Source organism: Urocitellus parryii, chromosome Y (assembly GCF_045843805.1).
Source record: "Urocitellus parryii isolate mUroPar1 chromosome Y, mUroPar1.hap1, whole genome shotgun sequence".
NCBI lineage: Eukaryota > Metazoa > Chordata > Mammalia > Rodentia > Sciuridae > Urocitellus > Urocitellus parryii.
The window spans coordinates 5,856,316-5,928,404 of record NC_135548.1 but is presented as its reverse complement, the minus strand read 5'-3'; the positions used below and the strand labels follow the sequence as shown (position 1 = coordinate 5,928,404).

General features: G+C 37.8%; 2 pseudogenes; one reads left to right on the top strand and one right to left on the bottom strand.

The window, feature by feature from the left end:
• Nucleotides 1–30,807: 30,807 nt before the first annotated feature.
• On the bottom strand, nt 30,808–31,039 carry LOC113199502 (short coiled-coil protein pseudogene; annotated as a pseudogene).
• A 9,011-nt stretch (nt 31,040–40,050) lies between these two features.
• LOC113199496 (protein lin-54 homolog pseudogene) lies at nt 40,051–41,220 on the top strand (annotated as a pseudogene).
• The last annotated feature ends 30,869 nt before the right edge of the window (nt 41,221–72,089 follow it).

Below are 72,089 nucleotides of genomic sequence, written 5' to 3'. Positions count from 1 at the left end.
TTCCTTTACTTTCATTCTTCCCAGGGTGCAGCCTTCTTTGAGATTTTGGCATTCTAGGAATGGAGGGACACCCAGACCTAGTAACTGGGATGGTGTTGAGTTCAAAATATTCACAACCCACCTGAGTTGCCTTGGATGCTCCACTACCCTCAAGTGTCTGCATCAGCCACTCCCTAGAGCCACTGGGAACATAGGCCAGTTCCCTGACTGGGCCTACTGTCAGTAAAGCAGGGCCCTGCAGGAGCAGGACAAAAAAGCAAGGCCGGTGGGCATGGTGCTACCTGGATGATCCCCCCATCTTCCTGGGGTTCACCAGCCCTGCAGCCTTCCCATGTTCTCTGCACCAGAGGAGCCCCTATCACTCGTGTCTGGTTAAGGGTGCATGGGGCGCCTGTCCTACCTGGTGAGACCAACCGCAGATGGCACCTCATAGTGGGACTGCAAGGTGGTGCTCGAAGGCTAGTAACATCTGCTGGGTCCAGGGCCCTGGAAGGAGCAGGAGTGCCTGAGAGCACAATGGACAGGCCACCAATAGAACCATGCTCCACTTCCTGGGGCTGAAGAAGTTGAGGCCACATGTGTAGAAAAGAACATGCCCTCATGGGATTCTGTGCCAATGTCTCCCCTCCGAACATGACCGCTGAGCTGCTGCTTGAGTTGGATCTTCCTGGGATGCCAGCTCCTCTGCTGACCCACAGACGCTGAAGAAATTATCCTATCAGTCCTCCTGTCCCTAACACCAGAAGATATATGGAGAGTGGCCAGGAGGGCATAGCAGCCACCAAGCAGGACCCTTGTTGCACAAGGCCCAGAGAGACACACAGGGGACACACACAAGGGCACTCTCCTGCCAGAGCCTTGAATCACCAGGCTTTTGATTTGGAAGTGGATGGATTCAGAAGGTTTCCACACTGAGTAATGGACTTTCCCCTGCTCTGCAGTCATTTTCCCTCAGCATGGTTTACACACTCAGGCATTTTCCTGACAAAAATAAAAACCAGGGTGAGAGGATTTTTTGGTGCAGTGCATGTTGAGAAGTTTGGGGACAGTGCATGTCTGCAAACTCATTTCCTAGGCATGAACCCTAGTATGTGTTGCAGAAAATTGGATCATCTGGAGGAATCAAGGTTTAGTGAGCCTTTTTGTAGTTCTTCTCATCTTGTCTTTTCTTTCCTTTACTTTTTTCTTTTTTTTTTTTCTGTTACCACATATGGTATCCAGGATTAGCTTCCACAGAGGGTGGGCTGTTACTCTGCTTCTTCTTGAGGAAGAAAGGATGCTCACAAGTATTCCAGAGCATGAAATCAAAGGAGAACCTGCACAAGTATTTATTATCTAGTCCCTTTCTGAGGCAGGCTCCATGGCTGAATGTCAAATTAGGTGGCCTAATACTGGTTGTTCAGCAGGCAATCAAATTCCTTGGGAGTTGGGTGACACACAGGTGATGACAAAAGAGAGCTGGTTCTTGGAACTGCCTTTTTTCCCCTTTCCTCTGTTTATCCTTTGTACCATTTGATGTTTCTTTCAGAAAATGAGGAAGAGTCAGTGCTGCTATATTTCAGTTGTTCTCATTTGAGCAGCCATAGCATGTATTGCCAAAGTTTGCTTCTCTGTAACATATTCATCTGGTCACAACTCTTGAGATGCATCTTTAGAATCTTTTGTTATTCTGTTGGATATTTTCCAATTATCCCTCCTAGTGTTGTGTGGAGAAGGCTGTTTTCTCTTCTGGTAAATATTCCTTTGAATCTTTGGATAGTAGAAGTTAACTGGGTGTCAAGAGCCTTCACCATGTCTGTGACTTTCTCACCTGCTGGAATCAGTTGGCCATAACTGAAGGCAGGTGGGGTGTAGATGGAGAAGGTCTGTCTTGGGGGTCAAGGATGAGGGCTATGTATCTGCAGGTGGAAAATGGTAATTGGTTCCTCTGCCTCTGGATGATCATATCAGCTACTTCACTCTGACAAACTTTCCTGCCAGAATGTTCAGCCTCATCCAAGGTTGCAAAGAATGGAGCCAGGTCTCCATGGCCTAAAACCTCTGAACTAATGAGCCCCAAAAGAAACTGTTTTTTTCTCCCATTACATCGTTCTGGTTACATCTTGTCTTCAGCGCAGCAAAGAGCTGACTGCTCTAGGCTTCAGTGGCATGCTTACTCATACTTAACTGACAGTTTAGGTAAACTACATTTAATATAAAGGAAAATAAAAATCATAGAACAATTTACCAATGAAGAAAGTATCAGTCATTTCACACTCTTTTAACACCTATCCATCCATCGATGCTGATACAATTTCCTAGGAATATAAGTGTATGGTTACTAAGAACTGGGCACACTTCCTATAATGCCTGTGCTTTGAACAATCAAAGAAATTAAGCTCCTTGCCAAATATTTGAAATTCCTCCAAACAGATGGATACAGACTCCACATCTAGGGAGACAGACAGAATGAGAGGAAGGACTGCATTTTCTTTTTCTGAAAACTGAACATTTTCTAGAGATATGTCAATACATTTTAGTGTCTACAGATAAAATGGGAATCTTATGAACTGAAAGATATGTGGATCATTTGCATTTCCTAACTGGGATTTAATAATCTGTGGTTCTGGTATGAATATGGCCTCTTCCACGGTTGCCCTTGGAAAGTCTGAATCCAAATATGAGGGAATGCCAGTAACCATACCACACAGGAGAGTGAATATTCACACAAAATATATCAAGTGAAAAGAAGCCCTCTCCCTATTGCATTCCAGTAGTAAATTGGTCTTAGTGCTAGAAATACTACCACTACTCTTCGTTTTCACAAAGGCAGGTATGGAATGAATTTATCTTTTAATACCCATCTCGATACCTCAGCGTATGAAGCTTCAATAATTATTGAATAATTAAATTTATTTAACTATTAATGAATTATTAAATTTTAGTAATTATTTTTATTTCCTATCTTTCTGAGTTAAGGAAAACCATTCCACAAAATCTCCAGAACTTTATCCAGGATTTGCATTTGACCACATAATAGTGAATATTGAAATATGCAGAATTGCAGACACCAATTCAAAGAAAAATGTCACCATGGTATGGACTTTCTCTCTCTTGGAACAGGGCTTGGTAATTCACTGAACTCAGTTAAGGGTAACTGTGGTTGGGATGTTGAAGACTCTCAAGGCAACCTATGTTCAATGCTTGGTCCACAGGGCTTGTTTATTGGGAAAAGGTGCACATTTGGAGAGGTGAGGGTAACGGAAAGTTCTCCTGTCACTGTGCATTTCCCTCAGAGAAGATTGTAGCTCTGGCCTGGACTTGAAAACTTCCAAGCTCATAAGGTGAGCCCCTTGCTTGGCCTTGTGCTTCCATCATGTTGTGCTTCCTTTTCTAGAGGAGCAAGCAACCGGGGGGCTTGGTTCATGGGTGAGAACATCAACAAACCTAAGAAAAATAAACATTATGTCTTTATATGTCAGTTATCTCAGGTATCTCATTAAAGGGATGGAAAGCTGACTCATAGAATCCTGGAGTTCTTTTTTTTGAAATTGGGTGAAGGTTCTGTTCTGCCAGGAAAGTCTTCCCTCTCATGTCTTCTGCCAGAAAAGCAAAATGAACATGTGTGATCTGGTTTCCACTGAAGTCAACAACAAAAAAAAAAGGCTCAGAACCTTCATAGCCTTATATTCTATGGAAGTTGAATTCTCATTCCTTCTGATGTCTGTTTCACATTCTTCAGCCCGTTCCCCTTGCTGAGGATATCTTGCAGCTGATGAGCCTAAGCCACTGATATTTGTCAGAGGCAAATCAATACCAACTACAATTTCCTTCAGTGTCTGTGAAATAAACACCATCCTCTCCTTCCAGACATTTTTCAGAATTTAGTGCTCCACAGAAAACTTTTGAGCTCTCCCCCTTCTTTGATATTCAACTTTAGAAACTTCTACATTTCTATTCCTACAGCAAGACTTAGGTGTGAAATTCACAGGCATCACTATTTGAGCCTGATTATCCGGTCACTGTGGGGTAGTGGTTCTGCTCATTGCACAGACATCTTGGGCACACCTTTGTGGCAGGGGCTGTAACACTAGAGTGAAATCATTTCTTCTAGGGGTTGCTGCAAGATCCCCGGGCATTTGTCTCAGAGGGCTTTGGATATGAGAGCCTAGAGTCAGGCACAGAGGAGGTTCAGCCCAACCGGCTATATATTTCTGCCTCTGCAGCTCAATGAAAGGGACTATTGGACTTTGGGGTCCAAGGGATTTCTGGACTGGACCTGGTGTTGTGTAGAAGCAGCAACAGCAGCTGCTGGCACCAAAGTTGGGCCTGGCTGGTGCAGAGAGTGCACTGCGCTGGAAGCTCCCTTGCTCTCTTGCTCCTTCCCTCTGACACCCACGTTCAGGGACACCCTCCCTTGCTGACCTTCCTAGAAAACAAGGGGCCCTCCCACCTGCCCTTGAACTCCATTCTGCCCAGGGTGCAGTGATCTCCTTGATTAGCTATCTAGGAAACGAGGGGGCAGCCCCACCAACTTAATGGCATCTTGCTGAGCTCCAAGTTCCCACCACAACCCACGGAGCTGCCTTGGATTTTTCACTGCCCTCAAATGTCTGCAGTGACCACACCCTGGGACCACCAGAAACCTAGGCAAGTTCCCTGATCGGGCCAGCTGTCAGCGGAGCCAGGCCCTGCAGGAGCAGGACAGGAGGGCAAGGCCACTGGGCCTGGTTCTACCTGGGATGATCCTCATGTCCTTCTGGTGCTCACCAGCCCAACAGCCCTCCCAGGTTCACTGCCTCTTAGGAGATCCCAGAGCTGGCACCTGGATAATGGTGCATGGGGTGCCCGGCCTGCCTGGTGAGACGAACCTTGAATGGTGCTATAGCGGGACTGTAGGGTGGTGCTGGCAGGCGAGTGATAGCTGCTGGGTCCAGGGCCCTGGAAGGAGCAGAATTGCCCTGGGGGCACATTGGAATTGAGGCCACCAACAGAACCATGCTTCATGTCCAGGGACTGAAGAAGTTTGGTCTGTATGTATTGAAAATAGCATGCCCTCATGGGATTTCTTTCCAAGGTCTCCCCTCCTAATATGACTGCTTAGCTGCTGCTTGGGTTGGATCTTCCTGGGATGCCACAAGGAAGAAAAGCTCCTCTGCTGACTTGCACACACTGATATCATATGGAAAGAAGCCCTCTCCCTATTGCATCCAAGTAGCAAATTGGTCTTAGTGCTAGAAATACTAATGCTAATCTTCATCTTCACAAATGCAGGTATGAAATTAATTTATTTTTTATAGCCTTCTGGATAGCTCCATGTATGAAGCTTAAATAATTTTTTAATAATTAATTTTATTTAATTATTAACAAATGATTAAATTTTAGTAATGCTTTTTATTTCCTATCTTTCCTTTTTGAGTTAATGAAAACCATTCCACAATTCTCCAGTACATTCTCCAGATTTTCCATTTGACCACAAAATAGTGAATATTGAAATATGCAGCCTTGCAGACACCTCTTCATAGGAAACTGTCACAGTGGTATGGACTTTCTCTTTCCTGGGATCAGGGCTTCATGATTCATTGCACTCAGTGAAGGGTCACTGTGTTTGGGATATTGAAGACTCTCTAGGCAACCTACGTTAAAGGCTTGGTCCACAGGGCAGGGTGATATGGAGGTGGTTTAAATTTTGAGTAGTGAAGTTAACAGGATATTTTCAGGTCAAGCTTCCTAAGGGCTCTTTGCAAGTATCAAAAACTGTGGCCAGTTTCTAGAAAACAGTATTTTGGTGATATTCCTCTGGGTGTCTGTGCCACTTTCAAGAGCTGAATGACATTGGGAATTTCTACAAGTCAATATGGAGAAACAAAGAGCTTACAAAAATGGGAAAACCCATTATATGATGTTTATAAAAGATGTCATACCAAAAATTGAGTAAACTAAATCACAAAAGAGGAATCCAAAGGAAACAAAGTACATGTTTGTGTTTGCCTATCAAATACTTAGAATAAAGAGAGTAATAAAATCTAATGTCAACAGTGTTGGTAAATGGAATTGTCGAGCTCTGATAATTGTAACACAAAATTGTTATACCTAATCTGCAGAGTAGTTTCATAAAGTATGCAAAATTGAAAGTGCATGCCTACCTTTATCCCATGAATTTTAATTTATGTGAGTCATTAATTGGTACTGGGGCTAATTTTTTTTTTTAAATTTTACTCACAATTGGTCCACTGTAATCATTTTATATGAATATATAAAATATATTCATACTAGGTTTTTTTGTGGGGGTTTATTTGGACACATTGCCTTTATTTTTATTGATTTATTTTCACGTGGTGCTGAGGATCAAACCAAGGGCCTCTCCTTTGCCAGCTGAGTACTCTATCACTGAGCAAAACCTCCAGTCCCTTTTGTGTATTGTTTATTAAAAATACTTTTACATATCTTTATACACATTCCTATATAATTACATCTATCTCAGAAATATTTTATAAAAAGTTACCACATGGGCTGGGAGTATAGGTCAGCCACAGCACATTTGCCTTGCATGTAGGAAGCCTTGTGTTCCATTCTCAGAGCACCATTTATAAATAAAAACTTAAATATCTATCCACAACTAAGAAAAACAATTAAGAAAATAATATAGAAGGTGCTTTAAAAAAGTTAACACAGCTGTAGTTGTACATATTCATGATGTGATTCAATTAACATTAACTTTTTAAAAAAGAGTGTGGTTCTTTGGCTTCAAAGAGAATCACGCTAGTTTACAGCCATTTATCATCATTTGTCCATCCTCAGTACTCTTCTATTTATGAATTCATCCTGTCCTCATTCAATACTATCTTGCCACTTATCCCTGTACCTTATCCCAGTAACCACCATTATACTTCCTGTCTGTATGAATTTTATTATTTCAAAGATTCATTTTAACACTACCAAAGTACAAGATCAATGTGTTCTGGTGTATGTGTGTACATGTGCACACACACACTTACACCTCCATATGCATTCAAAACATGCATTCATAACCAACTTCACCTTTTTCTTTTCACATTGATGTTTACAAATCCTCCTATATTTTGCAAACATTCATTTATTTTGTTCCTGTATTTTGATAATTTCTACGTTTAATGTCTCAGAGCATCTGGAGTTTATTTTGATAGACATAATGTGATAGGGATTGGATTTCATGTTCTTACATACATCATTAGGCATCTTTATAATGGTCCCACTACCTTTTATGGAATAATTTTTCTTCTTCAAATAATGGAAATGAGACCTTAGTGACATTACCAAGTGTTTTATTCATGAAAGTCTTTCCTGATCTCTCTTGTTAGTTCTGTCACTCTGTTCCCAGTTCCCACACTTCAGATATGATAATTCTCTATGTTAAGGTAACTCTTGGAGCTAAGTCTATGACTTATTTTATTTTTTCAAGATGATACTTTTCTGTTGGGTGTGATGGCCTATGCCTCTAATCCCAGTGTCTTGGGGAACTGAGGCAGGAGGATTGCAAGTTCAAAGCCAGGCTCAGGAGCTGTGAGGCACTAAGCAACTCAGTGAGACCCTGTCTCCAAATAAAATACAAAATAGGGTGTGGATATGGCTCAGTAGTTGAGTGCCTCTGAGATTCAATTCCTGCTACCAAATGAAAAATTCAAATACACACACACACACACACACACACACACACACACACACACACACATCTCAAATCTGTATTTTTTATCATTTTTCAAACTTACTTTTGATCTTTTTTTTCTATCATGATTCCTTCTACAAAGAAGATTTTATATAGATTGAAACAAGGAAAGTAGATAGCTGTTCAACATTTGCCTCTCTCTAAAGGAATATACTATGCTTATTAGGATGTGATTCTTTATTTTCATAGTTTTATTTATGTGGAACGCAAAGACTTAGAAGAACAACATCTGAGTGCTGCATATAAGTGTTTAAATAGATATCAATAGGATCTTCCTCTCTGGGTTCAACCACATTATTTATTTTTATTGTACTGGGGATGGAATCCTGGGGAGCTTAAACACTGAGCCCCATCCCCAGCCCTTTTTTTGTATTTTATTTAGAGTTATGGCCTCACTGAATTGCTTATGGCCTTTCTAAATTGCTGTTGCTGGCTTAGAACTTGTCATCCTTCTGGCTCAGCCTCCATGTGACAGGAAACCAGGCTCAAGTACTTTCTTCTTAACACATAAAACACATAAATTTGTGTATCCAGATGCTGCTGTCATCCTTGTCTTCTTTCCAGTATTAACATCAATCTGGAGGAGCAGAGTTTTCCTGAATGTACTGTACTGCCTTTCCTTAACCTCTTAGGATTTATTTACTCTCATCCTTTATTTACTCTCATCACCCCAAGGCTATATGGATGCCTGGTGGACTTTTCCCCTCAAAAGTTTTTACTGTTTTTATTTCTAATGAATGGTGCTCTTTATGAAAATTTTAATAAGTTTTCATAAGTTGTTTTTTTTTTTTTTTTTCTTGCAGACTAAGCCCATCATACCTGTGGGCTTCTGCATACCATTACAGGATCCCAGGTGGACTCCTACAGAGGTCAGGCCCAGGACTGATTCCCCCAGATGAACTGCAGGTGAGCCTGGCAGAAGGTAGACACAAGACCATCTTGCCCCAGACTGACTCCCACTGCTGGGGACCTGGGAGATATATGTGCTCAGGCCAAGTCAAGCCATTCAGTTCCTCTCCCGGCCAGTGGCAGGACTGATCTAGGCCTAAATTGGGCCAGGCTCCACAACAATCAGCTAGGTGAGGTGGGCTGAGGCTGAACTCTGGCAGGTTTCTTTCAGTAGGTGGATTCAGTGCCTGAAGGAGTCTGAGCTCTGACAGGCATCTGACAGTGGGCAGAGTCATTCCTGGGCTGATTCTGAGCTCTGGCAGGGTTTAGCCAGAGGCAGGATACATCTGTGACTACCTTCTGCCTGAGCTGCAGCCTAATGTCATCATGGGAGTTCTAGGCCAATCCTGAACTCCCAAGGATGTTTGCTGAAAAGCAGAGGCAATTCTTGGCCAAGCTGAAGGATCTATGGGGCATTAGGTGGTGGTGGGTAGAAACTGGGTCTTCATTGGTGCCTGGCTCCTGGACAGAGCTTCAGCCCAAGGTAGGCATGTCTCCATCCTTCCTCCGCATGGTGTTGGAACCTCCCCCTGGCATTCTCCAGGCCTCACCAGGCCTTCTCTCTCTGCTCCTGAACCAGCAGACCATGGGGACTTTTAAAAACATACTCAATTGATATATTACCTATCCAAGTGTATCAATCCATTCTACTGTCATGTATAACTAATTAAAGCCAATGAAAAAATTTAAAAAGTAGAACAGCAATTAGGACTTTGGTCAATATGTGGCCATAATCAACTAATTTTCAATACCATGGAAAAAAAGAAGACAAACCATGTCACCCTATGAGGTGAAATTTTCCAGTGATTTTCCGCTTTGTTCCATATCAAACCCAAACCCCTAAGACGGACCACAAGGACTACTGGAAACTACTCATTTCTACTGCAGGGCCATGGCAGCCCCCTTGCTGAGTTTGGGCTCTATTGCCTGCCATTTTCTCTCCAAAGGTGTCATATGGATTCCATGAGAGCCGGGATAAAGCTCAGTGTCCCTGGAGCCTAGAATTGTGGCACTCACACCATTCTCATCATGGTGATTTAGTTTCTCTTCACTGTGGTATAATTAGTCCAAATTTCAGTGGTCCAGATGATTTATATTTTCTTTTCCCAGGAGGGAATCATGAGTGACTGTTTCTAATGTAGCCACTAGAAGGCGCACAAAGACCAGGTTGTGGCCACATGTGTGCCCTTCTCTCCTCCCCCAAAGGGCTCCAGAACACGTGAGACAGATAGATTGGCTTTGCCTAGTCTCCCCTGAGAGTGAGCAGGGAGGCTCCCTTCTGTCACCCACCTGGTTCAGCTAGCACCTGGAATCTGGCAGGTTGAAGAGGCACCACCTCCCTTCTCCACACCACTGCAGACCCCAAGGCTATATGGATGCCTGGTGGACTTTTCCCCTCAAAAGTTTTTACTGTTTTTATTTCTAATGAATGGTGCTCTTTATGAAAATTTTAAGCAACATATGGATAGATCACAATCCCCGCACCCCCAGTATGGCTCCCGTTCCAAATAGTTACATCTAAGTCAAAGCTGTGTAGAGAGAGCTGGCTGGACAAAGAGATGAGGGTGGACATTACACCTTGTACCATGAGATCCTGCTCTGCATTCTAGGATTTAAAGAGATGTCAAGTACCCCATTCACTTCTTCTTAAGAGAAGGCAAGTAAACTAATACGAGATCTGTGAACTTCAAAAACCATCAACCACCACAAGGTACTGGTTTTAAAACACCTCACAATAATTGGGGGATGATGTTATGGTAAAAACAGGTTAGTGATTGGAGCCATTACTTTGTTACTGTTGCTAACATTACTAGTACCATGACGACTGTGTCCACTCTGTAAAAGGTGTGATTTAATTGTAGTGTAGCATCTGCACTATCCAATATGGCGGCCACTATTTATCTTTGGCTATTATAATTAGAACCAACTAAAATTAAATAAAATTTAAGTTAGTTGCTCAGTGGCAGTAGCTGTATTTTGAGTGCTCTTAGCCCCCGGGGATCTTCAGCCCCCAGGGGTCAGTGGCTGTCTCATTTCCCTGGAAATTAGGACATTGTACCCATGAAGACAGGGTGTTGAGTGGTGTGGGTGTTGACAAACCCCTCCACAGACAGCAACAAGCAGCACCCCAGGCTCCTGACTTTGCATGGATAGGTATTAGTGATGCATAAAGTTAACAAGATACATCCCCAGTGACACGTGTAATACCGGACCACGTGCATTTGTCTGCATGTTATTGGGATATGGCACCCTCAGCCTCTCCTGGAGCAGGGTCTCCACTTCAGCAGCAGTGCATTGTTCAGAGTCTTCCAAATCCAGTTCTTATTGATCCAGAAAGGACTTTTCTCTTTGTCACTGGGGGCTCCTTTTGTTCAAGAGCTTTCTTCTTTTCCATACCTTTAGTCTTACATCAATGAGATCTTGAGGGAAGACAAGGAAGTTCACCATGTGGTCAACCTTCAGTGTTGAACAGGAAGACACTCCTGCCCCCTGTGATTAGGGGGCTGAAATGCTGAGATTTCAGGGCAATTGGTCAGTCCCTCCTTCACACATGTTGATGTGCCACTGGGTGGGGGCTGGGATGTGAGGGGCTCAATTCTTGACATGAGGGACATCACCCAACTCTCTGCCCAGGAACAGAACTCTAATTTTTTGTGAAATCTCTTTAATGATGGAGAAGCAATGCTACCCCAAGACTCCAGACAGAGCTCTGAAAACTGATGTCCTGAGGCAGAGTGATGGAGCCATGGTTTCTTAGGAAAAAACTGGAAAAGCTGCTGCATTCTTTTCTTTAAAAAATGAGAACATTTAGAGCAGGCCAAGAGAGGTTGCCTTGGACTTGGGGCAGACTTGCCTACCTTACCCACCTTCCCTGAAACTGCTGTGACTCTTGGAAGTTCTTCCGTTGGCTGATGATGGCTCTGAGGCCAGCCTTCTCCACAGTAAGGGGCACTGTGGGTGGAGGAATCACGGTATGGTAGAGCACAACATAACCTGTCTTTCTGTGGGGTCTGTGTCCCCACCAGACTCTCTGTGAGTTCTCCTTGGTCCATTCCCAGGTCCCAAGAGAAACAGCAATAGAAAGCCAGGCTGGCTTCTCTATGTGGGTCTGTGCACAAGGACCCCCCTTTTTCACATGAAGCCTGGCAGGCTAGCCTTGACCTTGTCATACTTCTGAGCTCTGAGAGTGTTGGTGGCCTTGTCCTCTGAGCTGTTGCAGACCCCTGTATGTCTTCCTTGCAAGGTTCCACAGTGTAGTCATGAATCACAGCCTAGAAGGAGCTGCTGTGGTTAAGAGGCACCATTCCCTAGGGATCATGCTGTCTATCTGAATTTTTGTCATAGGGAAGCAGAGAAGGTTGGTGGCTATTGACAGCCACATGGCTGGTCCTTTGGTCTTTCACAAGCTGCCTGAGATGGGGCCAGGGTCAGAGGCTTGCTGAAGTGCTGAACAAGTCAAGACTCATGCACTAAAATCTCTCTGGTGAACCCAGTTCAAATGTGGGTGAGACCTTGGTCCAGAGGAAATGGTGCTGCAGTTTGGCTGGGCACAATTCAGGAGCCACTTGTCAAAAGAAACTAACTTTATTTTTAGAACTACAAACACCAAGCAAAACAGCTCCTCAGGAAAAAACCCTCAGAGCCCAACTGCCACCACTGGCTTCCACAAGCCTCTCACCCACACCAACCTCACCACCTCCCACAATCCTCCTGCTCTTGAGGCCGATTGGCTGGGTCGCATGGGCGGAGCCAAAGAAGTCCCCCAATGAGCAGTTCCGTAGTCTGAAGGGCAGGGAAACAGCCCAATGAACATGACTGCAGAGGAGCCAATCAGCTAGGTGTTGCTGGGGCCGCTGTGAGCCAATCATCAGCTGGCAGTCTGAAGGGCAGGGAAACAGCCCAATGAACATCACCGCAGAGGAGCCAATCAGCTAGATGTTGCTGGGGCTGCTGTGAGCCAATCATCAGCCGGCAGCTGGAAGTTTGCTGGCAGCTGGAAGTTTGCTGGGCTCCTTTGGCTGTGGCTCTCAACAAAATGGGGTGGTGGAGGCAGGGCCCAAGGGCTCTCTCCTGCCTGAGGGGTGTGTGTCACTCAGCCAATCCCTTCCTATTGTATAGCCCAAGGCTATACAAGACTCTGGAGGTTCATGACAGGCCAGGAGGCTGGAAGGGGATGAGCTCATTCCATTTTTAATTGCTCAGGTTCAAGAAGGTAATAATGACCTACGTGCAGAGGGGGTTGGCAGCTTTGGGGGTAGAATGGTGGAGAGTGGCATCTTCCGGGTCAGGGCCTCCACACCATTCATTCTATCCTCCACAAAATCCAGGGTGAGCAATGGAGGGACAGGCTCATGTCCTGGGGCTGGCTGGCTGCTCTTAAGTTCAGCCAGTTTTCTGGGAAGGTGCTCATAGTGAAGCCAGACTTGCAGGGCAGTAAGGGGCTGCTGCCCTTGCTGCCTCAGACTTGGAAGCAGGGCAGCTGAGTCGGCCCAAGCAAGATGAAAGGGTGGTTCCATGTATACCCTAAGTAACCAACACTGTGGTTGATCCCAGGCCTGGGCAACATGACACGTTGTGAAGAGCCTCCTTCCTGCCTTGAGCTTCCCTGCTCAGCTTTGAGGTAGGGATGGGGGAACCCCACAGAGAGCCCCAGTCCTTAAGGATAAGCAGCCAGGGGGCCTTAGAATTTCCTGCACTGCTTGATGGTAACAGCTTCCCAGCTGCAGCCAGGCAGCACTTTGTCTAGCCATGCTGAGCAATTGCTGGATGCACTAGTCTCAGTTGTTTTCTTCAACAAAAACTTATTGAGAAGATACTCACATACCCTGAAATTTACCCATTTAAAGTCCATGGATTAGTGGGTTCAGAGTATTCATAGGAAGGGGGCAGCACCACTGAAACTGATTTATTCACTCCAAACAGACCTCATATTCACATACAGTCACTGTCTATTTTGTCCCACCACTAAGTCTCCTTCTCCAAGCCCACCTCCATCCTCCTCTATCTGTGTGAACTGGTGTATCCTTAACTCTTCATGTAAGAGGACGCGTGTGACATTTGGTTCTGGGGTCTGGGCTGCTGCTCTTGCTGTCTCAGATTTGGGAGCAGGACAGCTGATTTAGTCAAAGCAAGCTGAAAGTGTGGTCCCAAATGGACCCTAATAACCAAACCTTTGGGTTACCCCAGGCCTGGGCAATATGACACCTTGTGAGCATCCTGTAGCTGCCCTACTTGACTTTTGTTAGTGATGCAGCAACCCCACAGGCAGCCCCACGCCTCATGGTTGGGCAGATGTGGGGACTGTGGCTGCCCATCCCTGTTTGATTGTCACACTCTCCCAGCAGCAGCCAAGTGTCACTATGTCTAGCCATGCTGAGTGTCTTGGTGGATGCACTAGTCTCAGTTGTTTTCTTCAACAAAAACTTATTGAGAGGAAACTTGCACACCCTGAAATTCAGCCATTTAAAGTCTATGGATCACTGGGTTCAGAGCATTCATAGTGTGGAGACAGCACCACTGAAATTGATTTGTTCTCTCCAAAGAGACCCCATATTAACACACAGTCACTCTCTATTCCTTCCCACCACCAACCCTCAATCCTCATCTGTCTGTGTAAACTGGTGTGTCCTCAAGAGTTCATGTAAGAGAACTCATGTGAAATGTGGCCCTTTGGTCTTGTTTCTTGCACACACCATGATGTTTTACAAGCTCATCCATGATATGAGTGGCAGCGTAAACAATGTGAATTATGTGGTCACTCAGATTCATAAATGAGTGTTGGTATGGACATGTATTTTTTTAATGGGATAAACCAGAAATAGTAAATTATTGTTGCCTCACACTTATTTCCTAGAGGACGTTGCCATGGTAACTTTTGGGAGCCTTTGGATCAATGTATACTGCTTTACATTAGTGTGAAGAGTGAAATATTTTGTACTAGATGCTTGTGAGTCAAAAGCACACAGGAGCCAGGCATGGCTGAGTGGCTGATGGGGCACCAGGAGTGGTGGCTTGTGCCATGTGGTTGTAGCCCTTGCCATCCAAGTGGGACATAAGCTGCATTGGATGATCCTGGGCTCTGTGTAGCAGGTGTTTGTATTTTTCTTTCCCTGAGGGAAACTAGAAATGTGAATTTTTATGGAGATCTACGTGCTTTCTTTTCTTCTTCTTTTCTTTTGGTGCTAACTGAGAAGATCAGCCAAGAGGGGCTTTGAAGAAACTGGTTTATGTTACTAAGTTAAAGGCTTCTTTTACAACATTAGAAAGAGAAATAAATCAAATTTTTACTTTAATATCTAAAGTAATTGAAACAAAGGAAGACGTTAAACAGCATATTAAAAACCTTAATACAGGACAGGCACCTTTGCAAGCAGAAAATATTCAGTTTGAAATTGACAATCAGAATCTTCAGTAGAAACTTAAAGTAATGATGGAACTATATCAAGAAATTGTAATGGAACTCCAAAGAAAATTAATAGGAGAGGAATATTACCTGGCAGAACAAGAGGAGAAACTTTCCAAAGTGGAAGGAAAGATCAGCCACACAACTAAACCGCTGGAGACCCATAGAAAGCAAGCCAAAGACCTTGAAGAAGAATTGGAGAGAACCATTCATTTTTATCAGGGGCATGTTATGTACTATGTGAAAAAGGCACATGGCAGTGATTTGGCAGCTCTAGAGTGTTGAAAGGTATCTCAATGACTTAAGAAAACAAAGTTCTCACAACAGACAAAAATTAACTAAAATGGAGTTCAAATTCAAATTTGTAGAAAAATATCCTTCTGTGCCTGGTGTTTCAATACAGCCTTTGGCAGAGAGAATTCCCTAAATCCTCTCTCACCTTTGGGTCAAGCTCTATGTGAAACAAGTCCTTACTCTCAATTTCTATATCATTGCAAATAAATAACAATTTGCAAAACTGCTCTAGTCCAGAGACTGAACAATGTTTTCCTAATGGAGACCAAGAAAGAACATTTATTAAAAATATTAAGGATTAGTAGTTAAAGAATTAGTAGTTAAAGCTTTGTTCAAGTGTTAAATATGCTCTTCATTTTTTTTGAAGAGTGTATATTTAAGTCTCAAATAAATGCAGTAATATAACTTTATTTTTAAATATAATGGCCAATGAAGACTTTCAATGATAGTTGAGCCCATAATTAATTTAAAAAAAAAGTTGGGCCTTGGATAAGAAACTCTATGACTTCAATAAATCTAATATATTTTCCTTCAAGAGTAACACTGGCTGTTGAATTAATCCTATAAATAATTTTTACTTCCCAACATAAAACATTCCTTGCTCTAAATGAGTAAATGGGAGTCTACATCCATGGTCTGTATAAAATGGACTGATGATTGCACACTGATATTAATTCAGAACTCCTTCTGCCCTACCTACTACAGGAGAATAGTTGCTATTATATTTCATGTTTTACACCAAGAAACTGGAAATAAAGTAATTTCAGGTTGAAAACAAAACTGAAATGCCTAAATACCATGATGTAGTCCTAAAAAGTGTTATATCTTCAGAAGAAAAACCTAAAAGACCCTTCTAAATACACCGTTTATTGAGTCAGGTTCCGACTTTGTTTAGAGCTCTGTAAATTACACTTAAATAAAATAAAACAATATTAAAAGTTGGCAATTTAAGAAAGTATTAAGTCTGAAAATGAAGTCATATATACATTACATATTTTCATGCACTTTAACTAAATAATTGAGCTGTTATTGTAAAAATCAAAATTCCCATAACTAAAGAAGAATCCTCCTGATATTTGAGCTGTTAAAATTAATGGAATAGTCTTTTTTTTTACATATAGTATCATGGAATGAAACTAATAAGTATATTATTAAGTGTTTTATTTATAAACATTTTTAGTTGTTGATTTTTTTTATTGATCGTTCATAACATTATATAGTTCTTAATACATCATATTACACGGATTGATTCAAGTGGATTATGAACTCCCGCTTTTACCCCGTATACAGATTGCTGTATCACATCAGTTACCCTTCCATTGATTGACATATTGCCTTTCTAGTGTCTGATGTATTCTGCTGTCTGTCCTATTCTCTACTATCCCCTCTCCCCTCCCCTCCCCTCCCCTTTTCTCTCTCTACCCCTTCTACTGTAAATAATTTCTTCCATTTGTATTAACTTGTCTTACCCCTCCTTTCCTCTTATATGACATTTTGTATAACCCTGAGGATCGCCTTCCATTTCCATGCAATTTCCCTTCTCACTCCCTTTCCCTCCCACCTCTCATCCCTGTTTAATGTAAATCTTCTCAAGCTCTTCGTCCCTACCCTGTCCTTGTTTACTCCCCTTATATCAAAGGAGTCATTTGGTATTTGTTTTTTAAATATTGACTAGCTTCACTTAGCATAATCTGCTCTAATGCCATCCATTTCCCTCCAAATTCTATGATTTTGTCATTTTTTAATGCAGAATAATACTCCATAGTATATAAATGCCACATTTTTTTTATCCATTTATCTATTGAAGGCCATCTAGGCTGGTTCCACAGTCTTGCTATCGTGAATTGAGCTGCTATGAACATCGATGTAGCAGTGTCCCTGTAGCATGCTCTTGTTAAGGCTTTAGGGAATAGACCAAGAAGGGGAATAGCTGGGTCAAATGGTGGTTCCATTCCCAGCTTTCCGAGAAATCTCCATACTGCTTTCCAGATTGGATGCACCAATTTGCAGTCCCACCAGCAATGAACAAGAGTGCCCTTTTCCCCACATCCTCTCCAGCACTTATTGTTGTTTGACTTCCTAATGGCTGCCAGTCTTACTGGAGTGAGATGGTATCTTAGGGTAGTTTTGATTTGCATTTCTGTGACTGCTAGCGATGGTGAGCATTTTTTCATGTACTTGTTGATTGATTGTTTGTCCTCCTCTGAGAAGTGTCTGTTCAGGTCCTTGGCCCATTTATTGATTGGGTTATTTGTTATCTTATTGCAGGTCAACTCAACATTAGTTGTTGATTGATGTTTACTTTATTCATTTATTTACATGTAGTACAAAGAAACAATTCCAGTGCCTCGCACATGGTAGGCAGTAACTCTACATTGAGCCACAACCCCAGCCCATGATTATGTTTTAATAACCATTAAAATAATCTAAAAAAGAAATGAATATATCTCCATTATCGAAGAAATACAAGCCCAAAATAGATAACCGAAACCAATTAGACCTGAATTATTTGTTAATGTTCTATTCATTACAGGGATTCTTTGATTCTATAATGGTTTTACCAAAGACCTGAAACAATTTCTATCACTTGGTCAGCATGTAATCTTCTACAATATTGGAAATAAGTATGGTAAAATTTTTCTTAAATGAGTTAAACTCATATATTCAGGGATATCAATATTCCTAAAATATTCTGTGAATCAGACAGTATTGATATTGAATAAAAAAAGATTTTGTTTAAAAAAATTGAGGTATGGGGTTGTGACTCAGTTATAGAACACTCACATAGAATGTTCAAGGTCCTGGGTTCGATCCTCAGCACCACATTCAGAAAAATAAAGGTATTGTGTTAATCTACAACTAAAAAATTATTTTAAAAAAAATTAACATGGCACATTTTACATCATGTATATTTTAACCACAATAAAAGTTTTAAAATGGAAAACAACTGAGGGGTACCAGTGAGGGAGCTGTAAGTCTAAAGGAACAAACAGGTGGGTTCTCAGTGAGGATAGAAAGTGGCTGTCCTCAATGAGATGACCCACTTACTTGCTTCAGTACTGGAATACCTTCACAGCACTTATGCCTCCAACGTGGCAGGGCAGTGCTGATGCAGAGCAACAATGAGGCTGAAAACAGCTTCCCAGGTCACACAGAACTCCATTACTAGTATTCTGCAATTCACAGGCTCAGTACTGCCATTTCTGAGACTCGGCAGTGTTAGGAGTGTCCTCTGCACTAGGTGTTCACTAGGTAGGGTGAGCACTACCTTCATTGGCAGATCCCAGACTCAAGGTGGAGTTGTCCTCAGGCCAAACATAATTTAATGTATTATGACAAAGTTTTAAGAAATGAGTAGCAAATCTTATTTCTACAAATTAGTTTAGAAAATGTCTTTTGAGATTGTAAATAACATCTCTTTAAAATATTTTCAATTTAAATCTAAATTAACTTATCAATAACTTATAGCTCTATAGAGTGGTTTGTATGTAACAAACAAAATGAATACAACATGTAATAAAAGAATTGTGGAAGTTCCTAATGATAAATAGTTCTTGAACCAGTATTTCAGAAAAAACCTGCAGTGTAAATAGTAATACATAGAAAATTCAAGTTTAGTGCTGAATATATAGGGATGTGAAGCATGAAGCACTTTTTTTTTTTTTTTTTTTTTGGTACTGGGGATTGAGCTCAGGGGCATTCCACCACTGACTCACATCCCCAGACCTTTTTTGAATTTTAATTAGAGAAAGAGTCTCACTGAGTTGCTTGGTGCCTTGCTTTTTCTAAGGTTGGACTTTGAAATTGGGATCCTCCTGCTTCAGCCTCCCTGAGCTGCTGGGATTACAGGCATGCACCACCATGTCTGGCAAGGTGGAGCACTTTTTATTGCCCTCAAGGGCCTGGGCTCAATCTCTAGTCCTGTAAAGACAGATGAAACTGGATTTAAGTTAAATATTTTTGAAAACTTGGATTTGGATTGTGGCTCAGTGGTAGAACACTCAACTAGCACATTTGAGGCACTGGCTTGGATCCTTGGAACTACATAAAAATAAATAAAATAAGGATATTGTGTCCAAGTATAACTAAAAAAATAAAATATTTTGAAAACTCACTATCTATATGAAACATATTTTTGACTGCAAAATATTTTAGTGCAATGATCAGTAAAAGTTCTCATTTTACTAGGGACAGTTGCACATGCCTGTAATCCCAGTGATTGGGAGGCTAAAATAGGAGAACTACACTTCCAAGATAATCTGCAGCAATTTAGTGAGGCCATAAGAAACTTAGTGAGATCATTTCTCAAAATTAAAAAAAAAAATAAAAAAGTATAAGTACTGGAGATATGGCTCTGTGGTAAAGGATCCTTGGGGTAAATTATCATAACCCTCAAAAAATTTCAACTGGGTTAAGTGTAACACATATTTAATCCTGCAATCCCGGTTACTTTGGAGGCTGAGGAGAGAGAATAAAGTTCAAGACAGCCTAGGCATTCTATAGAGATCCTGTCAAAATAAAAAAAAAAAAATAAGTGTGGGGATGTAGTTTAGTGGTAGAGTACCACTGGGTTTGATTCCTAATATAAATAAAATTAACATGAGATATTCTTATATTCAACATGAAATTAAATTAGCTCAAATTTTAAATCAAGCACAGAAAGAATTATGAACACCATATCACAGACAAAAATTTCTCAAATATTTGATATCTTAAATGATCTTGTATCGCTTTGAACTTCAATGACAGTGTATTTCTCTTTACTACAAAAGATAATACTAATATTCACTGGTACTTTATATGATATTTATTTTAATTAATTTTATCAAGATCAATAATGCCAATCAGAAGAAATCATCCACCCAGGACACACTGATTGACTGTGGTCTGTGAGCAGTCAGGCTCTATAGGTCAGACTCATGGTAGAACCATCAGGGAGGGTTGCAGAGGGAGGTAGTGTCCATTCTGTCATCATGAAAGCATATCGCTAAAAAAAAAAAAAAAAAAAAAAAAAAAAAAATGACACCCAATCAGAAGTCAGCAAGCAGATCAAGAGAGATCACTCCTGCTGATCTCAACAGCAATCAGATGCAGCTTTGCCTCAGGCCATCTGCCCCTGGACTTCTTACTTTTTTAAATCATTCTCCCTAAATTCTTTTCCTCCTCTGCCATAACAATTTGAACTTATTTCTCTGTCACTGTTCATCCAAAGTTTCTTGAGAATTTCTACCAGCTGTGTAAATGGAGAGTTCTGGAACATTAATTACCACCAATAAACCAGAATGCTGGATTCATCAGTTGTCAACAATGAAAACAATTACCATAAACTAGACCTGGCTTTAGTAAGAAAACCACAGGTGTCAACTATATCATTCATAGTAGTAATGACTGAATTAGCATTAAAGAGGGGGGGCAGTGGTTATATAATCCCATTAGTTCTGAAGGATGGTGAATATACACTTGATGAGTTTAGCCCCTGAGGTGTTCAACCTACCAGTTCAGAATGCTAACCTACTTCAGATGGTCACATAAGCCACCAGACACAAAGGACAAGTGAGTTGTGCTCCCCTTTGCACTTCTTACTTGAATCACACAGGGTAAAGTCCACTCTGTGCCTATTTCACTCAATCGGCTACTCCTTGGTCACTGTATATGTGTTGGCTGAGATATTGCAGCTGTGGTCTTATTTTTTCTTCTGATATCCCAAGATACCTAGTCACCAGGGCAGTAATCTCACCCGTAGATGGCTCCTAATTCAGTTCCCAGAGGCCAGATGAGATATAGAGCATATTTTTCAAGCTCCAGCTACACTGAAGTCTCTGAATCAGATAAGATCAGGGAGTATTTTTATCATCTCAGGCTTTTTGAACCCAAAATCTTTTCACCCTTCTGATGTTTGTGGTGAATTAGCACCAGAGGCACTCATAGGGCAGCCAGGCCATCAATGATATAATCCCTCATTTTTGTTTATTGTACAAAAATTTCTGAGTCCTTAAGCCACTTGACTGTCTAATATGAAATGCTGTGACACTCTTCCTTCACAGACCATGCTGAGAAGTTGTACATCACTACTTTGGTCCTGAGGCACATCAAAGCCTGAAATACAGCTTTCTTCCATTCCACCATCTTTCATCTCTTAGTCTGTACTCCATCTATGCCATTTATATAAGGTGACAATTGAAATGGGTCCCCAGCCACCAAGCTGTGCTCTTAGATCCATGATCCCTACAGAGAAGTTGCAGCCTAGCAGTGGAATTGGAGTGATAGAATGGCATCCCCAGGTAAGTTGGACACCGTTAGTGAGTGTGGGCATGAGGCACAGTGGGCCATCCCTGCAAGAGAGCCAGGCTACACTTACCTATCATCTCAGCAAAAACCAATTCCACCTGGGCCAGTGCAGACCCCTGCTTTAGGCAGGGCTACAGATACAGAACATCAGCATGCCTTGCCACTTCTACTGAGCCAATTGGATTCACTACCTCAACCTCTTGCCAAGAGAAGAGGTCAAGAGAAAATGGAAGTAAGGAACATGTGAATAGAATTTAGGTCTAAGCAATAGCATTAGTATGTTTCCTAACTATTTTCCATAAGTTTGGATCAGCAGAATTGATATTTTTTTTCAAAACCTAAATGGCATAAGTATGGAACAACAGCATTGCCCAAATGTTGTATACTCCCCTACACTAGCACCGGTTTCCCTCTCACAAATGGAGAAAACTTTTTCTGTTTCTATTCTTCAATAAATCCTACTCTTACCCTCACTCATCCTTGTCTGTGGATTTAATTGTTCAATTCAGAAGAGAAGAATGCATAAAGCAGTAGAAATGGACACTGTGCTGCTGGGGTCATAGGAAGACATGCCACCATTAAGAAATGCAACACTTCTCAGCTTAGAGACCTGCAGCTTATGCAGACCCCACCTGCTAGCAGAAGTGTAAACATTCCAGTTTCACTGTCACAGTGATAGAAATCTGATTAAGGTAGAAAATAAGAATGTAACTTGAAGACTGAAGGACATGCACATTTAACTCTGTCAAACCTCCCTCCCATCCTCAGCTCCACCCTAACAGAGTTCAAATTCTATGAGAGTGAGTCCATCAGATAAATTCCATTGAGTAGTTCATTATTTGGGAACCAGCTGAAGTTCAGAGTCCAGCCATGTATGAGATGTACTGGAAAATGTCTGGTAGCAATGCATCTTCAGCACTGAGGCTCTCAGACAGAAGGAGGCAACAAACCAAGGACCTGGAGGAACAAGAACAAGGATCAGAATCTGCAGGAGTCAGGGGGAGGGAATTTACAGTCTACAGTCTCTTTATATGTATTGTGAAGTGACACTTCAGATAAGTGATACCATAAATAGTCACAAAAGAGAAGAGTGCATGTGTCCACACAGGTACAGATTCAGTGATTTCCATTGCTATTTTCACACCCAAGATAATACTGTGGCGGGAAAAGATCCAATGTTTAGTGCAAACAAAACAAAACCTAGAGAAGGAAGTCTCCGCAGTTGTTCCACAGTAGTCATGATCCTGATAGCATAGAATCTGCTTTGAACCTTGCATCTAATTGGGCATGAAATAGTGCTTCTTGTCTATCCACTTAGCAAGCATTCAGAGCAACTATTCATGTTCAGGTGGTGGGAATGCAATGAGACATGCTCTCTCCTTTGGTATTCTTTGATCAATATTTATTTATTGCACCACTGCTAGGGGTTATTAGGGAACCATAAAACAGACATATAATGTATACAGTAATTCCTTATCTGATGGATCAATAAAAAATATTCATTGGTACTGACAAAGGTTGATATACTAAGTGTTCTCTGCAGCTTTATTATAATGATTCCCAACTGAAAGCTACTTAACTTAGAACAGAAAGCCACCATCAGCCCCCCATAGGCACTGAGCACTTGACATGTAGCTAGTGTGATGGAGAACCGCAATTATTAGTGTGTTTTAATTTAAACATACACAGGCTCATATGGCCACTGGCCATCACATAGAAGTACATCTCTGAAAGACAAGCAGCATTACTTTGGTTTGTCAAGGTCCTCAAATTTACTGCAGAGCTATGCTCCTGGACCTATCTCATGGCCCACAGAAGTCTGCCTCTAGATGGAGCTTCTCGGAGCATTTCTGTAAAAATAGAGGTTATGCAAGAAACATCACTGGCATATTGTAATCTACATAAAGAGAGGAACAGGTTCTTTTCTTCCTAGTCACCTAAACTTCCAGCAGAGGGCCTAATTTGTGGTGGATTCTCATTCCAATTTTGTGAACTAATAAGAAACAGGCTACAAGCAGCTCATTAACCAGTGGAATTCACACTGAGCCCTCCAGGATTGTAGAATTCCATCCTTTGCCCCAACGTTTATTTTCTGAGACTCATCAAATACATTTCTAACTTATCAAAATCAAAGCTAGCAGCACAATGGTGCCTGTTCCAATTTGCCGCAGGCTTCTCTCGGCCCGGGCCGAGCGAGCTGGCTGAGCCCCGTTCCTGCCGCTCGCAGAGCACTGCCTGCGGCACCCCTGCTGAGCGATTCCCTGCTGAGCTGTCAGTGCACGCGGGCTTGCAATCTTGCAACCCGGTTGGGCACAAAAACACAAGCCAGTCAAACTGAGACAAAGTTTTATTTAGAGAGAGGCCGTGTGCGTCCCCTAACAAGTGCGTCCGCCACGTGTGTTCTACCTGAGCCGGGGGGGCCTGCACTTCCCCCGGAACACCCTCCTACCATCCTTTCCCAACCAATGGGAACTCTCCCATTACAAGAGTGACATGAGTAACCTGAGTCCTGAAATGGGCCCAGCTAAAACAGCATGAGTCCAATTACCATATGAATGTGAATTGCTGGCTGGCAGTCATAAAATCCAAAGGTGCCTGTATCAATATTTTTGCTGTGGCTCCTAACACCAATTGTCCAATTGTCCATGTGGTGCCGATGGGACTTATAAGTTCCAGCTCATCAGCTCACTTACCCTCCAACACCAGGAATCAGAACCACAGTTTCACTGTACCAAAAACTTAAAAATAAACCAAATGAGCACACTCGTCATCACAAACATTGAAGTCCTTGAAAGCCAGCTTGAAACATGAATCATCCAGCAGGATTTTGCCATTTAGTGTAAAATCATGGTGTGTTCATTCAAGTCAATAATGCAACCCACAATGTCACCTGTCTGCCAGGATTGCCCATAGTGCTTGTTTCCCTGGTGCCTCTGCTGGGCCTAAAGCGACACAAGATTCCTTGTCTCAGTAATCCAGGAAACAGAGTGCACCCACCACTCCCTGAAGTGACTCCAGGTGGCTCCTTCTGTAAACACAGCAGCAGATGAACTGCAGCTTCATCAGCAGTCCTCAGCAAGGTCCTGACCCAGGAATCCAGAGTCTGTGATGTTTATATGGCATGTTGTTGAATATTAACAAAAACCCAGTTTCTAGTTCATACTTTTGGAGACTGTAGTATTTTTCCACATATTTTCTCTTTTATCTATGTATCTATCTATGTATCTTTCTATCTATCTATTATATATATAATGTTATCTATCATCCATCTATCTATCTATCTATATATATATAATGTTATCTATCATCTATATATATATATATATATATAATGTTATCTATCATCTATATATATATATATATATATAATGTTATCTATCATCTATCTATATCTATATATATATATAATGTTATCTATCATCTATCTATATCTATATATATATATAATGTTATCTATCATATATATATATACATATATATATATATATATATCTCCATTTACTTATTGGTAATTTTTTTTTCTCCCTGCAATGACTACTTTCCTGAAAATGGGTAGGTTTTCTTAAATTCCACAAATACAAAGAATTATTTCCTGGACAACAAGAAGCTCTTAACTTATCATGAAAATGACATTCTAGATTTCATTCCATTTCAAAATATTTTTTTTTTTCCTTGAAGCAGTGGCAATAATAGTTAACAAAATACAAATCAAGAAAGAAAGAAAAAAAAAAACTTTTAATTGAACATAAAAATATTTTTTCTTCCAAACCTAATAAATTCTTAAGATATCTGCTAAAATAAGAAGATAAACATTGAATACAATATCAACCTTTTATATATAAAAGTGAAATCTCATAAATGCCTTGTAAAAAAAGTTTTGAATTTAGGCTCTTTATACGTATTCCACTGATTTCTAGATACACAATCATTTACACTAATTATTTTGTCAGATCTTTTAAAATTTTGCTCAGCATCACCTTCACTGTGGTTTGACAAAAAAAAAAAATAGGATACTGTCTCTAATGTAAAACAGTGATATAATTCTCAATATAACATATGGTATTTCTTAAAATTTAATTAAACTATGTATCAAAAGCCTTGAAATTTATAAGCAATGTATCTAGATCTGTTGACTCTTTATAACAGTCTATGCTGTCCCCAAAGTAAGAATCTTTTTTTTATTTTTCCCCCAGGGGTAAAGGGGTACTTTGACTAGCTAGGAGCAGTTCCCGCTATTACTTACAGCTGATTTTCAGCAGAAATGAAACAAAAACTGCCTTTTATCTTATACTTTACTTTGAAATTTAAATAATTTTACTTTTGGATAAAAGGGAATTTAGAAGTGAATTTTCCATATAAATTACTCCAATTTTTACGCACAATGACATCCTCAATAGGACCTCTAAAGTTCAGGAAATAATTAAATGTCATTAAACTTAAAAGCTTCTGTACACCAAATAAAACCATGAAGAAAGTGAAGAGAGAACCTAAAAAATGGGAGAAAAATCTGCTAGCTACCCTAGCAGATTTCTGACAGAATGTTAATATCTATAATATATAAAGAACTCAAAAAAATTAACACCAAAAAATCAAATAACACAATTAATAAATGGGCAAATGAATCAAAGAGATATTTCTCAAAAGAAGAAACAAAAATGACCAAAAAACATGTGAAAAAATGTTCAATATCATTAGCAATTAGGGAAATGCAAATCAACTACCCTGAGGATGGAGAATGGGAGGCGACACGATGATGGTAGATAAAAGAGAGGTAATGCTCTGAAATTGAATTCCATGCATGTGTAAGTTCTACAAGAAGTTTCCAACTACTATGTACAACCATAAAGTGAAAAAAAAAAAGGAAAAAGGAAAACCAAAAAATTTCAGCAAGGTTTCACCACAAACTAGTCAGAATGATAGTGATCACAACTACAAAAAATAATAAATGCTAAGAGGATATAGAGAAAAATTACACTGTTGATTTAATAGCAAATTAATACATGTTTAGAAATCTTTTTTTTTTATTGGTCGTTCATAACATTACATAGTTCTTAATACATCATATTACACGGTTTGATTCAAGTGGATTATGAACTCCCCCTTTTACCCCATATACAAATTGCTGTATCACATCAGTTACCCTTCCATTGATTGACATATTGCCTTTCTAGTAGAAATCTTTATGAAGGTGCTCCTCAAAAGTCTAGGCATGGAACCACCTTATGATCCTGCTACACAACTGTTCAGTATAAATAGCAGAATTAAAACCCTCTTACTATAGTGATACATTCATACTCATATTTATACTAGCACAATATACAATAACCAAGCTATGGAACCAGCCTAATATCCACCAATGGATGAATGGATCAAGAAAATGTAGTTTCTATACATGATTATTCTTTCTTTTTTGGTACCACAAATTGAACTCAGGGGTACTTAATGGTGAGCAAAATCCCCAGCCCTTTCTTTTAATATTTTACTAGAGGCAGGGTCTTGCAGAATTGCTTAGAGCCTTGCTAAGTATCTAAGACTGGGTTAGAATGTGTGATTCTTCTGTCTTAGCCTCCCAAGTTGCTGGTACTACAGGGATGCACCAAGTGTGCCCAGATATATACACAACATTAATTATTCAGTCATAAAAAAATAAGAAATAATGTAATTTGCATTAAAATGGATGGAACTAGAGACCATTATTTTAAGTAAAGTAAGTCAAACTCAAGAGGTCAAAGATCATGTACTTGATCCAGAAGCTATAGACGAAAAAAAGAAAGGTGGGAGTTGATCTCATTAAAATCAAAGTGAAATTTATAAAGGAAAGAGACCAAGGTTGTGGAAAGTTTGGAGGTAGAGGGGAAGTGGTGGGGAGAGATATTGACAAAATGCTATTGTTATATTGTGTGAATGTGCAAATACATAACAACAAATCCCATCATTATGTATAAATATAATGTACCAATAAAAATGTGTGGAAAAATAATTTGTGGCCTGCAAATACTGGCTTAAGTATTTAAGTAAGAATAAATGAGGAAATAATAACATCAAAATAGCTACCATTCTTCATATAACTGCTCATTTAGTACCTAACACTTCCCTATGAAGCAGATAACTTCAAGGACTGTTACCAGGGAGGTTTCAGAGGTTTACAAGGGTAGGCATAGCCACAGGTGTAGGTTACAGCACTTAAGGCAAAGCCACTCAGCATGTGTCTCCTTGTCTTTCTTATCTTCAAACAGAGATAACAAAACAAAATTTATAATTATTCCTCAAACGTGTTTTGTTTATAAAGTAAATAAAATTGTAAACAATTGGTAAGAACAAAGTCACATGCAGTCATAAATTTGGATATAAGTGCTCTTATACACACAAACACTAGAAATAAAACTTTTTTTTATAAAGCACTCTCAAACATTTCACTGAGCTTTGTTTCCTTCTTTCAGAAACCTGAGAGTATCCTGTCCACCACAGACATGAAAAAGCACATGTGATTCACCTCACATGAATTTTTGAATCTGCAGTGGATAGCCAAGTAAAAGCAAGGCACCGAAATCTCCCTCAGTCTGCAAAGGGGGCACCAATTGCACCCTACATGGTGGATACTCAAATTACTTCTTGTAGAACTTTTTTTTCTTTCACCTTTTCTTCATTGAATTCATCCAAGATACTCATATGACATGCTCCTGCCAAAAGTCTTGCAAAATAAAAACAAACATGTGACTTCCCTGGGTCCAGACAACCCAACCTAATGGCTGCGAAGGGGATAGTGTTTCAACCTCAAAGCACAGCAAAGTCAGTTGTGTTAAAGCGAAACACAACTTTTTTATTTTATTATTATTATTATTATTATTATTATTATTATTATTATTATTATTTTACTTTGAATAAAGTGTAAGACCCTGAGCCTTAAAATGGCACAAAAAGGAATAACTGGAATGTTAAATCTCCCACCAGGTTCTTCTGTTAGGTGCCTTTCCCTTCTCAAGAAGCACCAACTGCTGCTGGTTCTTGTACCTTGTTGAACCCCAATGCAAAGAAAAGATTACAAACTCCATTTTTAAGTCAAATTAAAGCAAGCTTCTGTTTGTGTTCACAAAGACAGCAGATCAGCAGCTGTCTCTCCCAATACTGGCTAGAGATCAGCCTCTCAAGCTTCAGGAAAGAGGTTTTGTAGCACAAAAAGTTGCAAAGGTAGTTTTGTCTTCAGAACTTACAGCTAACAGGACTTTGATAAGCATAACACCAAAGCAGATAGTTGGTTACTGGTCTACATGGCTCAACATTTCAAGTTAGGAAATAAATTCAGATATCAATATCAGAATTTATAAAACACCACTAAATTTTCAGAGAGGGTTGTTACCTGGTCAGGAAAAGCCAGGCATGGTTGAGTTCAAGGCACAGGGAGGCATTCCAAGCAACTTTAAAACATTAAAATATGGCCAGGCCAAATACAAAACCTAGTATTTACATAAAATAGAAATGTACTTTTTATAACTTTTGATGGGATGGCTCCTTATCTTAAGAGGGAGTTTGGCTGGGTTTATCAACATCTACCTGAGGTTCACATAATAAAGAAAAATGTGTGTGCGCGCACACATGCACACATGTGTACATGCACACATGTGTAGTATTTCTGCCTTTCCCACAAATAGGAGTATACAAGAGATATTTCTTTTTAACTTTCTCTTTTGATTTGATAATACAATCTTAAGATCACTATCCTTTCACATAAAGCTGGTTTGTTATTTAACCTCCTGAAATTTTCCATAAGGTGGAAACGTCAAAATGTTTTTTTTTTCCCTCTGTTAAAACTTTTCATTAAACAGCAAAGCAGAACTTTAATATAATTTTAAATATTTTTAAATTACATCACAAAATGAATGCAAAATGTTTGTAGTTTAATTATATATTCATACAGCTAAAGTCACATATCAAATCTTACACTAATAAGTAAAATTATTCCATGATTAAAACACCCCAAATCTAATAACCATAAGCTATATCTCTTTCTCCTTTTCTTAATAGTATTTCAATACTGATTCCCTTACCAAATGGAATCTAAAAAATTGATAAAGAATGACTAAACTTCTGCAAATTAAAAGTTTGAATTTTAAAAAAAATTCTGGGAAAAGAAAGAGCTAAAATACTAAGATTAAAATTATCATTAATGTAATGTATATTCTACCATGTGTTCATGATTCTGTTATGAATGAACACTCTTTAGTAATTTTGAAAGAGTTGATCTACTGGGAAAGTGTCCTTGAGACAAAATGGTAATTGGTCTTCCTAATATGTGGCTGATATAAAGTTATTCAAAGTTAATGTATTTCCATATTTATCTTTTGTCTTCCAAAAGTCTATTCTGCCATTGAGAACACAAATTTGGAGTGAAAGCATTTGGAGTTGCTTACTACTACTAACCAATTTCTTTTCTGCCCCATTTCTATTTTTTTTCCTCAGGATTTTCTATCTTGAACATACACATGATCAGAACTCCTATGTTTTCAGGAAAAAAAGTGAGTTATTTTGTGCAAAACAAAGTTTTAAACAAATCTTCCCAGTATGAGACCATTTTTATAGTTTCAGTCCATCTTTAATTGCTTAAAGATAAACCAGAAATCCTATCTCATTATTAAATATCACACTGGACAAGCCCTAGCTAAGAGAAAATCTTATTTTGGTTGAGGTTCAACAAATAGAGTAAGATTACACTCATAATTTATTAACTATTAAAATTATTTTTACAAATATGATTTTATTTTCCTTATGGGAATGTTAATAATAAGCACAAGATGGTGGACAGGGTACATAGATAAAGCTGCGCATTCAGTACATGACTTTTGTCATTTCTTCTCAATATGGTGGTTGTTTGCTTATATATTTTTCTAAGCCTATATAATAAAAGACAGTGCTAAAACTATATATGAAAGCAAATTTGATAAAACATTCATTTTTATGTCTCAAAAACCTATGCATATACAATATATTTTCACATTTTCATAGACTAACATAATACAAAAACTCATGGAAGGCTCTTGCTATGCAGTTAATTTTGCCTACATATGCCTTTATCTTCATAAATATTAAATAAAGCCACAAACAAATGCATTGTATATTTTGGAATCTATCCAAGTTTTAAAGGAGAAAAAAATGATCTACAGAAATTCCATAAAATAGAAAGGAAACCAATCCCTTACTTTCTTTTGCTTTTTGTGTCAGTTTGAAAAACACTAGAAGCAGACATGAGGTTTTCTACACATTTTCCAAGAACTTGGTTTTCTGAATTTAGATTCAGATTTTCTTCTTTAACTGCAACTACTCTTGCAGAGAGATCTTCATGTGTGTGTTGGAATTCCAAAATTTGATTGATAAAGTGATGTTTTTTCATTCAGTTCCACCTGATTTTCAGCATCAAGTGCATCCATGTTTTCTTTTCATTGTCTTCAAGGTGATATTAAGCCTTCAGATATTTTAAACAATGCTGAAATGAATGAACTCTGATCCTGAATACATATACCACATCCTGCTACCTGTGTACCTACCTACCCATCTAAATATCCAAGTATATGGAGGTCTACTTATCTATTTGGAGATATATCTGCCTGTATTGATCAAAGGAGAGAGTGATAGAGAAATAGATACCCATTTTTTTTTACTATTTTTTTTTAGTTGTAGATGGACACCAATATCTTTATTTATTGTTCTGTGGTGCTGATGATTGAAAACAGTGCCTCACACGTGTGAGGTTGGTGTTCCACCACTGACTTACAGCCCCAGGCCCCAAATGTGTTTTCTAAATTTAAAAAAAAAATGTGTATAATTTTAAAGAGGACTGAAAACAGAAAAGAAGTAGGGGTTAAAATGTGATTAGAAGCCATGAGTGAGAAAAGAGAGACTCCAACCAACTCCTAGACACCAGGTTTATTCTGGAGCATCAGAAAGCAGAACAAAAGGAAACTAAAAGAAGCCTGAGATGGAAAAAGAATAAAAGAAAAAAAATAAACATTGGGAAATATTTGCATTATGTGAGTCATCTGGAGAAATGTGTGGAGAACACTATGCTAGAACTCAAATTGGAACTGTGCTTTTAAGCCCCTCATAATGATATATCAGTGCAGGTTCATCAGTGTAATAAAGTTACCTCTGTGGATTATGGGGCCTTGCATGGCATGGAGGAATCACTAACAAACTCCCCACTTCTTCTTGAAACCTAAAGCTGCTCTAAAATATTAAAATCATAAGAATAATTACTGTATCTCTCTCCATGAAGGTTTGAGTTCCACATGAAAAGCAAATATTAATTAACTTTGAAAAAATATTATTAAAATTAGAGCTATAAAAAATCTGTAATATGTTCTAAGAGGGGACAAAAAGTTGTGTTAAAATCCCTACCAATGAAGAGACATAAGTGAAAACAGTGTAAGCAGGGAAGAGGCTGTTTGAACATTAGGAAGAGAACTTTCTAGTGAAGGGAAAGAGAACAGACAGGCACCAAAAAGTAAACTCATTGGAAGAGTTCACAGGGGCTGGAAGACAAAAAGCAAGGAAGGAAAAGGAACAGAGATAGAACACCTTGTGGGTCTTGTGATGATATGGGGTTCAAGAGCAATGAGAAGCCAAAGAAGGGCTTTAAGCTAAATGTGTGTGAGGATACATATGTGCATGTGTAAATGTGTGATTCCGTGTGCAGAAAGTAGAGATAAGGTGGGAGGACCAGTTAGGAGACTGTGCATAGTCTGGGTGACAGTTGTTGACAGCCTGCATGGGGGTGGTGGGGAGAGGGGGGCAGATTGGAGTTATACCTAAAGGGAATAATGATGGGCTGGAGGCAGGGTTAAGACAAAAAGAGGTGTCCAGGATGACTCAGGGTTCCTGGCTGTGATGCCAGATAAGTGACTCAGGAGCTCAGTTGATGAAGAGCCTTCAGATGATGATGCTTATCATACCCTGAGGAACATTTCATCTGCAGGCTGGGATGCACACCTCCTCTCATCAAAGCAGGTGTCTGTGTTAAAGATGAACACCGGGGCACTTTGAGCAACTCTCTGGTAATTAAATCATGGCATGATGAGAAAACCTGCAGTGTTAGCTCAAGAAGAATAAAGGGCCTAGGATTAAACATAAAGATTCACAATACCCAGGACTGGGAAGAGAGCTCCTGCCAGAGACCAAAAAATAAAAATGTACAGAAGAGGGAGCAGAGGGAGGACTTCCTGCTCCTATAGACAGAAATGATTACTTACCCTACCTACTGTCCCTCCCCCTCTGCATCACTCTTCTCCATTGTCCTATGACTCTCATTCCTCCCTCTCCTATGCCCACATATGTACCAATCCTACAAATGGTGCTCAAGGAAAAATACTTAGCCAGCAGAAAATCATTGACATCCATCTATGTGTTAACTTCCCAAGAAAATATTCTACAGAAGTATGTTGTGTGTGGGTTAAACATCATGATAATACCAATTTCTGAACCATGACTTATTTATTCAGAAATTAAGACCTAGAATTTGAACAATATTGTATCAACTGCACATGACATCCATATACTAGAACTTGAGCCAGGTGGTCCATTTAGGGACACCTGGCTGCACAATCTAGTGACCTGTGCTGTTCTCAAGAAGATGTCAGAACTTCAGGTTGTTCTACAATAGGCAAATTACAGTTTAGGTCTAAAGTAAGTAATCTGCTAATGATTTACATGTGAAAAAGCCACAGAAAGAATACCACATTTATTTACATTAAATCACTCCTTTTTCCAAACGAGGGTTTGTCAATTCTTAGGATTAAATGAGCAAAGTTGTTAATCCATCTGAGATATACTTTAAAGCCATAAAGCAGAAACCCTGGATGTGTCTTGCTCTGCTTTACATAGGTGGTGCTGAAGGCTTCAACAAAATGCTGTCACTGAGTCCCCACATCATGACAGGAAATAGATACATTATTATCATCACTGAACAAGGAGAACAAAGTGTAGGATCTGTGAAGTTGAGTTACTTTAGGAAGATCACCTTGGTGGAACAAGTCCTAGACCTCAGGCTTCCCAGTGCCAGAAACTGTTCTCTTATCTACTCTTCTGGAGCCTTGCCAAATCAGCATGTGAATAACAACAACAATAACAAAATCAGCAAAAAAACAGAAAGCACCCTACTTCCTCTGCATAGTGAAAGTGAACACAATGCAAATTTGGGAGAATGAGAAACTTTATCCCTATGATTTGATTTTTAAGGAAACTACTAAAATCAGTTAATCACAAAACCATATAAATAAACACTATGTAACTATAAGAAACATCTGCAAAAAATGCTAAGAATTATCTCGTAAAAAGGAAGTATTATATTTTTGTCTGCCTTCAAATGTAATATATTCCTCATTTTTAGTTTAACTGCTATTACTCAAGTGATTATATTTTTGCTCTAAATTGAAGCTTAACAGAATTACATTTCTTAGAATAGTATTTTATAAATAAACATGGTTTAAATATGAATCTTATGAGTCAATTATTTCCAGATATTTTATTCTAGATATTGTAACTTAATTTGATTAATTTGCATAACCAACAATGAAAATATTATATACATAATCTTTTTGTCAGGGACATTTTAAAATCTAAACAAAGCTTGTGCCTTTATACAAATAAATATACTTTTTATGATTGTAGCAAATGTGAAAAAAATTTTATGGTTAGTGAAAGATTTTCAATGATTTAAAGTCTTGTTGGATTGATGATAATAATAGAAATCAGCTAGGTACTTTTTTTTTCTTTTTCTATAAAAGAAGAATAACTATACCATATTAAGAACATACAAGAAAATACAACTATATCATGTAAACAGGAGATTTCAAATATTAAAAAAATTCTAGTTCTCAAAAAATTTTTTAAATTTGTAAACCACATTTTAAGTTTCCTCAGGCTCCATTGTCCCTTAAATCCTTTATTTTATTCCCATTTGCATAAAATTTAAAAATGTATTCTGCTGTGGGCTAGGTCTCCTTTTTATTTTTGCATTGAGAGGCAGGTCTTGAAGGTATGATGTGCACATTCAATGAAGCCTTTTGAGGTAGAATGGGGAATTTCAAGGGTTAAAATTATATTCAAATGAGTAGAAAATTGTACAAAAGCACAGGTTGTATATGCAGGGACTTATCTGTCTTTGAATACTTCGGCTTATTCATAGTGGTGAAGCAGAGTAATAAATGAGAAATGTAAGCAGATATATTTTTAGATCAATAGACAATAGCCAGATAAACCCAGAATGAGTATCATTGAAAATATAAAGAAAGAACCAGGAATGGAAGAGGGAAATGAGTAGCATGCATTTGCCAAAATGCATTAGAATGTAGGCCTCATGGATTTTCAGATTCCCTCATAGGGGCCTGGAGGTGTGTACAGTGAGAAAATTTAATGAATTGGTATGAGATTTTGGGGAATAAATGGAAAAATCTTCATTTATGATTGTGCATTTTGATGAAAAAAATCCATGAGATATTACAGCATCTGAAAATAAAAGAGAAAGGGATCTCACAGATGTATCTCTGTGAGCATTATTCTCTATCAGAATTTCAGGAATCTTGGTGTGCATGTACATATGAGCAAGGAAGATGGGAGACATATGATGCTGTAAAATATTTGAAAGTTTACAAAAAGAGATAGTAAATGGGAATCCAAATGAGGGGTTAACACAGCTATAGCAGTATAAGGAACAAGTTTAGCTATATATTAAGAATCTGCAAAAATGTTTAAAGGAGTAGAAAATAATATCAGATCCAGGATAATGGTAGTTAATTCAGCTTGCTTTGGAGAGATTCGAGGCAGGATTCTGTTGTTTCTTTAGCAGTTGGAAAAAAAAATAAAGGAGAAAGTATTTGAACATCAGTTGCAATTTCTAATTTATTTATTTAAGAAACAATATTGTTGAATATTAATCCCAATTATTTTAAATTTAATTTACTTATTTTAATCATAAATAATAATATAAGAAAAATGTGATTAGCAGTATTAATTGTGTCTTCTCTGTTGAAAAATTTTAGAAGCAATGGATGTTATATTACATTTTAGACATTTTTTAGAAATAAAGATTTTTTTGGTATGGCCATCTAGAAAAAAATGTGTTCGAATTTTAAAGAAATCTATATTTAATTAATTGATTTGAATTGAATTATTTGACTCCATATACTTGTTTAAATTTTAATTCATGAGTGCTAATTTGTTTATATGCCAGTGTGATTCCAAGTACATAATATATAAACAGGACAGGCCTGTATAATTGGAAATGCCAGGTATAGAATTTAATAGCAATGATGGACACTGAAATCAAAGGTTTCAAATAGATAGCTATTTGTCCCTGATAGTTATCAGATTTATTCCCATCATCACTATGTTTATATCTTCCTATGGATGTATTAAAATAAATTTGTGAATGTATTTGAGGATTAACCCTGAAGAAATTGGCCTTTGGACAAAGACAGCAAGTAGAAACCTTTAGAGTTACATAAAAGAAGACTGATCAGAAAAATACATTAACTAACACAGAATATAAAAATCTTAAATAGCCACAATATTGACTGCTTCATCAGGTCAGAGTGTACTTTTATCTCAGATGCAAGTCAGTTCAGATATAAACAATGTGGAAACCTGTGAAATTCTCAAAAGGAAACAAAACAAAATTAAAGAAATCTTATACATTTGGTATCTATTTTTTTTTCTTTCTTTCTTTCCTGTAACAGTAGTTAAGAAAGCCAGCTGAAAAAAGGTATGATAGCCAGACAAGCCGTTTTGACTTAAAAAGACATTTTTTCTTCTCTTATTGATTTGGGAAGCCACCTCAGAAAAAACTCTAAGTTATAATTAAAACAAAAGGGAGCTTTATTTAGCTGGCGAGTTATTTTCTCCCACCTATAGAGATTGATGCTCTATGGGAGAATTACAATTTCCATGACGGTGTCTTGAAAATTAAGAATGGAAAACACACACACACACACACACACACACACACACACACACACACACTGTATTTAGGAACTTTTCTCAGTGTCACACAAGCAAAGATTTTACAGAGGCTAAAAAAAGAAGTTAGCTTAATCACATCTTGTGTCCAAAAATGTGCTGGACAACCATATCCTGGGTTTTAGCTGAGTGGGGGGCAATAATCTATTTTAAAGTCATGTAGACTCATGAATGTACTCAAACCAAGGGTGTAGCTCACTATGACCACCACTATATCCTGAGTTGGGTACATTCTGTGGGATACAGAAAAACAATTTTTGAAAGAAGAAACTTTCCATTTCAGTGTTTCAAAAACAGCTCTTGTGGGAGTTTTTTTTTTTTGTTTTGTTTTGTTTTGTTTTAATAGAAGGCAGCAAAATTGAGTCATAAATCTTACGTCTATATAAGTTTTTACCAATATATAACCTATAACTTATACTCTCACTGATTTTTTGATTAGTTTACACCACAACGTTGTCTGAGGTGATTTTATAAACCCAGTAAATCTTGTAGCACCTGTAATTTATATTTTGAATGTAAGACTAGGCAAGATAGAGATCCAGCAGAAGCTAAGAAATAAGGAACTGCTGTAACCAGTTTTTTATAAGATGATTTTCTGTTTTAAAAAAAAATGTGAGTTGTAGTTGGACAAAATACATTTAATTTATTCACTTATTTTTATGTGGTGCTGAAGATTCAACTCAATTCCTCAACATGCTAGGTGAGAGCTCAACTGCTGAGTCATATCCTCAGCCCCATAAAATTATTCTCTTAAAGTATGGTGTTGTAGTTTATATTCTTTCTGGAAAGTTACTCCTCCTTCTTTGTTTTTGTCTTAAATCTTGGTAGATATGTTTTGAGGGTTATAGAGATTAGTATTGTAAGTTGATTTTTCCCAATGATTGTGCCACAATCACATCATTATTCATAAATAATAATCCACTTCCTTATATTTAATATTTTGCCTTTTACATTTTACAGTAAATTTACTCCCCTTCCAAGGCTGTTACTGTACACTAAGTATTCTGTCACACAAGCAGGTTTGATATTGTCAAGTGCTGTGATTTAAAGATCTGACATTTTAGAAATGTTCCAGTGTTTAATAATAAGGTGGTCCTCCCTCATTGCTTTTTTTTCCTTCTATAAGTTATTCCTATTGATTCTGTTAATATGTAATTTCTAATGGTATTTTATTGTATTTATTAATTTTTATGAGTAGACAACATGGGAGAGACCTACTATATTATTAGTATCCATCAACTTGAATTTGTTAAATTTGAAATTTTTGCATGAGCCATTTTAGCATATTCTGTGATTTGAAAAGTTATGAGTTACAGTGACTTAAAAGTATAGATGTTTTCCTGAGTGTTTGGGAAAATTCAGATAAAATTTAATTAGTATTCTAAGAGCTGCCCTGTTTTAAAATAGGAATTATTTAGAAAGTGATAGATCATAGTCCTTAGTTGCCTTGTTTAAATTTAAAAAAAAATCATATTTGCAATTTATGAGGTCTTTCCTCAAATTAGATGATGCATGTGTTAGTGTGGAAGAGTGCTAAGATTACTCTACTAAATTTGATTCATTGTTCAACATCTGAAAAGGGAGTTTTGTCTAGTTAATTTAAAAAAGCCACAGTAAAGCCAGAAAATAGGGTCAATGTCTTGATAAATTATTGGACATCTGTTTGTGACTTCATTTGCTTAACTATGTTCATGTTAAATTTCTTAAAGTGATAACAGGATTTTTGCAGTCTCATACAGTTTATAATAAAAATCACATTCAATATTCCAGGACACAGAGATGCTATTTAATTATTTATAATTTCTCTTATATCAATGCAGTACCAATACGTCCTTAATAGTAGTTTGAATTTTCCATTTTAAAATTACTCAGCCTGTACTTGAGGGCACTTTAGGAGACTGCTTTGTTGGAGGTCCAGTGAGTCTATAGTTCTGCCATTTGAAAAAACATGGGGCTCGGGCTGTAGCCCAATGACCGATTGCTTCTCTAGCATATGTGAGGTACCAGGTTCAATACTCAGCACTACATAAGGATAAAACAATAAAATAAATGCTTGTTTTCCATTTACAACCACACCAAAAAAAATTAAAGAAAAAAATAAATATATGTAAAGATGAAAAATGGTAAATAAAAATGGTAGCATGCTAACTAATGAGAATATTAGTTATTGGACAGAAAGCAAGTCTACAAGTAACCAGTGCAAAGCCTACATCAGTAGGTATAAATTTGTTTTATAGTTTAACAAATTCTACTTAAATATTTGTTTCTTTCCCTTTCCACTTTCGAGGTTTAAATTGATTGTTAAGATATAATTGATTTACTCACATGCAAATGTTTTAATGAAAGTATATACTGTGGCTTTCACTTAATTCTTTGTTAACTGGAGGCGGTTCACTTCTTTAATGAATTATCTTTCTCCAAAGAAGCCATGTATCACACACATTTTTTTTTGATGGACAGAAACTTGTAGGTCAAAACCAATGTTGTTTAAATTTGTTTTGAATAGTCATTGTTTGGATGAGAACTTATTTGCAAATTTTAGGAAAAAAAATGTTAGTAATTCAATTTTCAGCTTGCAGCCATCCAGTGTTCTGGCTATAGAAAACAGAAATTCCCTAAACCATGAAAGTTTAAAGAATTTACTTAAGAGGAGATGAATTACAAAAAATAACCAAATACTAAATAAACAAATAAGTAAAACAAAAACAAAGTGGGGGAGAGGAGTTCAGGGGCTTTGGAAGCATCTGAGGTAGCTCAGGACATGAGGGATCCATAGAGACAAGAAATGCAATGAAGTGAGCCTGACACTCTTGGAAAGGTAAGGCTTAAAATATGCATGATGCTAAGATGCAGAGCCTTTATAATACAAAAGGAAAGGTTTCCGCTTGTTAACACTTTTCTTTCAACATAGTAATCTTACTAACCTGTATTAGTTTATTAATGCCAGATGCATGTGTAATCTCTAGGGTACTAACACAAAGATTAACAAAGTAGAACCAGTAGAGGGAAAATGTAATATCTGGATATATGATTAATGTAACAGAAGAAAAAATCAGAGAAAATAAGAATATATAAGACTGAACCTTTTCAGAAAGTAGATTATCCTTGTTCAAGACTGTAAATAAACTTTAAAGGATTGAAATGATACAATTTAAGGAAGAGAACTTTATGGCACATAAATGGTATTATAGAAGCTTTTAAAAGAATATGAGATGAATAGAACAAAATTAAATGGAAATGGACAAAATACTACAATTAAAATTATAGACATAGTGTATTATGGAATGAAGAGGTGGTGTGGGGATTGTGACATTGAACAAACCTGGGTGTGTGTCTTGGAGGCACCACGGCTGCTAGGAGCCTGAGGAATGCCTTGTGAGGAAGCAATGGTGCCTCTATTGTTGCACCTGATTAGCTTTCTAGGAGGAGAATGATCATAGAGGTGGTTCCAGTTGAGATTGCTAGCAAGCCTGGAACACAAAACAATAGCCCAGTAATCATGAAATTGATATTTGCAAAACCAATTAATAGTAAAGCAGTTACAGAACAGAAAACTCAAGTATCACCATCAGTCATTGCAGGTAAGGTTCTTTCACAGTCTATCCATAGATTTACATCAAACACCAGAAAGTGGTGTTATTGTATCAACTTTTAATTCAGTAATGCAGATGCCAAAGAAAATAGCCATCCCACCTTTAAAATCACAAAATAAGGCAATGGAATTCAACTGTGCAGACAATCACTGTTGGAGGAGTGGGAATATCACAATTTAAGACAAGTATTTCTGTGGAAACTGCTCCCAGTTCCTCTAGAACTGCTCACAAATGCCCAGCAGATTCAAGTACTTTTGAAGGAAATTTTATTATGTCTTATTTGTTACTGCCACTACAGCCACTATCTTAACCCAACCAGTTAGTGACAATCTGGGTACACACACTAAGTCTCTTTAGGAAGCAAAGCCAGTGGTTGTTAATACAACCCCAGTGCAGATATCAGTTCCATTTCTTCAAGCTCAGGCTATCCAACAAGTTTCCCCAAAATCCATCAATCCAGCTTCATAAATAGTATCTAACATCCAACCACAGCAATGGCTTATGATGTCTCTCATCCCACTGCCACAGATCCAGCCCATCTTCCCTAACCTGAATCAGGTACTATCCCTGCACCAGCTCCAGGAACAGGAATTGTGGGTTATGCAGTGCCTCAAACTCAGTACATTACTCAGCTACAGATGTCTTCATATGTGCGTATAGCAGTTAGCTCTAATTTTATTGGAACATCTGGTACCCAGACCCACCCAAGTCTTCCATTCAATGGCATAATCCCATCAGTATCTGCCAGTCAGAGCAAAAGTCCTGTAATTCTACAAAATATCTGTTTGAAATTATACTGTAATTGCTTTGTAAAAGGCAAATTTTGTAACAGTTGCAGTTTTATTAATTGTTATAACAATAGATAACATGAAAATGAAAAGCAAAAATCAATAAAGGCATGTCTTGACAGAAATACAGAAGATAAGCCTGAGACAGAAAAAGAAAATGGGGAGAATCATATCATTGTCATAGCAAGGAATGTAATTGCCAATATCAGAATGTCTTAAAAAGTACTGAATGCTATGAGACAAAAATAATGTGTTCCTCAATATGTAAATATGTTGGCTCAAGAATTTTGAAGAAAGCACCATAAGAAAGGAATGGATGAATTTGGCAGGTAAATCTGAAGTAAGAGTGCAGCAACAAGCAGCAGGGAAGATAAATTATCTTCTCAGATTATTTAAGACATGCTTACTAGACCAACACTCGCTTTGAATAGTGAAGGAGGAAAATTGCCATTTATGTTTATCATTAAGGAAGTAGTCATTGGCTTCACACCCAGGCAGAGCAGGCAGACAAGAAGAGGGAATCAAAGGCAACAGCAGAGTGGGTGGTTTTTGAGGCATTGGCTGATGTTTGATGTGCATCATCAAATCTGCAGGAAAAGCAAAAACTGATCCTAGTACCATGAATTTTTAACTCTTGCACAAGACTGATAATAAACCTTTACAGAAATGTTAAGGATGCTTAACTTTCCAGAAGATAGTATAACAATTACTGTATTTTAATTCAGTCCTATTTAAAAGCATTATGAAATTATAATATTGAAAGAGAAGAAATTTTAAATGAGAAAATAAAGACATTTTAAATCTTAGTTAATTCTATGCCCCTTCTAAATTGGATTTTTCTTTTTAATTTTTTTCTTTACTGTGTTATATAGATTCTTAATTTCCTTAAGTGTCATAAGAATCAGATGTCCTATTCTGGTCCTATTGGCAAAGAACATTTATAAATCACCATAATATAATTTATAAAGCATGGTTTTGTATGACTTTGTTCAGTAGAAACAGCCAAAGAGGCATTGGTATTGCCCAGTCATTCTTTGGCTCTAGATTTAGAATAAACACAGATAGAATGTCTACATAAACAAATTATGGAACATATCTGAATGATATATTGTGTTTAAGAAAGCAAAATATTTTAAGAAATTTAGCTTTTTTAGGGTGAATTCTAGAATATGCTATTTTCACTTTGGAAAATCACAAGGGAGAAGAAATTCCCATGCCCAATTTTAAAATTAAGAAGTTATATTTTCAAAACCACAAAAAAATTATTAAGGTACAGTAAGTGACTTTAAAAGGAGAGAAGTTTTTCTTTAATGAGGAATGGCTAACATGCTTAGGGGACTCTCCATTTTCTTTCAGAGGTGGTATGTGTTTGAAACAATAAATAAATTGTGGAAATGATTACTGAGTATTGTTAAAATGAGGTATTTGTGCATATAATTAAACATTATGTAGTAGTAACAGGTCTTCACATAACTATCAAGTATAAAATTTGACTGGTATGGAGAAATAAGGAATATAGAACCTGTAAGAGATGTGTTTAGGGAAATATTTTTCATCAATACAGTTCTTGTTGTAAACTTCTCAACTAAAATCTTTCAATCTTTCAAACCAAATAATAATTCTTACTTTTTTAATCAAAAGGAGTGCCTAAAAAAGTATTCAAAATTATAGTGGGATTTGGTTTTATAAGGGATGTTTAATATGCCATTAATTTTGCCAGTGATTTGGTAAGCAGAAGTATCTGCATTTTTTTATAATTGGTAAAATAACCTAAATCATTTTCAGTAATAAATATTCTGCATTTAAGAGCATTTTTAAAAACAGGACTCCAGATTTTATGAGAGGAAAAGCACATGTTGGTATTCAGGCATTCTGTTAGGTACTTAATTACTATTCCTCAATATTTATTAGTCTATGATTATTACTTTCCTACAAGCACTACATAGTTGTATGTATCAAATATACATTTATATATGTATATATTTTCAAGAAGATATATATATATATATATTCATATAAAAATGGAAGATATAAGTAATAGAAATTAAGCAATCCAGAAAAGCATTCCATTATTCATTAAAGTAAACTTCTTTTGAATTTTGCATTTATAAAATTATAGTGTAGTAACTTTAAATGTAGATACTGCAGACATTCTTAGCACCTGAATCTAATATGTTTAATTAAAATTTGTGTAAGTGTAAATTAACATAAGATATAAAATAATATCCATTCAATTATTTTTCAAGAGATTGCAATTAAATTTTTAGTATAAATCTAAACTTTTTTCACTTTTTATATATACCATATTAATTATAACTGCATATTCGTGATGTGTATTTATATATAGTGTGCAAAAATGTAAAATTTTGATTTTAATTGTATAATATGTATGATGACATTGCTTAAGAATGTCTTATTTTTAATCAAATGCTACTGGTTTTTGATTTTCAAGAAGCTATCTAAAGTCTTCAGCCTTTTTCTTTCCAGGTAGTACTCACTAAAAAAAAAAAAAAAAAAAAAAAAAAAAAAACCTTTTTTATATTTAGGTGTTTGTATCAAATTGCTGAACAAGATTAATAGTCACATTAATTCAATAATTTTAAAAGACTATTTGGGGAGGTTTGGGCATATTATTTTCTAGCTTTGTGTACATCCCAAAGCAGAAAGATTACATTTATTATAGCTATTCAGATATACTTTTCTATATTGTAAGAACAGAACAGCAAAATCAATCATACAGAAACATATATATTATACTGTGTAAAAAATGTACACACACACACACACACACACACACACACACACATCAGGCTGGCTATTACAGAAAGGGAAAAAAGTTGTATGTTGGCAAAGTTACACATATGACCAAGTTGCATGGAAAAGACACTGAACACATTTCTATTTCAATCTGAAAGAGAAGTTTGGGTGAAAAGTATTGCTAGTAAGGAAAACAAACATTTCATTATGATGAAATTGGGGAATTTATAGGAAAAATAAAATAATTATGAATTTATATGAATCTAATGACATGGCTTTTAAATTTTAAAGCTCAAAATGGAAAATATGTGTAAGAAAAAAAAATAATTTACATTGTAACCATACATACCTCAACTATTTCAATAAGCAGTATGTCAGTCAATGAGGACATAGAATGTGAACAGTATTATTGATAAACATACAGAATACTGCACCAGCTATTGAAAAAGTTCACACTTATTTCAAGTGCAGGTGGATTATTTGCCAAAATTGTTTATGGTCCAAGTATGAATATCAAAGTTTTGAAATAATTTAGTAGTATATTCTAACTATTATGGAATTAAGCAAGAAATCAATAACAAAAAGATAAATAAAGACCCATAAACCTATGAAAAGAATGTGTTAATTCCAATGGAAATTTATAGAATATTTTAAACTCAATAATAATGGAAAAATGAGACATATCTAAAATTACAGATGCATTAAATATTGTTTGTAGTGTTTTTGGTGCTTAATACAGAAGAGTGACTAAATAATTGACTAAGTATTTCAAGAAAATAACAGAAAGTAAATATTAAACACCCCAACGTCTAGAAAGAAGAAATAATAAATAAAACAATTTAATAAACTCCAAAGAGACATAAGGTTTCAAAATCATTCCACTGATACTGAAATTGTCTGGAAATATAGTTTACCATATCTCATATAAGAAGTGGGAAATATGAACTCTCTTTTTATTAAATAAAATTAAATGATAATTAAAAGCATCAGTATCACAGAGAAGTTCAGGCCCAGGTTGCCCTCCTGGAAAGTTCTAGTAAACAATTAAGAAAACACTAATACAAATCTTAAAATCTGAGTACAGAATTTCAGCTGATTTTATGAGGACCATATATAAACCTGATTCTAAAACATGCAAAACTTCACAAGAAAAACCTTTAATATCTATCATGGATGTAGATGCACAAGCACTCTAGAAAATAAGAGCAAATTAAATCCATCAATATATCAAATATTACAATGAGGTTCAGATTCAAAAATAAATTATGTATTCACAAATCCAATTATTATGTGTCATGTTCAGAAAGGAATAAAACAAATATTACCATAAAAATGTTTTTAAAAATTTAACACACATTCATTTTAATACTAGTATGTCAGTAAATTAAGGAAACTTCATTAAACTATAAGAATTATCAGCAGAATGGAAAACTGATAAAATCTTTTATTCTGTAAGTACAATATTGAATACAAGTATTAAAATTGGACACTTTTAGGTCTGGGCTTGTGGCTCAGTGGTATAGCAGTTTCTAGCATGCATGAGGCACTAGGTTCCATCCCCAGAATCACATAAAAATTAATAAAAATGGTGTTGTATTGATCTACAATGAAATATATATATATTAAAAAACTGAACACTTTTAGAATTAAAAAGTGATGGAGCTGGGGTTGTAGTTCAGTGGTGGAGCTCCTGCCTGTTGTGTGAGGCACTGTGTTTGATTCTCAGCACCTCATACAAAGAAATAAAATAAAAGTATTATGTCAATCTACAACTACAAAAATATTTTAAAAATAGAGAGTGAAGCAAAAACATTTCTCAACACAAATTACTGTTATCTTTTTATATGTTAGGAAAAGGTAATTTGAAAATAAAAAAAATCTAAGTGAATCCCCTTAAGTAGTGTAATAAAACATAGTTCATCTGGAAATAATTCCTGTGAAAGATGTGTAAAGCTTTACACACAAAAAAATTGAAAGCATTTTGAGAGAAGTAGAGATTATTTCAAAAGGAGAAATCCCATCTATGTTCATGAACCAAGAGGCTTGTCATTACAAAGATAGTACTTCTTTCTATCTTAATCTATAGATCATTGCAGTTTCAATATAAATTTCTTTGGGCTTTCTCTCTTGTACATGAAAATAGACAGAGCTGATTGTGGGAATTACAAGTAATGAGGAAGTGTACTCTTATGAATATAATATTGAAAAATAAATTTGGAGTCTTTGTCTACCAGATGTTGAGGCTTATTTTAATTTTGATAAGACAATTCAATGAAAGCTCAGACATAGAAAAATAGGCCCCTATAGAACAGAATGTTGAAGTAGATCTTTGAGTTAGTTTCTTGACACATCAGTAGCTAACCTTGCCAGGCAGTGGATACTCAGTTTGGAATTAGTGCAGGGTCAGCTGAATATCTACCCAGGATGGAGGGACAACCATTGGCTCCTCCTTCTATCTCATACAGAGATCAGTACCAGGTGAGTTCTGGCTCTCAGGTGAAATGTAAAACAATGACCTTTCTAAAAATAAAAAATGCAGGAGAAACTTATTGATGGAACACCACCACAATAATCAAGGAAACGAGTGGTAAATTTTACCCCACTTAAGATAGTCTGTTCATCCAATTTGGTGGTAGGAGACTAAGAAGGTGACACTAAGGCTAGAGTAAACATTAGCAGTGCACATATAGGACAGGGAACCCACAACTGAAATATGAGTCATCAGACAAATTGGGGCAAATGGAGTGGTGGCCAGGGTGAGTCAGAGTGCCAGTGGCAAGCAGGACTTGTAAAAGTGTGGAGCTTGCCATGCAGATTGGGGGTCCTTAAGTGTTGTGAGTCAAGTTACCCCAACCTGTCACCCTTATGTGGCCCTTCTGAGACTAGCAAACATAGTATTTTATAGTCCTCACAGTAAGTCTTCCAGTCTTGCTCTTGCTCCTGTTCCTTCTTCTGCTTATAGTGAGAATAGATAAATGCTTTTTGTTCTTGAAAAAACCAGAGTACAAGTAAGGAATAACACAAATTACTGCAATCATATATATATATATATATATATATATATATATATATATATATATATATATATATATATATATATATATGCTTAAAGAGCCCATGGAATATAACTGAGGCACTGGCTTGACATTCCTCAAGCCTGTGAACACCATCCAGGTTGGTGTAAGAGCAATAGAGTGATTTCTCTTTTTAAATAGTGCACTATTTGGTGGTTGTCATATATCCATAAAAATCATGCAGAAGTTCCCATCAACTCTCCATTTACTCTACTTTGTTCATTTATTCTCCCAGAAACCTAAGTATTTACCAAAAAAAAAAAAAAAAAAAAAAAAAAAAAACTCAGATTTTCCTAAAGAGAGCTGTGGAAATAGGTGTTCTATTGCATTATATTTGTTTATGAGGCAGTGTTATGACCCTGCAACTTGCTACTTGTTTTCATGCTTCTACACCTTGCTGCTTGTTTTCATGTTTCTGATATATATATATATATAATTTTTAGGTGTTTTTTTTTTGCCTCCTCACCTAGAGAGGATAAGAGAAAAAATAACAGAGAATATCATGAACTGTGGTTATAAATAAAATTGACTGGCAGTATGTTCAGGTACATTATTTTAAAATAAATTTTCAGATTCTTTTAATTCATTTAAAATAAAACCCTTTTTCTTTAGTCCTGCTGTGAGGTGACAGGAGTCAATTGGTATGATTTTTTCCAGCATATTAATTTTTGCATAGTTTTACTTTTATAATCCAAATGGACTGAGATTATTTGTAGGCTCATTGATGGATGGATTAGTTGCCTAAATAATTGAATGTTATTTGTCTGGCCTGAAAGTTATATTGTAAAATCAAGATTACCAGACAATGGACAGAGATTTCTGAGCCCCTTAAATAACACCTCAAGCCTGAAGTAAAAGAAGTAAGTCAGTTTTCTTTCCTATGTTTAATTTTCCTCTCCTCTTAGGTCCAGCTGTACATAGTTGTTCAAGATCTGTAATTAAATGCTTTCAAATGATGATTTTATAAACACCTTAGTTTAGAATTTTTTAGTAAATTGAGAGAACTGTTTTTTGTAGGAACTTGTTAATATTCTCATTTTGTAAATATTGTTATTCTAAATATACCAAAGGTTGTGTTACTTTCTTATACTTCATTAAGAATAGAAATTATTCCTCTAAGTAATATTTTATTGCTTTGTGGTTTGAATGAAGATGATTTATTACTAGGGTGAGTTGTACCATCATCTACTCTGCACAATGCTGTAGGGTTTCTCTGCAGATGGCTTTGCTTTCTCACAGAATAACAGGTTGAGTTGTCATTACAGTGTGCTGGATTATGTGTTGTTATTTTTTTATCTGAAGATATAGCCAAGGCTCTTTGCAGAGTTGGTAAATGCCTTTTAAGAAGTTCTACAGGTAGTGAGTAGTATCTCTAGTGCTAGAACCCAGGTTTTTTAACTTACAGCTGAGTACTGGTTTTCACTACAAAATTTCTCAAAGCATGTGCAGAAAATAAAGTCATTGTCTCAACTAAACAACAGTTATATGTTTGTTACATCAGCAAACAATTATTTGGTGTTTAGTTTGGCATTGCATGCATTGACTCTTAAAAATTGGGAAAGTAGATAAATGCTTAATTAAAAGAGCCAGCAGTAAAATCAGCAGGCAAGAGAGATTGTAAATGTGTACAGGGTTAATTGCCAGAGGAATTAGACAATATTCACCAAAAGTTTCAATATTAAAAAAATGATTGATTATAGGGTCAGAAAATTTTTAAAAAGCTGATGCAGAAAAATAAAAATAAAAGAGCAACCCTCATGCCCCTGTGGTAAGAACAGCCATCTTCCCAGGCTGTGCTCAGTGAAGAAACTGTCCTTTGCAAGCTCATAAATTATCCCAATAGTTAAGCTTTGCAGTGAAGTGTTTCTTTTGTATCTTCTTCAAAAATTGAGGGAAAATTCACATGACTGTTACTCTGGTTAACTCTGGTTCATGTCCATTCAATATCATAATGGCTCTTTCTGCTGTACTCAAAGCACTCTGAGTTTCCAGATTATGAAGTGGAATATTTGCACACACACACACACACACACACACACACACACACACACACACACCCATACACACACTCACACACACACACACACACACACACACACACACACAGAGAGGGGGGGGAGGGAGGGAGGGAGAAAACATAGCCCATTGCCTTGAGTTACTATTTCTTGGTCCAAGATACTTTGAAGGAACTTGTGCCTCATGTGGATCCAGGAAGAGATTGAGGCCTGGTTACCTGAAGTCCTGCTGCAATTTGCCCATTTCTTGGGCTGTGCTTCATAAATACTTCCTTGTGTTTTCTCAGGATGCTTTCTGGGCAAGTATTGCTCTGGGCTCCATGACATCAGCTTGGGTGAGCCTTGAAGTGACAGATGAGGAGATTCTACACTCTTATTTCATTGAACATGTGACTGGTACCCAGCTTGTTTTCAAGACCTTTCCTGAAACTCCTTTCAGATCAGTAGTTAGAGACCCATACCTTAAGATCTCTCTTATTGTAAAGTATTGGCGAGTGACTAGGCTAAGTCACAAATTTGTTATCATTGTAAATAATGTTTCAGTGTATTCAAGTATATGTGAGTGTTTAGGAATTTATGCTTAGCTGAATGATGTGTTAGTTTTATTCTGCATAGATTTTGTAGTTTATCTGGGATACATTTCACAGGAGCATCATGTAAGGGCTCTGTGTTATGGAATAACACCAGGCAGATACACTTTGTTAATTATCTGTCCCTTAAATATTTATTGCTTGCCTTCTGCTAGCCTGGCTGTGCTTGGTACGAGGGACACAAATTCAGAAAGACCTTGGCCCAAAGGTGCTCTTTTTACCTTTTAGGACCTTTCGGTTTATCTCAGTGAAGACACACAAATAGTTACGGAGAGAAAAATATATAGGGTTTCTTTTCTGAGAAACTAATAGGCTTCCACGAGATAAATGTTAGCCATCACTCCATTACCAGTTGGCAGCAGTTGGTGCAGAACCAAAAACCAGCATCTGTAAAGTGAGAAGGGGAAGGAACTTGGCATTTACACTGGCTTTTAAGTACCATAGCAGAGAGGACAGTGTTGAATGTACAAAATAGTGTGAAGTTAGCCTCTCAGGCAGAAGCCATGTCACAGAGGGCTTTTTGCAGTGTGCTTCTATTCTGTAAGTGGGAAGAGCTTGCAGTATGCTGAGAAGGGAGGTAATATGCTCAGGTCCCTGCACTGGGGAAGGTGTACTGTCCTGCCCAGGGGATAGGCAGTGAGTTTCACCCCTATTCCTCATCTGGGAATGGAGGGCAGGATTGCAGAAGTTGGTTTAGAATTCAAGAATACCACATGAAAATGTAGGTTCCTGTTTTATTCATTCTTCTCTGAAGCAGAGGCAGAGGTGGAGTTCCACGCATGGATTACCTTGGGATTGACACACACTCATTATTTTTTTAATGCTTAGATTTTAGAATTAAAGATTTCTAGAGCTAAGTTTTAAAACTCTGTTTTATATATAAATCCTATTCATTTTTAATGATTGCAGGAAAGAAAAGAATGAAGACATTATTTCTAACTTGATGACACATGAAGACATTTCAAAAAGTCCTCATTTGTGTTTGCATAAATTTTCTATAGCATTTAGAGAAATTGGTAATTAATCCAATGGAGGAATGTGTTTTCTAACAGCATGTGGCTGTCATCCAGTGCCACTTTGGCACTAATGCTATAAATTAGGTCTCTAAGAAGAAAGAAAACATAGTTACCAATGCAAGGATAGGGAATGTTTTCCTCACTCCTAAAATATTAAATTTAGTTTAATTACATGGCTGATAAGTTGGTCCTATGTTATCTTTGGTTCTCACATCTATGAACTCCAACAACTGCAGATCCAAAATATTTTAAAAAGTGATTTCTTTTTCACTGAACCCTTGTAGACTCTTTTGTTTGTCATTATTTCTAAACATTACAGTGTAATGACTATTTACCTATTAACTATTTCTATCAGATAAATACAATAATTTAAAGGTAATTTAATATATCCAGCTGGGTACCATCAGGTTATATGCAAACACTGCCTTTTTAAAGAAGGAGCTGGAGCATCAATGGGCTTAGGTATACATGTAGAGTTCTGGAATCAACTCCTTGTGTATTCTGAGGGACAGCTGTGTACAGTTTCAAAGATTACTATTAAAACTGGGTTTGTTAAGCTAATCAGTTTTATTAAGGCAGTAGAGTGATTTGTCAGAGTATAGAATATTTTCAAGGGATAAAATGCACATAAGTTCAGTATAAGTTTATCATGTGGTTTATCGATGTCTAATTAGATTAGTGCTAAAAATCTCTGCAAATTAAAACTAAGTATTTACCATACCCTCTTACACATAATGTTTATTTTATTTTATTTTATTTTATTTTATTTTATTTTATTTTATTTTTTATTGGTTGTTCAAAACATTACAAAGCTCTTGACATATCATATTTCATACATTAGATTCAAGTGGGTTATGAACTCCCATTTTTACCCCAAATACAGATTGCAGAATCACATCAGTTACACATCCCCATTTTTACATAATGCCCTATTAGTAACTGTTTTATTCTGCTACCTTTCCTATCCTCTACTATCCCCCACTCCCCTCCCCTCCCATCTTCTCTCTCTACCCCATCTACTGTCATTCATTTCCCTCTTTGTTTATCATCCCATTCCCCTCACAACCTCTTATATGTAATTTGGTATAACAATGAGAGTCTCCCTCCATTTCCATGCAATTTCCCTTTTCTCTCCCTTTCCCTCCCACCTCTTGTCTCTGTTTAATGTTGATCTTTTCTTCCTGCTCTTCCTCCCTGCTCTGTTCTTAGTTGCTCTCATTATATCAAAGAAGATATTTGGTATTTGTTTTTTAGGGATTGGCTAGCTTCACTAAGCATAATCTGCTCTAGTGCCATCCATTTCCCTGCAAATTCCATGATTTTGTCATTTTTTTAGTGCTGCATAATACTCCATGGTGTATAAATGCCACATTTTTTTTTATCCATTCATCTATTGAAGGGCATCTGGGTTGGCTCCGATGTTTTTAAGTTTATAAAACTTATTAAGTGTCTGCCATGCATCAGGCACATTCTAGGTGCTTGGAGAACATCAAAGAATGAAAGGCTGGTGCTGGGGTTGTGGCTCAGTGGTAGATTGCTGTGCTTGCTTAGTACTTGTGAGGCACTGGGTTGTATTCTCAGCACCACATAAAAATAAAATAAGGGTATTATGTCCATCTACAAATATTTTTTTAAGAGAAAAAAAGATGCAAATCCTTGTTCTTTGTTCTTTATCTCCAGGTACAGGAAGATAGACAAACCAACAAATAAATAAAAATCTAGTCTGTTAAAGGTGTTGAGTATTTTGGACAAATATAAAGGAGTAAGGTGGGTGGGCATACTGCCCTGTGAGCAAGAACAATGAACCTCATAGAGAAAGTGAGATCTGAGCAAATTCTGGAGGAGTGGAGTGAGCAGTAATGTGGGTATCAGGGGAAGGGTATGCATGGCAGAGGCCCACAGGAGCTGAGGTATGGATGGGGATAGAGAAAATGAGGCACAGAGGATGATAGCCTCTCTTAAAACTTGACCTGACGTTGGCAAGGGATTCTGGGACAGCTTCCCTTTGCACAACCCTGAGTGCTGCTTCTTGTTCTGGGTCTCCACTTGCAACCCCTTGAAGCACCATTGCTTGTCTGATGCCTGAAATTATTTAATTCCCGTCATGTCCCAGGTTGGAGATGACAGTAAGAGACAGCACCCATGTCTGGTAAAGTTAGTTCTCCAAGCTGCCTGAACAGGCACATAATTACAACTTCAAAAAGTTGAGTGCCTCAACTGTTTCATTTTTCATAAAGTTTTGTCCATTAGGCTTAATAATTCTTGCAGCACATAATTCAATCTTTCTCACCTAAAAAATACCAGAAATAAATGTTTTACTTTAACTCATCTATGAAGTTAGCTGAATACCAGCTAGAAATTTTCATTAATGTTTAGGTGGATTGGATTGATTTTTTGTGGGGAATTTGACTTTAACCCTGCTATGTTTTGTCTTTTTTCTCTATGTCAGCATTTCCCAAAAGTTATTCTACAGGTATTGATGGATATTCCAGAATATGGAAATTTTGTGACTCAATGCAGTGCTACTCATAGTGTGGGCCAGGGACCAGAAACCAGTCCAGTCAAAAATGATTACTGGTCTGTTACAAAATTAACAAAGAGGGCTGGGGATGTGGCTCAAGCGGTAGTGCACTCACCTGGCATGCATGCAGCCCGGGCACCATATACCAACATAGATGTTGTGTCCGCCGAGAACTGAAAAATAAATATTAAAAATTCTCTCTCTCTCTCTCTCTCTCTCTCTCTCTCTCTCTCTCTCTCTCTCTCTCTCTCCTCTCTCTCTCTCGTAAAAAAAATTAACAAAGATATTAAGAGTAAATGATTAAATATTTTATACCTGTTTAAGGGAGAAATTTAATGCCTGTTAAGCTAATAACTTGAAATGCTGGATATGTATTATATTTTTGTATTCATTTTGAAATGTTAATTCCTCTAAAAGTTTTATTATATTTTATTAGAGATTCAGACCATCTTGGAACTGGAAATTTAAAACTAGTCCCTTGTCATGGGTGGTTTGATACGTATTGATCTAACCTGTTTAAATTTGGTTAAATTGGAGCTACATCCCTGTCATTTTAGTGATCATCAGCTAAGATGAAATTAGAAAACCCTGGAGTGTTGAGTGCCACAGCTGAAGGGGCCCCAGCAAACTTTCAGCTGCCAGCAAATTTACAGCTGCAGGCAAACTTCTAGCTGCCAGCTGATGTTTGGCTTACAGTGGCCCCAGCAAACTTCTAGATGCCAACTGATTGACTCCTCTGTGGTGATTCTCACTGGGTTGTTTCCCTGCCCTTTCAGACCATGGAGCTGCTCATTGGGGGACTTTTATTGGCTCCGCCCATGTGACCCAGCCAATTGGCCTCAAGAGCAGGAGGAGTGAGGGAGGTTGAGAAGCCTCTGGGAAGCCAGTGGTGGCAGTTGGGCTCTGAGGGTTTTCCTGAGGAGCTGTGTGGTTTGGCATGTGGTGTTCTAAATATAAAGTTTGTTTCTTTTGACAAGTGGCTCCTGAATTGTGCCCAGCCAGATTATGGCATTTGGTGGACTGTACAAGGAACTACTGAGGATAAGTGATAAGGTAAATTGCTCGCTCTTGAGGGCAAGGTGAGAGGTTGGGTAGCCATTTTAAGATTCTTCTTTTGTTTTGCTTTTGTTTTAAGTTACCTGTCCCTGGAGATGAGTGAGACTGAAGAAAAATCACTCCCATCTGAGGAAAAACTATTTGCTTCTGAGGAACAGATAGGGAGAAAGGACAGATGGACATTTCAGGAGGATAGAAAGGCTGATATAATGATTTTGTGTTGTTCCATTTTTGTTTCATTATGTCTCGGTTTTGTTTGGTGTTATCTTGTTGGGTTGTATTATAGTAGAAATATGGGATCAGAAATTACTAAAAAACAAACCAAAAGAGTGTTAAATAAATTGTTAGAGGGAGGAAGCATCACAGTAAAATCAAGAGCAGTCAGGGCATATGTTGACACAATACAAAAAATGTAGCCCATGGCTTTTTAAGGAGGAATTGTTAAATATATCATAATGGAACCATCATTGTGAAGATTTAAAAAGAATAGAAAAGAAAAGCTCAGGGACTCTTCCAGTTGGCACATTACCATTGTGGGCATTCGTATCTTGTTTGCTTAGTCCAAAGCCTTCAGTTCAGACAATGGTAGAGGAAGGAAAATACATATTAATTCAAGTAAAAGAGAAGGTCTCTCAATTTAGTCAGACAGAATAAAAGATTCAAGTAAAAGGGAAAATCTCTCGAGCTAGTCAGACAGAGGAAGAAAGTTTAGAGCAGAAAAAGCCATCAGGGAAAAAGTTACAACAGGAGACAGCTACTAACACCTTTCTATCACCAGAGGGTGTAAGTGACCAACCAACAGCGCAACCTCCATATGCTGGGAGGCCCCCCAACCCCTGCATTTGGTAGTTGGGATCCTGAGACAGGATCTCAGATATTAACATGCCCTGTATTTGAGCAGGCAAGAGGGAAGCAAATTCACCATCCTTTAAATTTCAAAAAACTTAAGCAGCTAAAAGAGGCTATACCAAACTATGGTCCTCAATCACGCTTCACTATAAGCATGGTCAAATCCAAGACCAACTTGAACATGATGCTGGCAGATTGGGCTAATATGTGTAAAGCTGTGCTAAATGGAGGAAAATACCTGTTATGGAAGGTTGCCAATGAGGAATTTTGAAAGGAGTCAGCTAGGTGAAATGCAGCAGCTGGTTATACTCAGAGAAATCTATATACGTTGTTAGGAAAGGGACCTTATGAGGATCAGCAGCAACAAATTGCATATGATCCTGGTGTATACATACAAAATGCTTTAGATAAGGTTAGGGCATGGAAGACTTTACAAGGAAATGGAGGTTTACAAGGTCAATTATCTAAGGTAATAAAAGGAGCTAATGAACCTTATGCTGAATTTTTAGATAGGCTTATTCAAAAAACTACCAGAGTTTTGGGGAATACAGAACAAGCAATGCCATTAATTAAAAAAAACTGACTTATGAGCAAGCAAATTGTTGGTGCAGAGAAGTCATTATACCATGGAAACATAAAGATTTAAACACATATATTAAATTATGTAGAGACATTAATGAACAAGGGCAAGTCATGACAGCTCCAGTATAACAGGTTTTAGATGCTAGATCAAAAATATGCTACAAATGTGAAAAACAAGACATTTTAAAAGGAATTGCCCCATAGGAGGAGGGTTTCACATAACTAGGTATCAAAGTAGTAGAATACCGGGTATTTGCCCATGATGCCATAGAGGGGGACATTGGGCTAATGAATGCCGTTCTCAAACCACTATAGAGGGTACTCCATTATCAAAAAATGAAAAAGGACCAGGTGTCTATCCACGATATTGTGGAGAAACGCATCAGGCTCCATTGCCAAAATATGGACGGGAAGGCCCAGTGCTCCAGGGCCCAAGACCACAAATATACGGAGCACTGGAGGAACCCAGCAACCCCATAAGTGTCATGCCCAGGACACATTGTCCATTAAATCCCTCAGTAGACAAACCAGAGGAAGCGCAGGATTGGACATCTGCGCCTTCGCTACAACAGTACTAACTCCAGAGATGGGTAGTTCAAATCATTCCCACAGGGTAAAAGGACCTCTTCCCAAAGAAACAGTAGGCTTATAATTGGGACACAGTTCTTCTACTCGAAAAGGACTTATGATAAGTCCTGGGGTAATTGATCCCAATTATGAAGGTGAAATAAAAATTATAGGCAGTTCTCCAAAGGGTATATCAGTAATTTCACCAGGAGATAGAATAGCACAGTTACTAATAATACCCAGCCTACATGACATATTTTTCAGTCGTCTGAGAAAGAATTTCCAAGGGATTAGGCTCAAGAAGTGTAGATTGTGCTATGCTTTCTTTAAATTTAGATTATTGCCCCATGCTAAAACTAAATATTCAAGGACATGAATTTAATTGGCTACTGAATACAGGTGCAGACCGTAGCATCATCTCTCATCAAGAACAGCCAAAACATTGGCCAAGATAATAAGCCACTCAAATGCTTTGAGGCCTAGATGAGGATACTAATTCCCATAGAAGTGCAATGGTATTAGATTGGAAGGATCCTGAAGGATGTGAAGAAACTATACAGCCGTATGTATTGGATCATCTTCCCTTAAATTTATGGGGACGAGATGACCTAGATCAATTAGTTTTGACATTTACTAATAACATCAATCAAAATTCACCCTCTTTTATGGCTATACAAGGTTTCAGGAAAGGAAAAAAAAAAACTTTTAGAAAAACAAGAACAAGCTACCAGGACTAATACAAACATATCAAGGAACAGAAAACATGGGTTGGATTTTCATAAGGGGCCACTGAGACAAAAAAAAAAAAAAAATACTTGAAAATCAGAAAGAGCAGTATGGCTTCCTCAGTGGCCCCTGACTAAAGAGAAGATACAAGCAGCCCATGACCTGGTCAAAAAACAATTGGCAGAAAGACATATACAACCTTCTGTATCTCCCCATTATACTCCCATTTTGTCATCAAAAAGAAATCTGGCAAATAGAGATTATTAGAAGATTTAAGAGCCAAAAAATGACCCCCAATGAGCAGCTCCGTGGTCTGAAAGGGCAGGAAAACAACCCAATGAGCATCACCGAAGAAGAGCCAATTAGTTGGCAGCTAGAAGTTTGCTGGGGCCACTGTAAGCCAATCATCACCTGGCTGCTGGAAGTTTGCTGGGGCTCTCAACAGAGACTAACTAAGGTCCTGACCCAGTGATTGTCTAGAGTCGGGGATCTTGTTGAGTGTTTCCACAGGGAGAACAGCAGCCAATTTGGATTCCAGAAAGATTAACTAAAACGATTTCTACAGACCAAAAAGAAGATGATTTGGCTCAAATCCGTAACAACTTATATCCAAACTCCAGTTTGGCTATTCTTACATCTGCAACAGAACCAGGATGTGTTTTTCAATGTCTATTTTATTATTACACTTTCCCACATCATGAAGTTCTATTCTGTTTTTTGAGCTCATACAGACCTGGGTTAATGTTTTGCTGATCAGTTCTATTTTTTGATTATATAGTTCTTAAACATTGCAAAGGAGATTTCACCTGTACAAAGTTATAAGGCCTTTACTATTATGTTGTGTGTTGTATGCATTATATTATGTGTGCACACTTGTGTTTTTTGTAGTATGTTTGTATGTTTTTTGTAGTATGTAGTATGTTTGCATGTACGTATGTCCACATATCATATATGATGAGCACTCATGAAATATGTGTGTGTGTGTGTGTGATTTAAATGGTTTAATTTAAATTTGGTAAAAAGCTGTTGAGGATTGTTTTAATATGTGAACAAAAAAGGAGGTTAACAGATCTGTTTGTTTAATTTCACCTTTTATTTTCATTATATTTAATAATTCTGTTCAAGATAATGTAAATTGTTCAGAAAATTGTTTTCTTTTAGTGCCTTCTGAAATGTTACATAATTTTATCTTTAGCCATTATTGCCAGAACTTGTATCTTCATCCCAGTGCTGGTGAAGACAAAGATAAAACCAATCTACAGCTTCTGCAAGAGCCATCACTGAACTGCTTGCAGAACTTGCCTGGACTATGTATCACTTGTATGCATTGTGAACTCACTTGTATTCATTGTGAACTATCTGTTGGTGCAGCGACTTGTGGTAGTGTTGGGGTATTTTTACTGATGGTGTCATCAGTGTTACATTTTTTTCCAAAAGGAGCAGTCAATTGGCTTGGTGTATCCTCCCTTCTGCTTGTGATGGTCTTTCAGCTAAAATTTTGGGGGGAAAAGAGGTGAGGTAAAGAACCTCACCCCCCTGCTGGTACAAAGACCTATCTACAGGTGTGGCTGTATGTTGGACCGGTACTCAATGATGGGTAGGATCCAACTGCAATGGTACCAACCTAAGATAGGAGGCTGACGCCTTGAGGTCAGCTCATTCAATGATGGGTAAGGACCATATGTAGTATTGGACAACCTAAGGCAGGCAAGGCCCCTAAGCCACATCTTGCTGTTTAAATACAGAGGGGGAGATATTGAGAGGCACACCCGAAGGGGCCCCAGCAAACTTCCAGCTGCCAGCTGATGATTGGCTTACAGCAGCTCCAGCAAACTTCTAGCTGCCAACTGATTGGCTTCTCTGTGTGATGCTCATTGGGCTGTTTCCCCGCCCTTGCAGACCACGGAGCTGCTCATTGGGGGACTTTTTTTTGGCTCCACCCATGTGACCCAGCCAATCGGCCTCAAGAGCAGGAGGAGTGGGGGAGGTTGAGAGGCTTGTGGGAAATAGGTGGTGGCAGTTAGGCTCTGAAGGTTTTCCTGAAGAGCTGTGTTGTTTGGCGTGTGTGTTGTAAAAATAAAGTTCTTTTCTTTTGACAAGTGGCTCTTGAATTTTTCCCAGCCAGACTGTGGCCCTGGAGTGTAGATGCCAAATTTACATGTAGTACACTGAGCCCTTCCCACTGTGAATATGCCACTCTCATTGGTGACAGCTACTGGTGGATGGTTGATTAATCATTAGCTGCATAAACTGTGGTGTCCTTCCCTATACTGAATACTAACACCACCTTTTAATGATATAATTCCTAGCATTTCTTTGAAGATATTTTTTTTTAGGTACATCGTGTTTATTTAAATGGTTTGTGATAAATTTATTTTATTAGTTTCTTTAAAATCAAATTAAAGGTGTAAAGCTCCTTTTTCTCTCAAATTTACATTGTTTTACACTTCCACTGTCCAGAGGAAAAAGGGTGTTATTTGTTTTTCTTTTATTCATATATTGAGTTGGAAAAGGCCCCAACAGAGTAATTGAGAGTACAGTCTCTGGCACTGAATGGCCTAGGGTCAAAGACTTGCTTCACTATGGTGATCTTCCTGAAGTTAGTCACCTTCACTGATCCTAAACTTTGTTCTCCTTGTTCAGAGGTGATAATAGTGTATGTATTTTCTGTCATGAAGTGGAGGACTCAGTGACCTCATTATGTTGAAGCTTTCATAACCATCTATGTTCAGCAGAGCAAGCAACATCCAGGGTTTCTGCTTTCTGGCTTTATACTATATCTCAGAAGGATGAACAGCTTTTTTCACTGAATCGTGAAAATTGACAAAACCTCATTTTAGATTAAGGGGTGACTTAATGTAAATATAATGTGGTAGTTTTTCTGTGTCTGTCTCACATGTAAATCATTAGCAGATGATTACTTTAGACCCAAACTGTCATTTGCATATTGTAGAACACCATGAAGTTCTGAAATCTCTTTGGGAACAGCACAGGTCACTAGAGTGTGCAGCCACGTGTCCCTGAGTGGACCACCTGGCTCAAGTTCTAGTATGTTGTGTCATGTTCAGTTAATAGAATATTGTTTAAATTCCAGGTCTTATTTTCTGAATAAATAAGTCATGGTTCAGCAGTTGGTATTATAATAGTGTTTAACCAACACACAACATATTTCTGTAGAATACTTTTTGGGGAAGTTAACACATAGATAGATGTCAGTGATTTTCTCCTGGCTAAGTATTTTTCCTTGAGTGCCATTTGAAGGACATTGGTACATATATGTGTATGGGGAGAAGGAATGAGAGACATAGGACAGTGGAGAAGAGCAATGCAGAGGAGGAGAGACAGAAGGTAAGGGCAATTCATCATGGCTGTCTATGGGAGCAAGTGGTCCTCCCTCTGCTGCCTTTTCTGTACTTTTTTGTTTTGGTCTTTTGCTTGCAGCAATCTTCCCACCTCTAAATATTGTGAATCTTTATGTTTAATCCTAGGCCCTTTATTCTTGAGCTAACTCTGAAGGTGTTATCAACATACCATGATTTAATTTCCACAGAATTGCTCAAAGTGCCCCAGTGTTTATCCTTATTAGAGACACCTGCTTTGAGAGAAGGAAATGTGCACTACAGCCTGAAGGTGACATGTCCTTAATGCATGACAAAGTAGCATCACCTGAAGGCTCTTCACCAACTGAGTTCCTGGGCCACTTATCTGGCTGCCCATCCAGGAACCCTGAGTCATTCTTGACACCTACTTTTGTCTTAACCCTGTGTCCAGCCCATCATTAGTCTCTCCAAGTATAGCTCTAATCTGTACCTCTCTTCCCACTACCCCCAGGTAGGCTGTCACCAACTGTCACCAGACTACCCACAGTCTCCTAACTTGTCCTTATACCCTCTCTCTACATTATGCACATGGAATTTCACATTTACACATGCATATATGTGCCCCAACACACAGGTTAAAACTCTTCAGTGGCTTCTCATTGCTCTTGAATCCCATATTGTCACAGAAGCAGCAGGATGTTCTATCTCTGTGCTTTATCCTCCCTTGTTTCTTGTCTTCTACCCCCCTTGACCCTTAAGTGAGTTTGCTTTATGCTGCCTTGACTGTTGTCATTCGCTTCATTAGAAAGTTATTTGTCTTATGTTCAAACAGCCTCTTCCCTGCTTACACTCTTTCCACTTATGTAACTTCTTTGGTAGAGATTTTCCCACCACTTCTTGTCCCCTCTTAGAGCACCTTACAGAATTTTTATAGCTCTAATTTCAATACATATTTTTTCTCATCAAAGTTATTTAATATTTGCCTTTAAGATCTTGAAGATCTCTCTGTAAGAGTAATTGCAGTTAAAAAAAAATCTGAAGCTAAAATCAGAAAACCAAGTTCTTGGACAGTATATAGAAAACCTCATGTCTGCTTCTAGTGTTTTTAAAACAACTGACACAAAGAGTAAAAGAAAATAAGGATTGGTTTCCTTTCTGTTTTATGGAATTTCTGCTGATTATTTTTCTTCATTTAAAGCTTGGATAGATTCCAAATGTTGCACTACCTTTGTTTCTGGCTTCAGTGAATATCTATAAATATAATGGCAGATCTAGGCAAAATTAAGTGCATAGCAAGAGACTTCCATGAGTTTGTGTATTATGTTAGTCTACAAAAATGTGCAAATGTATTGTAGAGACTTTATAATTAGAATTGCATATATTTATGAGATTTAAAAATGAATGTTTTATCAAATTTGCTTTCATATATAGGTTTATCACTGTCTTTTATTATATAGGCTTAGTAAAATATATAAGAAAATAACCACAATGTTGTGAAAAATTTATCAATGTCATCTAATAAATGCACAGCTTAATGTACCCTGTTCACAACTTGTGTCTACCATTTCTCTTACTGTAAGAAGAAAAAAAAAAAAAGATTTCACATTTGGAAATGTAAGTTTAATAGTTAATCACTATTGAGAGTAACCTGACTTTAATTGTTTAAACTCAACAAAAATAAGATACTCTCTTAGCTAGGGCTCATCCTGAGTGATATTTAATAATGAGAGAGAATTGCTGGTTTGCCTTTAAGCAATTAGAAGATGGACTGAAACAATAAAAATATAAAAACGGTCTCATATTGGGAAGATTTGTTTAAACCTTTCTTTTACATGAAATAACTCACTTTGTTACAGGAAAAGATAGGAGTTCTGATGATGTGTGTTTTCAAGATAGAACATCTTGAGAAAAAAATAGAAATTGGTAAGGACTTGGTATGTAGTAGTGAGCAACTTCAGATGTTTTCACACCAGATTTGTGTTCTCTCCTGCAGAATAGACTTTTGGTGGATGAAATATAAATATCAAAGTACATTAAGTTTGAATAAATTTATGTAAGCCAAATATTAGTGAGATCAATTACCATTTGGACTCAAGGACATTGACCCAGTAGATCAACTCTTGCAAAATTCCTTAAGAGAGTTTATTAGTTACAGAATCATGAACACATGGTAGAATATACATGTAAAATAATAGAAATTTTAATCTTAGTGTTTAATCTCTTTATTTTCCCAGAAATTTTTATAAATTCAACCAATTAGTTTGCATAGTTCTAGTCATCCTTTAACATTTTTTACTATTTTTAGATTCCATTTGGTAAGATATTCAGTATGAAATAATATTAAAATAAGAGGAAAAGAGATCTACTAATATAGCTTATGTATTAGACTTGGCCTACTTTAAATCATGGAATAATCTTATGTAATAGTGTATGATTAGATATGTGGCTTTAGCTGTATGAATATATAGCTAAACTACAAACATTTTGCATCCCTTTTGTTACCTAATTTACAAATATTTAAAATTGTATTACAATTCTGCTTTGCTATTTAATAAAAAGCTCTTATAAAGGAAAGAAAAGAATTTTGACATTCCCACCTTATGAAATGCATCAGGAGGTTAAACAACAAACCAGCTATAGTTGAAAGGATAGTAATCTTGAGGTTTATTATCAAATCAAAAGAGAAAGTAATAGAGAAACAACTCTTGTATACTTCTATTTGTGGGAAAGGCACACAACTAATTGCACACATGTGTGTGTGTGTGCGCGCGCACACACACACACACATACACGCACACACACTCACACACACATTTTTCATTAGTATGTTCAGACCCCAGGCAGATGTTGATAAATCCATCCTAATTCCCTCTTAAGATCAAAAGATATCTTGTCAAAAGTTATAAAAAGTACATTTCCGATTTCTGTAAATACTATATTTTGTATTTGGTGTGGTCATATTTTGATGTTTTAAACTTGCTTTCAATGGCTGCCCTTGTCTTGAACTCACTCATTGCTGGCTTTTCCTGGACAGATAACAACCCTCTCTAAAAATTTAGGGGTTCCTCATAAATTCTGATTTTGGCATCAAATTTATTTCCTAACTTGAAATGGTGAGCCATGTAGATCAATAACTTACTATCTGATTTTGTATTATGCTTGTCAAAATCCTGTTAGCTGCAAGTTCTCAAGACAGTATACTTTGCAACTTTTTGTGCTATAAAACATCTTTCCTTAAGCCTGGGGTGCTAATCTCTAGCCCATGTTGGCAAAGACAGCTGCTGATCAGCTCTCTTTGGGTACACAATTAGAAGCTTTCTTTAATATGATTTAAAAATTAAGTTGTTAGTCTTTTCTTTACCTTGGGGTTCAACAATGTAAAAAAAATCAGCAGCAGTTGGTGCCTCTGGAGAAGGAAAATGGACTAAAGAGAAAGACCTGGGGGGAGACTTAACTTTCCAGTTATTCCTTTTATGTGGGATTTCAATATTTAGGGTCTTAAATTTTATTCAAAAGTAAAATTTGCAAAAAAAAAGAAAACAGTAATGTTTAGCTTTAAAACAACAGACTTATGCTGTGTTTTGAGGTTTGAACACTATCCCATTTACAGCCATTAAGTTGGGGTGTCTGGATCCAGGGAAGGCACCTGTAGCTCATGCTTGCTTTTGTTTGAGGACTTTGTTGGAACTAGGATATTATGTGAGTGTATTGGATGAATACACTGAAGAAACAGTGAAAACAATGAAACTCCCCCCCAAGAAGTAAGTTGAGTGACAGGCTGCATCCACCCTGCAGGGTGCAGTTGGTGTGGCCTTTGCAGATTGAGGGAGACCTGGGTGCTTTGCTTTTAGTTGGCCATCTACTGCAGATTCAAAAATTTATATGAGCTGAATCCCATGTGCTTCTTCATGTGGACAGTAGACTCTCAGGTTGCTGAGAAGAGGAACTAAGCTCAGTGTATGTTTGAGAGTATATATATATATGGTCTTATTCCCAGTGTTTGTGTGTGTGAGCACTTATATCTGAATTTATGACTTTATATGACTTTTCATTTTTTTCTCAATTATTTATCATTTTATTTACTTTTATAAAGCAAACATATTTGAGGAATAATTATAAAGCAAGTTTTGTAATCCCTGTTTGAAGATGAGAAAGCCAAGCAGGCACATGCTGATTGGCTCTGGCTGCAGTGCTGTGACCTGTACCTGTGGCAATGTTTAGCGTTGTAAACCTCTGCATCCTCACTGCTAACAGTCCTTGAAGTAACCTGCTTCATAGGGAAATGTTAGGTACTAAACAAGCAGGTATATGATGAATGGTAGCTATTTTGTGATGTTATTATTTGCTCATTTATACTTACTTAAATATTTAAGCCACTATTTTCAGGTCACACATTATTTTATCTGAATTTTTTTTATTGGTACATTATATTCGTACATAATGATGGGATTTATTGTTACATATTTATACATGCACAAAATATAACAATACCTTTTGGCCAGTATCACTCCCCTCATACCTCCAAACTTCCCACCCCTTGGTCTCTTTTGTTTTCTTTTTTTAGAGAGAGAAAAGAGAGAGAGAGAGAGAGAGAGAGAGAGAGAGAGAGAGAGAGAGAGAGAGAATCTTTTCAATATTTATTTTTCAGTTTTTGGTGGACACAACATCTTTATTTTATGTGATGCTGAGGATTGAACCCAGCGCCCTGTGCATGCCAGGTGAGCAATTTCCAGCTTGAGCCACATCCCCAGCCCTGATCTTTTTCCTTTATAAATTTCACTTTGATTTTCATGAGGTCCACTCCCACCTTTTTTTTTTCTTTTTTTCCTCTCTAGCTTCTGATTATCAGAGAAAACGCACGACCCTTGATCTTCTGACATAGACTTAGTTTACTTAAAATGATGGTCTCTACTTCCATCCATCTTAATGCAAATGACATTATTTCTTTTTTATTTTTGGCTAAATAAAGAAAAAGGTATTTTAAAATTTTGTATATAACCAGGCATGGTGGTGCATTCATGTAGTACCATCAACTTAGAAGGCTGAGGCAGGAGAATCACACATTCAAACCCAGTCTTAGCAACTTAGCAAGGCTCTAAGAAATTCTGCAATACCCTGCCTCTAGTAAAATATTAAAATAAAGGGCTGGGTATTTTAAGTGCCCTGAGTTCAATTCCTTGTACCAAAAAAGAAAGAATCATTGTATATAAAAACCACATTCTCTTTATCCATTCACCTATTGATGGACATCTATGTGGTTCCATATCTTGATTATTGTGTATTGTGCTGCTATAAATATGGGTAGTAAGATGATTTTAATTCTGCCATCCCTACTGAAGAGTTGTATAGCAGGGTCATGTGATGGTTCTATGCCAAGTCTTTTGAGGAGTGCCGACATAAAGATTTCTATATTTGAACTAATTTGCAATTACACCAACAGTGTAAATGTGTTTTTTTTTTCTATATATCCTCTCTACCATTTTTTTAAATTTTTTTATTGATTTTTCAAAACATTACAGAGCTCATGATATATCATCTTTCATACATCTTTTTGACTCAATTGGGTTTTTAACTCCCATTTTTACCCCAAATACAGATTGCAGAATCACATCTGTTACATACTCACATTTTTACATAATGACATATTAGTGACTGTTGTATTCTGCTACCTTTCCTATCCCCTACTATCCCTCCTCCCCTCCTCTCCCCTCCCCTCCCCTCCCATCTTCCCTCTCTACCTCCTCTGCTGTTCTTCAATTCTCTCCCTTTTCCCCCTCCCCCTTGCCCCTCATAACCTCTTATAATTTTGTGTATCATTGACGGTCTCCTCCCATTTCCATATGCTTTCCCTTCTCTCTCCCTTTCTCTCCCCCCATTCATCTTTGTTCACTGTTAGTCTTTTCCTCATGCTCTTCCTTCCTGTTATGTTCTTAGTGGCTCTCTTTATATCAAAGAAGACATTTGGCATTTTTTTTAGGGATTGGCTAGCTTCACTTAGCATAATCTGCTCTAATGCCATCCATTTCCCTGCAAATTCTATGATTTTGTCATTTCTTAGTGCTGCATAATACTCCATTGTGTATAGATGCCACATTTTTTTTATCCATTAATCTATTGAAGGGCATCTAGGTTGGTTCTACAGTCTAGCTATTGTGAAATGTGCTGCTATAATCATTGATGTGGCCGTATGCCTATAGTGCGCTCTTTTAAGGTCCTCAGGGAATAGTCCGAGAAGGGCAATAGTTGGGTCAAATGGTGGATCCATTCCCAGCTTTCCCAGGAATCTTCATACTGCTTTCCAAATTGGCCTCACCATTTTGCAGTCCCACCAGCAGTGTACACGTGTACCCTTTTCCCCACATCCTTGCCAGCACTTGTTGTTGTTTGAGTTCATAATGGCTGCCAATCTTACTGGAGTGAGTTGGTATCTTAGGGTGGTTTTGATTTGCATTTCTCTGATTGCTAGAGATGGTGAGCATTTTTTCATGTACTTGTTGATTGATTGTATGTCCTCCTCTGAGAAGTGCCTGTTCAGGTCCTTGGCCCATTTGTTGATTGGGTTATTTGTTTTCTTATTGTTTAATTTTTTGAGTTCTTTGTATATTCTGGATATTAGGGCTCTATCTGAGGTGTGAGGGGTAAAAATTTGTTCCCAGGATGTAGGCTCTCTATTTACCTCTTTTATTGTTTCTCTTGCTGAGAAAAAACTGTTTAGTTTAAGTAAGTACCATTTGTTTATTCTTGTTATTAACTCTTGGGCTATGGGCGTCCTATTAAGGAATTTGGAGCCCGACCCCACAATATGTAGATCGGAGCCAAATTTTTCTTCTATCAGATGCAGAGTCTCTGATTTGATATCTAGCTCCTTGATCCATTTTGAGTTAACTTTTGTGGCTGGAGAGAGAAAGGGATTCAATTTCATTTCACTGGCTTGGGGCACTGATGCTGCTGCAGGGGCTGTCACTTGAACTAAGTGGAAAATATCAACTGTAAGGACTCACAGTGACAAATGCAGTCCCGCAATCTCACACCTAGGGAAGAGGCCCAAGAACACACACTAACATGGCTTCCCTGGGGACTCTGAGCTTCCCTGGGGACTCTTCCCTTCCACATGTCAGGAACCACCAGTGAAGCCATTTAGAGCTTAAGGAAGACACTGTGAGTGACTCCCACTTGGCATCCTGAAATCCCTAGATGCCATAAAGGAAAAGAGTCTTGCATTCACTGGAAAGGGGGCCTGAAGTGTCCAGGGAGCCTCACTAAACTGAAAGATGGATAAGAAGGATTAGTTAAGGGATAACTAACATCATTTTGAGGTCACGCCAATATGCATGTGAGCACATAAACATGCCTGGTGAAGTGTCAGTCAGCATGCAGCCTGGGGCAAAACATACCTGCACTCTGATCACGAAATGCCTAAGATAACAAATACTAACCAATAAAAGTGGGGTGAAAACTGGGATTTTATTTTAAATTTTAAGTAATACAAGTATCATAAATAGGAAGAGCTAGGTCACCCCTGGGGAAGAGAAGAGTCACCAGGGCCAAGGGCATCCTCCCTGCTCAGACAAAAAATTGAAAACTTTCAGACCTGTTCTGCCATGTCTCAGAACAGGTGCTTCCCTAAGGGACATCCAGACTGAAGAAGAGAATCCCTGCTGAACAGACCATAAGCATGGAAAAAGAAACTGGGGTGTTCCTGGTGGGACATGTGTGGGCTGGCCCATCCAGACTCTCTGGCCTCTTCAAGTCCTAAGTGTTCTCAGCCCTGTTTCCTGTAGAAGGCATAAGAGAGTCTGCAGCTGCAAACCACAAAGCTCTCCACAAGGTGTGTCCTTAACATCCTTAATTGATTTTTTCAGTATGTTGCATGTATAGGCCCTGACACTGTGCACAACCTTAATCATTGTGGGAGAGCCACAGGTGGTGTCCTTGACACACTCGGCAGCCTCAGACTCTCCTCATGCCACTAGTATAAAGCCTTCTCTGATTATGATGCCCAGAGTCCTGAAGGTCACGGTCACTCTGTATGAGAAAATTGTCATCTTCCACCTAAGCCAAACTGGAGTGGACAGCCCCTGGGTCATGCAGACATCTGATTCTCAGAGTTGATCAACTCAAACCTGGGCTTTGAGTTTTATTCTTTTCTGAAAAGATAAGGCCATGGCTGGACAGTGAGAGCTTCCTATACTCTTCCGATCCCAGCAACACAGATGTGAGTGTGACCCATCCTGTTAGCCGTGCATGAGCCCCACCTCCTGTTCCCAGCACTCTGTGACCTCACCTTCACCACAGTCCCCACATCTTCCTTCACTTTATTGTCTTATCTGTAGTTATTTGAACACCAAAACAGTTAGTTTCCCAAGTACAGTAAAGCCATATCCTGTGGGTACACTATGCAGAGGACTCTTTCAATGGGCATCTATCTGATGCTGCACAATCCCAGTGGTGGTATGGGTGGATCACAATCAGGAGGGCCAGGTTCCAGACCTGGCTCTATAAAATGAGTCATCTGGCTCTGGACAACTGTCTTAACCCTCTGAAGCCAAGGGTTCTTTCTCAGAAACAAATATCTACTGAGAACCTTCTAAGATCAACTGCTCTTCCAGGCACCAGCAGATGACAAAATGCCCACAGTTGATGTTTACAAAAAAGATGAAGTAAGAAAGTAGAAAGAATATACCAGGGGATGCTCTACCTAAGTGCCCAGGGGCATATTATCTTAACAAAAGCAGAGAGAAAGTCTAATTGAAGACCCCATTGAATTGCTCTCCTCTGGAGGAAGAGAGGACCAGCCAGACAGAAGCGGTAGTGCAAAGGCCCTGAGGCAGGACCACACAGCACTTTGAAAGACACAGCAAGAAAAGCAGTATGGCTGGAGTAGAGAAATGAGGACAACTATGGAGGGCCATTATGCTGTTTCTCGCAACAACCAGAACACCTTCCCTCTATATTTCAAAAATAAGAAATAAAAAACAATATTGGAAGCTACAAATCTTTGTAAGAATGCAAAGTGATGTTACCAATATTGCTTTTGTATCTGTTCCACTATTGCCAGAGACAAAAGACTCCTGGAAATCCAGGTAAGTGCTTTACTAAGACTTGTCCAGGCCAAGGTAAGAGAGAAAGGCTCTTCAGAACAAAGTTCAACTGAGTGCAGAAATAGAGTCTCAAACAATTAACCCTTTCATTTACAAAACTACTAAGGACTTCCACTCCTTATGTGTATCAGGTGAGGCTGCAAAGGAATTTGAAATGTCAGGGCAAGTTGGAGAAGGAAAAAAGACTGAAAACTTTCAGACCTCTGCTGCCAGCCAGGTGGAGCAACAAAGCTGGGCCCATTCTCTTGCAAAATAGGCAAGAGAGAAAAATACATAAAATAAAACCTGAATATGCCATAGCATGGAATAAGATAGTACTGCCAGAGTTCAGCAAACCCTCAAGAAGGGCCTTGTGTCTGCCTCTGGAGAGTGTCTGGTTCTCTGAGGCAGAACCTGGTGGAGCCCCTGGCTAAAGACAGGCAGCTGAGGTCCAAGGAGACCCAGGCAGCCAGGGTGTGCAGGGCAGAGTGATGAAGAAGCAAGAGCTGCAAAGAAGTCCAACACTCTGTGGAGGGCACACCTGTGTCCTCAGCAGGGTGCTTGCCAACTACTCAAAAGCCACTTGAAGACAGAAAAGAGCCACCCAAAGAATCCAATGGGAGCCGCACCCAGAGCCAGTGCAGCACCAGGAACAGTGCCTGTTCCTGGAAGTCAGCCTGGGAATGGGGACACTGGCCACAGTGATTGCTTCCACCCTTAGCTAGACACCACACTGTCCCTTCCAGCAAGAAAGAGGCAGATCAATCATGCTCCTACACCAACGAGGAACATGGGGAAAACCAAAATCTAAGACTCAATACAACTTATATTCACTATGAAGAAAATGAAAAGAAAGGGAAAAAATGATATATTGGATGCTATATAAATCAGGAACATTTGCTTTTCCAAGACCCAGTTAGGAAAATGAAAAGACGTACTAGTGATTGTGAGAAAATGTTTGAGAATCTCATATCCAATCTCATATGTTTAGAATACATAAACAATTCCAAAACTCAAATGCAAAAAAAAAAAATCCATTAGAAAATGAGAAAGTGCCACAAGAAGACATTTCACTGAAAATTACATGATGGTGAAAAAAGCTCATAAAAGACATTGACCATTAGATATGAAGAAATTGAAGTTAAAACCACAGTGAGAGATCACCACACACATACTGGAAGGCCTAAAGCAAAAAATACGGGCAACACCAAATGCCAGTGAAGATGATGAAAATCCTCACTGTCCTACACCACTAGTGGGAAGGTTGGTGGTAGGGTCACCCTGAAAAACAGCTTATTTTCACAGAGAACAAGCACTTAGATTTTGGTGATGGTTTCAGACAGGTGCACCTATGTCCACACTTGTGGAGTGTGTGCATTAATATGCATAGGAGGCTGCAGTTGTAACTCAGTGTTAGAGCACTTGTCTAGCATGTGTGAAGCATTGGGTTCAATCTACATAAACATGAATAAAATAAAGATATTGTGTCCATCTACAACTAAAATGAAAAAGTAGAAAGTAAAAAACTAAATATGTATGGGCTTTGTACATCAATCATGCCTCAGTAAAGTGGAATGAAAATTTAATTTTTTTTAAATGGCACTTACTTACTATGTTGATAGGAATTCTTACCTTCTGCTTCAAGAATACAGTCTATGTGGGAGTAATGGTGCATGTGTGTAATCTCAGCAACTTGGGATGATAAGGCAGGAGGACAAAAGTTAAAATCCAGCCTCAGCAACTTAGGAAGGCTATGTATCAAAATAAAAAATAAATAAAAATAAAATGGGGTGGGAATGTGGTTTAATGGTTAAGTACCTCTAGTACCACCCATGCAAAAAAATAAATACTGTCTAAATAAACTAAGACACACATACACACACACACACACACACACACACACACACACACACACCAACTTAATATCAATTTGCCTTCTGACCCAGAAATTTCACTCTTAGACATTTATCCAAGGGAACTGAAATTTTATGTTTGCAAAAGAGCACACACAAACACTCACAGCAATCTTGTTCCTTTCAGTCAGAAACTGCAACCCAGCTGTTCTTTGAAGAAGGACTGAGCAGCTGCAATCCAGCCCATCATGGAGCACCACACAGAAGTGAAGGGAAAGGCCACCACCTACAGAACAATTTGGCTGGGTTTCTGGAGAATTGTGTTGATGGAAACAAGCTCATCCCAAAATGTTACCCACCAGATGATTCTGTTTACAGCACATTCTTCAAATGACCAAATCACAGATAAAGAGTATTGATTAGTTGTCATGGGAATCAGGGAGTCAAGGCAAGTGGAGGTGAACTGCTGAGATCAAAATGGACAGCACAGCAGTGACAGAACAGTTCTTTGTGTAATCATGTAGGGTTACACAAAAGGCACCAGTAATAAAATGGTGAAGAGGATACATGCAGGGATGCATGTGAGACCAGGCAAGCTTCAGCAGATGAGAGACTGCCCAGGTGAATTGGTGATTCTGTACAAAGCCATATGCTGCATCATAGGAGGGCACAGAGCTGGCTGTTCTATTTGTTAAAATTGCACCTGAAAGCACAGGAATCCAGAATCAAAGGCTGAACTTAATAATTTAAATAGAAACATGGAAGGGTAAGGGCTTACAGATGAATCTGCCATTCATGTGAGGAATGTCCTCAATGAGATGTCAATAGATCCAATGCTGGAGAAGAGAAGGACACCCCAGGTCAACACATAAAGGAGGGGCATTTCAACAACCTGAGGAGCACATCAATCAGTCAAGAGCCACAAAAGTGGCCTAACATCTAGGCAACTAGTCTCCAAAGATGTACAAGGACAGAGAGGTTTGGCATCAAGGTATCTCCAGATGTGAAAAGAGCTGTAATCCCAATATACAAGGAGTTGAAAAATCCCAACAGAAGAACAATGAAGTAGATACAAGAAATGC